This window comes from Loxodonta africana, chromosome 22 (genome assembly GCF_030014295.1).
Source record: "Loxodonta africana isolate mLoxAfr1 chromosome 22, mLoxAfr1.hap2, whole genome shotgun sequence".
In the NCBI taxonomy this organism is placed as follows: Eukaryota; Metazoa; Chordata; class Mammalia; order Proboscidea; family Elephantidae; genus Loxodonta; species Loxodonta africana.
Genome location: NC_087363.1, coordinates 1,203,177 through 1,275,265, shown reverse-complemented (window position 1 = coordinate 1,275,265; position 72,089 = coordinate 1,203,177). Strand labels below are relative to the sequence as shown.

At 36.7% G+C, this 72,089-nt stretch overlaps 3 protein-coding genes across 3 annotated transcripts; all 3 read left to right on the top strand.

Moving 5' to 3' along the window:
• Nucleotides 1–9,219: 9,219 nt before the first annotated feature.
• LOC100655231 (olfactory receptor 5D18-like) lies at nucleotides 9,220–9,807 on the top strand. The gene has a single exon (XM_003422728.2). It carries the CDS (start codon nucleotides 9,220–9,222, stop codon nucleotides 9,805–9,807), a length of 588 nt encoding a protein of 195 aa, XP_003422776.2.
• A 17,786-nt stretch (nucleotides 9,808–27,593) lies between these two features.
• LOC100655988 (olfactory receptor 5D18-like) lies at nucleotides 27,594–28,617 on the top strand. Its single transcript, XM_003423505.3, has one exon. It carries the CDS (start codon nucleotides 27,676–27,678, stop codon nucleotides 28,615–28,617), a length of 942 nt encoding a protein of 313 aa, XP_003423553.2. The 5' UTR covers nucleotides 27,594–27,675.
• A 21,056-nt stretch (nucleotides 28,618–49,673) lies between these two features.
• LOC100656565 (olfactory receptor 5D18-like) lies at nucleotides 49,674–51,186 on the top strand. The gene has a single exon (XM_003423506.3). It carries the CDS (start codon nucleotides 49,966–49,968, stop codon nucleotides 50,914–50,916), a length of 951 nt encoding a protein of 316 aa, XP_003423554.2. The 5' UTR covers nucleotides 49,674–49,965; the 3' UTR covers nucleotides 50,917–51,186.
• Nucleotides 51,187–72,089: the final 20,903 nt, after the last annotated feature.

Sequence of the window (72,089 nt, the reverse complement as noted above, 5' to 3'; positions counted from 1 at the left end):
GCCTTTTTTTTTTTTCCATATGGTATCTATCCCTTCTTTGTAGTGGGTCTGTTTAAATTTTCTCGCTCTCTTTGTCTTAGTTTGGGTATGTATGTTTTTCTAGGAATTTGTCTATTTCATCTATATTTTCAAATCTTATCGAGCACATTTTTTCATAATAGTCTGTTATAATCTTTATCTCTGTTGAATCGGTTGTAATGTGTTTCATTTCTTCATTTGGTTAGTTTACTGTTCTGTTTTATTTTATTTTGTCAGTCTATCCAGTGGTTTGTCTATTTTATTGTTCCTTTGTGTATGTCTTTAAAGAATAAACTTCTAATTTAGTCAATTCTTTCTTTTGTTTTTCTATTTTGTTTATTTCTACCCTGATCTTAATTATTTCCTTTGTTTCTGGTAGCTTTTGGCTTCTTCTGTGCTTCATTTTCTATTTGTTCCAGTTGTCAGTTTAAGTTAATAACTGTAGATCTTTCTTCTTTTTCAGTGCTGGCATTTATTGTTATAAATTTCCCTGTGAGTACTGCTTTTGTTCTGCCCCAAAGGCTTTCATATTTTGTGTTGACATTTTGATTTGATTTTAGGGATTTAAAAAAAAATTTATTTTGTTGTGTTATTGTTGAGAATATACCTGTCAAAACATACATCAGTTCAACAGTTTCTATACGTAGAGTTCAGACATTGTCACAGATTGAATTGTTTCCCCCAAAATTGTGTATCAACTTGGCTAGGCCATAATTTTCAATATTGTATGATTGTCCACCATTTTGTCATCTGATGTCCTTTTCACTGCCTTGTAAATCCCACCTCTGTGATGTTAATGAGGCTAGGTCATAGGAAATGATGTTAATTAGGCAAGACTCAAACTACAAGATTGGGATGTGTCTTGAGTCAATTTCTTTCGAGACATAAAAGAGAGAAGTGAGCAGAGAGACAGAAGGGTCTCAAACCACCAAGAAAGTAGTGCCAGGAACAGATCATGTCCTTTGGACTCAGGGTCACTGTGCTAAGAAGCTCAGAGACCAGTGGAAGACTGATGACAAGGACCTTCCCTTGGGACCAACAGAGATTGAAAGCCTTCCCCTGAACGTGACACTCTGAATTCAGACTTCTAGCCTCCTATATTGTGAGAGAATAAATTTCTTTTTGTTAAAGCCATCCACTTGTGGTATTTCTGTTATAGCAGCACTAGATAACTAAGACAAAATTGGTACCAAGAGTGGAGTGCTGCTGTAAACCACCTGCTCTAAGAGATACCTAAAATGTGGAAGCTGTTTTGAAACTGCATGGATAGAGGCTGGAAGAGTTCAAAGTCCCTAGTAGTAAAAGCCTAGATTTTCTTGAAGAGACTGTTGGCAGAATTATGGACATCAAAGTCAATTCTGGTGAAGACTCAGAAGGAAATGAGTGGAGCTGTTACACTGGAGAGGGCTCAGAAGGCAAAAAGCAGCAACAGAACCAGGAGACTGGCACAAGACAGGTCTGGAAGAGCCCCAAGTAGGGAAAGAGCTGAGTGCTCTTTGCACAGGAGGCTTTCTGGAGGAGTGAAGTGCCATTTGGCATTTATCGGTGGAACTAGATTTACCAATCCAGTTTCAGTGTGGAGGCTGCCTTTCATGAGTGTCAGAGGCATGGGGTTGGATTTGCAGCCCACAGCTGAAGGGATTAGACTGCCATGCCCAAGGGGTAGAAAAATGGTGGGGCCTGCTGAGGCCAAGGAGGCAGTTTCACCACTCAGATGGACTAAGAGAACATGGCTACCCACATCTGAGGGAGCAGCGTTGTCTTTTCAGTGAGCCTGGAAGGTGGAGCTGAAGTCCAGGGCCAAGGGGATTCTACCCAGAATCCCAGAGAGTGTGACCAAAACCAAGAGTCTGGAGGGCAGGGAGATGGCCTAAATGTTCTCAGAGAAGAGAGGATAATTTTTAAGCACTGAGAGCTAGTGTAATGTGGTATATTGACTTGCTTGGTGCCTGTTATTACTTTTTCCCTTCAAATTCTCTCATTAGCAATGGAAATGTCTAGCTTGTGCCTGTTCCACCACTGTAATTTGGAAGCAGATAACATGTATATTCAATTTTACAGATGAAGAGGAATTTTGGGCTTGGAGTTTATTTAAGACTTTTGCTCTGGTATGATGGAGTGTATGTGTTTTACATGTGTCAAGAACATGAATTTTGGGAGACCAAATTGTGAAATATCATGGATTAAATACTATGCCCCCAAAATGTGTGTCACCTTGGCTAGGCCATGATTACCAGTATTGTGTGATATTCCACCATTTTCTCATCTGATGTTATTTTCATGTGTTGTGAATCCTACCTCTATGATGTTAATGAGGCAAGATAAAGGCAGTTATGTTAATGAAGCAGAACACAGTCTGTAAGATTTGGTTGTGTCTTAAGTCAATCACTTTTGAGCTATAAAAGAGAGGAGTGTGCAGAGAGACAGAAGGACCTCAAACCACCAAGAAAGTAGTGCCCTGAGCAGACTGTATCCTTTGGAATCCCTGTGTTGAAAATCTCCTAGACCAGGGAAAGATTGATGACAAAGACCTTCCTCCAGATCTGACAGAGAGCAAAAGCCTTCCCCTGAAGCTGGCATCCTGAACTCAGACTTCTATGCTCCTAAACTGTGAGAGAATAAATTTCTTTTGTTAAAGCCATCCACATGTGGTATTTCTGCTATAGCAACACTAGATAACTAAGACAGACATAGATTATATTCTTTGAATTGTATACCTTTTTTGTGGTTCCTTCCACATTGGCATAAACACACTGCTCCCTAAGGTTCCTCTCTAATCTTTTGAGTTGTTGTTATCTGCATGTTTTGATTCCATGCAGATGGTTCTTAAAAAGAGATTAATGCTCAAGGAAGACATTTTTTTTACTAATTAAGCTGAACTGTCCTTTGGTTTTAAGAACACTTTGAGGGATAATTTGGGTTTAAGATTTATAAATTAACTCTGGGCTATAGTTTCAGGAGCGCATCCAGCCTGCATGGCTTCAGAAAGCTGGAGTCCCTGAGAATTTAAAATTCTGTCCTGAACTTTCCCTCTTTTTTATCAGAATTCTTCTATACAATCTTTGATCACCGTATTCAGTAATAGTAGTCAAGAACCAGAGTGTTTTTTGATCTCATAGCAAAGGAGGCAGTCGTTCAAGGAAGCAATCAGGCACAGATTCCATTTCTTCCTCCTTTTCCTTACTCTTTCTTACTCAATTATTCCAGACAAATAGAGACCAGTCATGACTTGGAAGACCACATGCAAGTTTTTTATAGCCCAGGCACTGTGCACTGAGCCAGAAAGCAGATAGGAAACATTAAATACCTTATTAGGACAATTAACTGAAATCTCCTTTGTAACCATGACCCTCAACCTCCAAACAACGGAATTAAATCCCATAAGGTTTTTGTTTGTACATAATATACCTCAGCAAATACCCTCTCTTGTTATTGTTTTGGTTTGTTTGTCATTGTAAATATTTCTATTAGGCAACTTATGCCAACTCAATTTTTACATGTGTTCAAATTATTGACACAATTACAGTAATTGCAGCACAATTCTACCCTTCAGCAAGCAATATTTCCGTCACCGTTCACCCATATTTCCTCCTCCCTACCTCCCCCAATAACCACTAATAAACTTTGTTTTCTGTACGTTTGTCTTTTCTTGTCTTTTTATATGATACAGGTAATATAATGGTTGTCCTTTTGTGACTGACTAATTTCACTCAGCATAATGTCTTCCAGCTCCATCCATATTGCAGCATGTATCAAGACTTCATTTCTCCTTCTGGCTAACTAGTATTCCATTGTTTGTATGTGTCACATTTAGTTTACCCACTCATCTGTTAATGAGCATTTAGGATGTTTCCAGCTTTTAGCTATTGCAAATAGTGATGCAGCAAACACTGGTGTACAAGCCTCTGCTTTCAAGTGTGTTGGGTATGTACATAGGAGTGGAATTGCTGAGTTATATGATAGTTCTATTTTCAGTCTTTGGAGGAACTGCCACACTGTTTCCCACAAAGGCTGTACAATTTGACATTCTCACCAGCAATGGATAAGGATTCCAATTTCCCCACATCCTTGCCAACATTTCTTATTTTCTTTTTCTGAATATTATCTATCTTAAAACTGAAAGCAAACCTGTGGCTGTCAAGTCCATTCTGACTCATAGCGACCCTATAGGATAGAGTAGAACTGCCCCATAGGGTTTCCAAACATAGGCTGGTGGATTCAAACTGCTGAACTCTAGTTGGCAGGGAAGCTGTTAACCACTTCACCAACAGGGCTCCGTTAGCCATCTTAGTGGGTATGAAACTATATCTCATTTTGGTTTTGATTGGGATCTCTCTGATGGCTAATGACATTGAGCATCTTTTCATGTGTTTGGTGGCCATTTGGTGAAATGTCTATTCAAGTCCTTTGCCAATTTTATGATTGGATTATTTGTCTCTTTGTTGTTCAATTATTGAAGTTTAAAATATATTTTGGTTACTTGATTCTTACCTAATGTATGATTTCCAAAGATATTCTCCCAGTTTTTTTAGCTCATCTTTTCACTTTTTTGGTAAAGCCTTTTGGTGAAGAAAAGTTTTGAATTATTATTACATTTCATTTTGTGGTGATTTAGGCAAAAATTTGCAACACAGATTAATTTCTCATTCAAAAATTTATACACTAATTATTTTTGTGACATTAGTTGCAAACCCACCATTTCACATTCTCTTTTCCCCTTTCTCTTTTCACCCCAGGTTCCCAGTGCCCATTCATCCAGTTTCATGTCCCTTCCTGCCTTCGTGTCTTTGTTTTTGACAGGTGTTACACTTACGGTCACTCTGAGTCAGAATCAAAGCGACAGCACCAGGTTTGGTATTTTTGTTTGGCCCATCAGTGAATCAGTGGTGATAAAGGTGAATCATCTTGTCTGACACATTTGTTCCTTTGGTTCTGTGGATCCTATGAATGAGCAACCTTGCAGTTTAAATGATCAGCTTATGTTGAGAAGGAGAGAGGAAAAGGACCATTATATACCAGTGCATAGATGATAATACAGAAGTTGAAGGAATTTGTAATTCACACAAATTTGTATAAACAAAAGTGACTGGTTTAGAACAGGAACTTACCTCTATTGTCTCCAATTCTACTTCACTTTCATTCTATTATCTCTAAGGCTGTCCGTATGAGAGGTCAGGAATATTAATTTGCCCTTCAGAAAGGACAATCATTGGGTCCCTTTTGGTATTTCTAGATTACGCCTGGATATAATTTACTCAAATGTTCCACGACCAGTAATATTAGGTCTAGAAATCTTTCTAAGGTCTGTTTATTTAAGCTCACATTTATTAAGACCAAGAAGAATGTACTACAAGATTCATCTGGTAATAACAAGGAATCATATTTTAAAATTTCTGCTTTAATGTTCGTATGAAAGAACAAAAAAATCAAAGATACCTAGGGGGAAAAAAAGAGTAAAAAAGATAATAAACCAAATTAGAGTAAGAAGGCTAATCCTGCAAAGTCTTAGAAAAAATTATAAAGGATCTATTATTAAAATAGGGTACTATTGGGGCAAACAGATGCTCAAGAGCCTTATAGGCATCTTTCCTTAGCCATACAAGCAAAGAATAAAATTGGATCTCTTTCTTACTCCATGCATGAAATTAGGTTCTGAAAACAAAGTTTAAAATTTGCTACAGAAAGTTTGTAGCAAAAATAAAAGAACATAAATTAAAATCACAAATGAAAAAATGTGGAAAAAATTACCACTTATGTTACATTGAGTAGGGAGAAAATGACAGTCTTGTAAAAAATGGATGTAAGATATGATTAAAGAGTCTTCATTAAGGAAATACAAATAGCTCCAAAAGATATGAAGGTTTGTTCAATCTGAGTGAAAATAGTAGAAGCACATTTGAAAAGTGCACTAGGATATCATTTCTCCCCTATCAGAAGGGTACTTAGCAATTAGTCAACTAATATTTGGTAATTATGTCTCCTATAGTTACATATAAGATCAGTATGAATTGGAATCAACTAAATGGAAACTTTTTTTCATAGTCACATATAGTTGGTAACTATTGGATATTATGGAAGTGTTCAGAAGGCTGGGGAAGATGACTTTAAAATATAAATTGCTTCTTATAAAATGTTCCTAATGATAATATAATTTTCCTCCAGGTTTTCCAATACAGCTAAGAAAGGTAGTTAATTGTTTATCTTTTATCCTCTAGAGAATCTGGCAACATACAGTCTCTAGGGTTTATGTCCCAAGGTTGTGAGTACAAATGTAATGTTCCATATACTTCACTCCCATTCAGTTTCCCAGAGGCAGGAGAGGCCTTCTCTTTGCCATTAGCAGGTGTATATAAAATCTCTAAAGACAGAATGACATTAACGTCAATGTATGATATCTAGGAAACAATATGAAGGGGAAAACATAACCTTTAGAAGTAGAATTCTTGAAGAATATTGAGTCAAAACAAAAGGTACGTATCTGAACATGCAAGGAACAGGATGTGCACTCTTTATGCCAAGCTTTGCATAGAGAACCTGGCTCATTAAAAAAAAAAAAAAAAAAAACTAACATATTGCTGTTCAGTTGAATCAAATTTACAAAGCTCCTCACTATAGGGTTGCTATGAGTCGGGATCGACTCCACGGCAGTGGGGCAGTGGGTTTTGAATAACAGTGCCCTGGATGACAGGTACCTGGAGTAGGGGAATAGAGGAGTCATGAGAGGCTTGAGATTGCTTTCTTCCTCTTGTAAATTTCTGGAACAGTTGTCAAAGTAGAATAGACAAGTATTTAAACAGAAATTGAATAGAATCATTTGGAAAAAAGCATCAATGTGTCATCTATCATCTATCTATCTATCTATCTATCTATCTATCTATCTATCTATCTATCTATCTATCTATCTATCTATCTATCTATCATCTATCTATCTATCTATCTATCTATCTATCATCTATCTATCTATCTATCTATCATCTATCATCTATCTATCTATCTAATCTATCATCATCTATCACCTATCTTTGTATCCAAGCTTCCAGCTTTAACAATTACACAGCGTAAAGCAGAGGAATCAAGTGTTCCCTGAGACCAAAAGAACAATAAAATGGGAGGAAATTAATGGGAAGGAGATTTTAGCTATCCTGTTTTCTGGACTAAATGAGAGAATAAATTTGTCATCAGTTTAATATCAACACTTGAGACAGAAAATCGTCATTACATTAAAGACATATATTTGATTACAGTTAAATTTTAAATGCCTTAAATAAATGAAATATGTTGTTAAAAAATTTGATAATTAGAATGACTAGTTGTGCAATGGGTTGCCTTTGACGTTGTCTTCAACATTCAGGTTTTTATAGGAAAAGGGTGGGGCCATTGAGGGACTCAGTATAGCACATGATCTGACATCTTTATTTCTGGACCGTCCGAAAATGATTTGTTGGGTTTCAAAATCAGAGACGAACTTACCACAAATCATAGACAGAGTTTCCCAGTATGTTGCGATCTGAAAGGTGCTGGTAACCAATTTAAGAAACACAATAATTGTGTGTGTGTTACTGTTTTCTCATAAAATGCCTTAATTTTGCCCTTCTACTCCATGTTTTGAATTCTTATACATATGTAATAAAGGGAGAGAATGAGTATGCTAGGTGTGTTGATGGAAGAGAAGTGAACTGGAGAGACTGTGGGAATGGGAATTTCTAAGTCAAAGAGTCTTTAGTCATTCCTGTGTGAAAAAAATCTCTAAATCCTATTCTCTTGTGTCTCATCTGGATGCTGCTCTCTTCTATATCTAAGTGACACATAACAGTGTCACTAGAATATTTCCCATAGTTTTAGAGTCTATAGTTTGCTCAAAATTTAAGGAGGTAATCATTTACAAAGGAAACACATAAGTAAAAGGACCATTGTATGGGGTGGAAAAATGGATACAAGGCTGTGGATCAGAGACTGGATTTAATTTGCATGTCACTGTAAGAATCAAGGCTTGTTCTGACTCCTGTTATGCCACCTTTATAGTAAGAGTATAGACTAGATTATGTCTATCATCTGCTCTAGTCTTTATATTCCTCAAACAGTGAGGGAGAATTGGAACTCAGAACTTCCAGATTTGAAGAACAACAACAAAAAAAAGGTTGTTGACAAGTCCGCTTGGAATCTCATGAGTTTTGAGTAGAACTATGCTCCATATATTTTTCAATGTCTGATTTTTCAGAATTAGACCACCAGTGCTTTTTCCAAAGGTGCCTGTGGGTGGACAGGAACCTTCAGTTTTCGGTTTCTAGCCAAGGACATTACACAGTGCTACCACACAGACTGTTAAAAAGTAATTGAGATTTGTTTTGATATCAGGTTTATAGTGTGTCAGAAAAAAAAATTATAGATTAAAGTACTACGCAGAATTAACAATAAAAACACAAATGGAAAGTGTTAAGGCTGTCCATTCTTTATGTCCATAGTGTGTACATGTTATGAACTGATTAAATGATATAATTTTGATTTTTTGTTATTGATGGTGAGGCTGACATAATCCAGCAACAGGCCAGGCTTGTCTTCTATGAACTGGTAACATTGAAGAAGAACTGAAACTGTTATGTTAAAATTTGATTTAAAATTACTATACAATCTTTAAATCCTTAAAGAAAATTTTAAAAAATGGTAATTGTGTTTTAAAATTTTAGAAATTTACCATATTTCAGTTAATAAAAACATAAATTCTGAAAGAGATATGCTTTTCAGTCTTGGCAAGCAGAAATTATTAAGCTTCCTATATCCCCACTATCCTTATTCATTTATTTATTTTTTAATTCCTAGGACTGACTTTCGCATTTTGACAAACTGAAGCCATGTCATTGTCAGAAAGAAATAAAAGTGGTGTCACGTTCACTCTTTGGGGCTTCTCAGATAGCCCAGAACTGCAGGTTCCCCTCTTCTTGGTATTTCTGGCCATCTACAGTGTCACTGTTGTAGGGAATATTGGGATGATTTTAATCATCAAAATAAACGCCAAGCTGCACACCCCCATGTACTTTTTCCTCAGCCACCTCTCATTTGTGGATTTCTGCTATTCCTCTGTCATTGCTCCCAAGATGCTGGTGAACCTAGTTGTAGAAGGCAGAACCGTTTCACTTTTAGGATGTGTAGTGCAATTCTTTCTCTTCTGTGCCTTTGTGGTGACTGACATTTCTATTGGCTGTAATGGCCTATGACTGCTTTGTGGCCATTTGTAACCCTCTGCTCTACACAGTTGCCATGTCCCAGAGACGCTGCGCTATGCTGGTGGTGGGATCATATGCACGGGGAGTAGTAGCTTCCTTGGTAATCACATGCTCTACTTTCCAATTATCTTTCCATGGTTTCAAAATAATCAATCACTTCTACTGTGAGCTTTCCTCGCTTCTCTCTCTTTCTTGCTCTGATACTTCTCTCAGCCAGTTATTACTTTTCATCTTTGCCGCTTTTAATGAGGTGAGTACATTACTCATCATTCTCACTTCTTATGTGCTTATCATTGTCACCATCTTGAAAATGTGTTCAGCCAGTGGTCATCAGAAGGTGTTTTCTACCTTTGCTTCTCACCTGACTGCCATCAGCATCTTCCATGGCACCATCCTCTTCCCCTACTGTGTGTCCAACTCAAAAAACTCCAGACGTACCATCAAAGTAGCCTCTGTGTTTTACACAGTGGTGATCCCCATGTTGAATCCCTTGACCTACAGCCTGAGGAATAAGGATGTCAAGAGTACAGTCAGCAAGATAAAGGCATCAAACTCTTTTTTTCGTTGAACATATTATTTCAGTAGTATTTGTCCCTAACTTTTAAATAAAGCGTGTCCAAAAAACATGTTTCTAAAGATATCTTTAAAAAAATTACAAGTAACATTGCACAATAGAAAGGATGTGGACCCTGGTTCAAAGGAACTAAACTTGGGTTTGTCTTGTAATTGCAAGAAAAGACCACACTCTCTTTCATTTTTAGTTTTAGATTTTTAAACTGTGATACCATGAGCTAGCTCATAATCTGATGGTGAAGGTCAAAAGATAATATGGATATCACGTGGGGCACCTTGCATTATCTGAATAAACATTAATTCTATACCTCTTTCATAGAAGACATGTGGAGTAGAGTCGGTTCTCAGTAAATACACCTTTTCTGCATATGTATATATGTATATACACACACACACACACACAAATGGAATTAAAGGTAAGACATTCTTTCAAGGAATGTGTATAATCTAATGGTGATACTGGAGCAATAAAGAAAGTGGCTATTGCATAAAGCCAACAATAACAATTACCATAGAAGGTTTGGGGTAAGGAATAATTGGAATCAATTTAGAGACATTAGAATTACGTCCTCATAAAAGAGCTATTATTGAAGTTGGCATGGAGAATGTGCAGGATTTTAGGAGACACATTTCAGTGAAGAAGGCATTTTATTCAGGACAGACTGGAATAAACAAACTCAAGGAAATGGGAATGTAATATTGAGTCCACCAATTTTTGTTGAGTGAATACTGTATGTGTTTGTCTGTGCGTGCCTCTGTGTGTGTGTATATGTGGTGTCTTATATACATTAAAGCAAAGTTGAGTAAATCTGGTCTATAACCTGAACATGTTTTCCAAAGAGCTCCAATGTGACTGAATGATAATTTTGATAGGCTGTACCAGAGGCTTAGAAATGGATCTGAGAAAACAAGAATATGCAAAAATTAGCAGCAATGAGTACCTGCCCTATCTGTGTTTCATGCTATTATTTTCCTCACTCAAACATCAAAATGGTGTATATACTTTATTAATTTATTTTTGTACATTTTTTCCAACATGGGTGTAATTACTGAGTCCTTCTCAATAGGACTCCCATCCACCATAAAAAAAATCCAAAAAAATCATTTGAACTTGCCAAATGTGTTCTACAGTAATATTCACCTAAACTTATTCAAATAAAATGAAATGCAGCCTATCATTTGCAAATAGGCGTATCAGTTTCATTAACTCAACTTTGCTTGAATAACTTGTAGATCCTTCTCTTTTCTCTACTCAATATGTCCAGATTAAATTCCAAATAAAACAAAAATGTATTGGGAGAAATGGTTTGTCAGGTGTTTTAGTTATGTAGAAAGAAATACTTTGCAGAATAATTTTATATGGCCTAAGAAATTACTTGGAGGTATCATGACTTTAAAATCATGATCAGTTTTTTAATTTTGCAGTTCTATAGTGTCACTGTCAAGTGGAATGCATTGAATGCTAATGGGTTTTTTCATGCATTAGTTCATTAAGAGTGAATTAAATATTGTATAAGCAAATATGGCACTAGTTTTTTTTTTTTTTTTATGGAAACATTGTCTTAGTAATAGAGTGTCTAATGAGATAATGGTTTTTCATTTATTTAGCTTCTGTTTCTCTGAGTATTTACAAATTTATCTTTCACTACATATCTGACACATGTAATTTATAATTATCTTTGATGTTAGGAAATAATTGGTGTTTATCTTAAATTGAATCAATTATGGGTAATCAATACAGTTTTACAGACAACTTTCACTTCTCTCCTGTTGTGGGAAATGATAATCTCATTCTGTGATTGAAGTGAAACAGACAATTTAGCTTTTACTCTGATGAAATTGAGACTCATACAGTTGAATTAATTTGGTTTCATTTAAGAATCCACCCGCACTGGCAGACACCTTTTCTAGTAAATACTTTCATACAATGTCCTGTTCTTTCATTCCCAAATTGTGACATTCTGGGTTCTTTAAGGCAGATCCTTTTGCCTGTAAGTTGAAATTAATATATAAGAATAGTGTTCCCAAACTCGATGTACATCTACCATTAAATTAGTTTTGGAAATGTGTATATACCCCAGGAATTCGATCTGCCATATAAAATATTTCATCATAAGCTTAAATATCAGAAAAAACTGTTATCTCCGTTACCCATTGTGATTCATTCAAACTATATGAACAAGATCATTTTGAACTATTAGGTTTACCTTTTTCCTTCTCCTAAAATCATATTTCAATTGAACTTTCCTCATAGATACTGGTATGTTTTGAATCACATTCTTATTTTTAATTTTTTATAATGCTTTTAGTATTATTGAAAGTTCTATTTCAAGTAAGTTTATTTTATAACAATACAATACTAATTACACTATGGAGTAGTAAGTGAACTTCAAATTTAGAAAAAAATACCAAAATTAAAAAAAAATTTTTTTTTGAAATATTTGCTTTTATCAGGAGAATAATTCTGGATTTTTAATTTAGATTTATTAGTGTATCCATGGAAGAATAAAACAATGCTAGAAGTCCATAAATTCAGTGTCAATTCTAATCCTATTTTTTAATAGTTGCAAATGCTGAGATTATTTGGTCATATTAAAAACTGGGATAGAATCTTTTGAAAACTGTGTTGTAACAGCTATTGCACTCAACTCTTTCAGGTCCATCCCAGTTATGTGCCAATTTCTCATGTCCATCTTTCATCCAAAATAATTTTTAAAAACACATGAAACATAAGTAGATTGCTTTCTAAAAGCTAATATTTAGAAACAACTTTTACTTCACAAAGATTTACTACTCATTATGGTGAAATGAAAACATAGGCCAAATTCCCCAAGCCTTCCATCACTCTTTGCGGCTGTACACATTAGTGGTTGAATCAATTTGACCAATCCTTGAATGTAGTCTACCCTTGAGAATTGTTTTGGCTAGCAGGGGTGACAAAAGTGACACTGAGGCCAGTTCCAGGACTTTGAGAGGCTTTGATGCTTTTGCACACTCTCTCGGAACACTGTGAAACTGCCGTATGAAAAAATAAATGAATAAAGAGACTAGAACATTGGCTAATGGGAGAAACAGCCCAGCTTCCCAGTTCTTCAATCATACCAGCTGATATCTAGTCCATGGCCAGACCTGAGAATGAGACCCTCTTCAATCAACTGACCTGATAGATTTTCCCATAAGGTGAGGCAAGATCAGCCAAGCATATATAAGGTCAACAAAACTGTCCAACTGACCCATGCAATAGTGAGGAATAACAAATGGTTGTTGTTTTAATAAATACAGTTTTGAGAGGGTTGTCCATGGTAAAGGGATCCCAAATACCTGATACAGCCATTACCAGGGCTATACAATTCACTGTGAGAAGCACAATTGAAGATTTGCCAAGAGTTGCCAGCCTGACCACCCAAACAAGAGATAAAGTTAGACATCTGGGCGCCATCCTGGAATTGTATCTTTCTTTTTTTTTATTTAGTTTTTGATAATAGTTTATACAGCAAGTTAGGTTTCCATTTGACAATTTCCATACATTTTTTTTACTGACATTAGTTACATTATCATAATGTGTAGACATTCCCTTTAATTGTGTTCTATTTTTTCCAGTACTCTAGTTTCCCTGTCTCCTTATCTTCTCATCTTTGCTTTTGAGTAATTGTTGGCCCTTAGTTATCATACTGGTAGTTTTTCGGTAGAGCACTGATCTTACGGGTAATAACCTTTATTTTGTGTGCCTCTTTGCTATTTCCTTATAATATCATGTCAAGGGGCAGCCTTGGTTATATGTTTAAAGAGTGTCTTGGGGTGACAGTCTTAGGGAGAACTTTGAACTCTCATGTTCCAATTTGCCTGAATTTTTAAATTAGAGTTTGTGTTCTGCTCCACATTTTTCTCCACCTCTACCCAGAATCATCTTTTTTGACCCTGTTCAATGTTTGTAGCTGGGCACCATCTAGTTCTTCTGGCCTCAGGGTAAATGAAGTTATAGTTCCTGTAGACTTGTTTCTCCCTTAGTTTTTGGATGGCTTCTTACTTTATTGCTCCTGCAAAGTAAAAACCTGTAGTTCTGCCTTAGATGGCTGTTCACAAGCTTTTAAGACCTCAGATACTACTCACTTCACTAGGACACAGATTATGATTTTTGTAAATTGTGTTATGCCAATTTATTGAATCATCTTATGAGACTGTTGTCCCGAGCTTTCAATCCAGAAAACCAATTTTGGAAAGAGTTTGGTTGTGTCCATGAGGTACCTGTATTTTAGTCTTCAATGAATGTGTGTGACAGCACCTGTATTTACACGTACCTATAGCTATTTCTTTCTGTTCTCATCTATGCACACATCTCTATCTACCCAAATGCCGATATGTTTATACCCACCCACATGTGCTCAATCACTCATTTTTACATTGGTTGTGCTGTGCTCACTACATCCACATTCGGTGCCACACTTCCTATCACCAAAAATAAATGTATCAAGTCTCTACAATCTAAAGTGTACATTCCTCTCACCCCACCTTCTCTTCTTGTAAAAGAGCAATCATACAACATTTCTCCTTATATGTTTGACTTATTTCAATTAGCATTATTCCCTCCATGTCCATCCATCCTGTAACATTTTTTGCAACTCATCACTGTTCTTTATGGTTACATAGTATTCCTGTGTAAGTATGTGCCACAGTTTGCTTATCTGTTCATTCCTTGATGGACACTTCAATTGTTTCCATTTATTTGATATTGTGAATAAAGCAGCAATGAATATAGTTGTGCGTATGTCTGTTCTTGTCTTTATTTTTAGGTCTCTAGGGTATGCATCTAGGAGTTGGATGGCTGGATCATAGGGTAGTTCTGTTTCTAGTTTTTTTGAGAAAGTACCATACCATTTTCCATAGTGATTGTAGCATTTTACAGTCCTACCAGCAACGGCCAAGGGTTCCAACCTCCCCACATCCTCTCCAACAAATATTATTCTCTTTTTTTATCAGTTCCATTTTGGCCAGGGAAAGATGGTATCTAATTATAGTTATGTTTGTCATGTCTCTAAGGCCTAATGATTGCAGATATCTTTTTATATGTTTGTTGTCTGCCTGGATCACCTCTTTGGTGAACATTCTGTCCGTGTCCTTTGCCCTTTTTGTAATTCAGTTGTTTTTGTATCTGTTGGTGAGTTTTTGTAGTTTTCCATATATTTTATACATTGGACCCTTATCAGATTCCTGGTTTCCAAAGATTTTTTTTTCCCTCCAGTAGGTTGTCTATCTACTCTTTGTAAAGCCTTTTGAAGAGCATACATTTTTTTTATTTTTATGAACTCCCAATCATCTATTTTGTTTTCTTGTATTAGTGCATTGGTTGTAATGTTTGTCATCCTATTATTACCAAAGGTTACGTCCCATAGTTTTCTTCCTTTGATGTCGTCCAGAAATTCTACGGTTTTAGGTTTAACATTTAGATCTTTAATGCATTTTCAGTTAATTTTATGTATGGTGTGAGGTATGGATCCTGTTTCATTTTTCTGCAGGTGAATATCCAGTTGTGACAGCCCAATTTATTAGACTGTTTCCACCCCACTGAATGGTCTTTGACCTCTTGTTGAAAATCAGTTATCCATAGATGGCTGAGTTTAAACCTGAGTTCTTAATTCTACTTTACTGGTCTATGTGTGTATTGTTGAACCAATACAAGGCTGTTTTGATTAGTGTCTGTACAGTATCTTTTGATATCAGGGAGTGTGAGGTCTCCTACTTTGTTCTTTTTCTTCACTACTGCTTTGACTATTGGCAGTTTATTTCCTTTCCATATGAAGTTGGCTATTAGTTATTTCATTTAAGTGAAAAATGTTGTTGGGATTTGTATCAGGATTGCATTGTATCCATTGATCATTTTAGGTAGAATTGACATTTTCATTTTATTAAGTCTGCGCATACATAAGCATGGAATTTCTTTCAATTTTTGTAGGTCTTTACATTCCACTGTAATAATGTTTTATGATATCATCGTATAAGTCTTTTATGTCTTTAGTTAGGTTGATTCCTAGGTATTTTTTGAGTTGTGGCTATTGTAAATGGTCTTGATTTATTTTTCATAGTAGTGGTTAAGTGCTACTGCTGCTAAGCAAAATGTCGGCAGTTTGAATCTGCCAGGCGCTCCTTGGAAACTCTATGGGGCAGTTCTACTCTGTCCTATAAGGTCGCTATGAGTCGAAATCGACTTGACAGCACTGGGTACTGGGTAGTAGTCTTTGTTAGTGTAAAGGAACCCAACTGATTTTTATGTGTTGATCTTGTACCCTGTGACATTGCTAAATTCTATTAGTTCCAGCACTTTTCTTGTGGAATCTTTAGGGTCTTGTATGTATAGTTCATGTCATCTGCAAATAGAGATCATTTTATTTTTTTCTTTCTGATTTGAATACATTTTATTTCTCTTTCTTTTCTTATTGCTCTGGCTAGGATTTCCAGTACAATGGTGAATCAGAGTGGTGATAATGGGATTTCTTGTCTCATTCTAAACAGAAGATTCTCAGCCTTTCTCCTTCAAGTATAAGGTTGACTTTGTTTTTGCATATATTGCATATGTCCTTAATTATGTTGAGAAATTTCCCTTCTATTCCTATTTTGGTGAAAGTTTTTACCAGGAAAGAATTGTTGAATTTTTATCAAATGGCTTTTCTGCATCAACTGATGTAACCATATGATTCTTTTCCTTTGTTTTATTTACGTGGTGGATTGCACTGATTGATTTTCTAATATTGAACCACCTTTGTAATCCTGTATGAAACCCATATTATGATGGAGTATGACTTTTTTGTTTATTTTTTAGTCTGTTGGTTAGCATTTCTTGAAAAAAAATTGTATCTGTACATGAAGAATATTCTTCTGTAATTTTTTTTTTTTTTTTCTTAATGTCTTTGACTGGCTTAGGTATCAGAATTATGCTGGCTTCCTAGAAAGTTTGGTAGTTTTCCTTCCTCTTCTACGTTCCTTAAAAGATTAAGTAGTGTTGGGTTCTTCTCTGAATGTTTGATAGTATTCCATCTGGTCATGGGCTTTTTTTTTTTTTTTTTTTAATCATATCTGTCCCGTCTTTGTAATGGGCCTGTTTAAATTTTCTCACTCTTTTTGTGTTAGTTTGGGTATGTATTTTTTTTAGGAATTTCTCTATTTTATCTATGTTTCCAAATCTTTTGGAGCACATTTTTTTCATAGTAATCAGTTATAATCTTCTTTATGTCTGTTGAATCGGTTGTAATATCATCAATTTTATTTCTTCATTTGGTTAGTTGACTCTTCTGTTTTATTTCATTTTGTCAGCCTATCTAGTGGTTTGTCTATTTTATCGATCCTTTGCATATGTCTTTAAAGAACAAGCTTCTAATTTAGTTAATTCCTTCTATCGTTTTTCTGTTTTGTTTATTTTTACCCTGATATTAATTATTTCCTTTTTTTTCTGGTAGCTTTTGACATCTTTTGTGTTTTCTTTTCTATTTGTTCAAGTTGTCAGTTTAAGTTAATTGTAGGTTTTTCTTCTTTTGCAATGTAGGTATTTATTGCTGTAAATTTCCTTAAGTACCATTTTTGCTATGCTCCAAAGGTTTCGTACTTTGTATTGTCATTTTCATTTGATTTTAGGATTTTTTTTTTTAAATCTATTTTGTTTTGTTCTTTTTGAGAATGTAAGTGGCAAAACATATATCAGTCCAACAGTTTCTATATGTATAGTTCAGACATTTTATGGATTGAATTGTTTCCCCCAAAATTGTCTATTTGTTTAGGACATGATTGCCAATATTGTGTGGTTGTCCACCATTTTGTCATCTGACATCCTTTTTCACTGCCTTATAAATTCTACCTCAGTGATGTTAATGAGGCAGGACTCAATCCACAACATTAGGATGTGTCTTGAGTCAGTTTCTTTTGAGATATAAACTAGAGAAGTAAGCAGAGAGACAGAAGGGTCTCAAACCACCAGTATCGTAGTGTCAGGAACAGATCCTTTCCTTTGGGCTCAGGGTCACTGTACTAAGAAGCTCTTAGACCAGTGGAAGACTGATGACAAAGACTTTCACCCAGAGCCAACAGAAAGTAAAAGCTTCTCTTGAAGCTGACACCCTGAATTGGGACTTTCAGCGTCCTAAACTGTGAGAGAATAAATTTCTCTTTGTTAAAGCCATCCACTTGTGGTATTCCTGTTATAGCAGCACTAGATAACTAAGATAGAATTTGGTATCAAGAGTGGGGTGCTGCTCTAACAAATACTTAAAATGTGGAAGCTATTTTGAAACTGAATGGCTAGAGGCTGGAAGAGTTTGAAGTGCCTAATAATAAAAGCATAGATTGTCTTGAAGAGACTGTTTGTGGGATTGTGCACATCAAAGACAATTCTGGTGAGGACTCAGAAAGAAATAAGGAGAGCTGTTAGGCTAGAGATGGCTCAGGAGGCAAAAAGCAGCAACAAACCAGAAGACTGGTGCAAGACAGGTCTGCAACAGACCCAAGTAGGGAAAGAGCTGTGTGGCTTTGCACAGGAGGCTTTCTGGAGGAGTGATGTTACATTTGGCATTTATTGGTGGAGCTAGGTTTACCAATCCAGTTCCATTGTGTGGGACTGCCTTTCATGAGTGCCAGAGGCATGGGGCCAGATTTGCTGACCAAAGCTGAGGTGATTGGTCTGCCATGCCCAAGGGGTAGAAAAATGGTGGAGTCTGCTGGGGCCAAGGCAGCAGGTTCACCACTCAGGTGGTCTAGGAGAATGTGACTACTCAAATCTGAGGGAGCAGTGTTGTCTTTTCAGTGGGCCCGGAAGGTGGAGCTAAAGTCTAGGGCCAAAGGGTTTCCACCCAGAATTCCAGAGAGTGTGACCAAGAGTTTGGAGGGCAGGGCGATTGCCTAAATGGTCTCAGAAACAGAGGATAATTTTTAAGCATTGAGGACTAATGTAATACGTTATGTTGACTTTCTTGGTAAGTGTTATCACTTTTCCTTCAAATTCTCTCATTTGTAATGGAAATGTCTAGCTTGTGCCTGTTCCACCACTGTACTTTGGAAGCAGATAACATGTATATTCAATTTTACAGGTGAAGAAGAATTTTGGGATTTTGGACTTGGAGTTGATTTAACACTTTTGCTATGATGTGATGGAGTGTATGTGTTTCACATGTGGCAAAAACAAGAATTTAGGGGGACCAAATGATGAAATGTCATGGATTAAATAGTATGCCCCAAAAATATGTGTCAACTTGGCTAGGCCATGATTGCCAGTATTACGTGATGTTCCACCATTTTGTCATCTGATGTTATTTTCATATGTGTTGTAAATCCTATGTCTATGATGTTAATGAGGCAAAATAAAGGCAGTTATGTTAATGAAGTGGGACTCAGTCTGCAAGATTTGACTGTGTCTTGAGTCAATCACTTTTGAGATATAAAAGAGAGAAGTGAGCAAAGAGACAAAAGGACTTCCAACTACCAAGAATATAGTGCTCTGAGCAGAGTGCGTCCTATGGACCTGGAACCCCTGTGCTGAAAAGATTGATTACAAGGACCTTCCTCCAGAGCTGACAGGGAGCAAAAGCCTCCCGTGAAGCTGGCACCCTGAATTTGGACTTCTAGCCTCCTTAACTGTGAGAGAATAAGTTTCTTTTGTTAAAGCCACCCTCATGTGGTATTTCTGCTATAGCAACACTAGTTAACTAAGACAGACATTGATTATATTCTTTGAATTGTGCAACCATTGTCACTTTCCCTTTCTTTTTTGTTCCTCCCCCATTAACATAAACACACTGCTCCCTGAGGTTCCTAGCTCATCTTTTGAGTTGCTGTTTTCACTTTGATTCCATATAGATGGTTCTTAAAAAGAGAATAATGCTCAAGGAAGACATGTTTTTACTAGTTGAGCTAAACTGTCCTTTGGTTTATAAGAAGACTTTGAGGGATAATTTGGGTTTAAGGTTTATAAACTATCTCAGGGCTATAGTTCCAGGGGTTCATTCAGCCTCCATGGCTTCAGAAAGTTTGGAGTCCATGAGATTTTAAAATTCTGTCCTGAACTTTCATCTTTTTTATCATCATTCTTCCATACAATCTTTGATCAGCATATTCAGTAACAGTAGCCAGGAACCATTGAGCTATTCCGATATCATAGAAAAGGAGGCAGTTGTTGAAGGAGGCAATTAGCCATGGATTACATTTCTTCCTTCTTTTCCTTACTCTTTCTTCCTCAATTGTTCCAGATAAATAGAGACCAATCATGAGTTGGAAGGCCACTTGAAAGTTTTTTATAGCCCAGGCACTGTGCACTGAGCCACTAGGTAGAAAGGAAGCACTAAATACCTTATTATTCCAATTAGATGAAATCTCCTTTGTAACCATGACCCTAAACCTCCAAACAATGGAATTAAATCCCATGAGGTTTTTGTTGGTACACAATCAACCTCAGCAACTACCCTCTTTTGGTTTTGTTTTTGTTTGTCTTTGTAAATATATCTATCAGGCAGCTTCTGCCAACTCAATTTTTTACAGGCTTTCAACTTATTGAGGCAATTAGAATAATTGCAATGCAACTCTACCCTTTATCAAGCAATATTTCCGTCACCATTAACACATTTTCTTCCTCCCTCCCTTCCCCAGTAAACACTAATAAACTTTGTTTTCTGTACATTTGGCTTTTCCTATCTTTTTTATATAATAGAGGTAATACAGTGGTTGTCCTTTTGTGATTGACTGAATTCACTCAGCATAATGTCTTCTTCCAGCTCCATCCATTTTGCAGCATGTATCAACACTACATTTCTCCTTCTGGCTGCGTAGTATTCCATTGTATGTATGTACCACATTTTGTTTATCCATTCCTCTTTTAATGAGCATTTAAGATCTTTCCACCTTTTGGCTATTGCGAATAGTGATACAGTAAACACTGGTGTACGAGACTCTGCTTTCAAGTGTGTTGGGTATTTACATAGGAGTGGAATTGCTAGGTCATACGATAGTTGTATTTTCAATTTTTTGAGGAAATGCCACCCTATTTCCCACAAAGGCTGTACAATTTTACATTCTCACCAGCAATGGATAAGGATTCCAATTTCTCCACATCCTTGCCAGCACTAGTTATTTTCTTTTTTTTGAATATTATCTATCTTAAAAATGAAACCAAACCTGTGGCTGCTGAGTCCACTCTGACTCATAGTGACCCTATAGGATAGAGTAGAACTGCCCCATAGGACTTCCAAACATAGGCTGGTGGATTCAAACTGCCGAACTCTAGTTGGCAGGGAAGCTGTTAACCACTTCAGAAACAGGGCTCCATTAGCCATCTTAGTGGGCATGAAATTATATCTTATTTTGGTTTTCATTTGTATCTCTCTGATGGCTAATGACATTGAGGATTTTTTCATGTGTTGTGGCTATTTGGGGAAATGTCTGCTCAGGTCCTTTGCCATTTTATGATTGGGTTATTTGTGTTTTTGTTGTTGACTTATTGAAGTTTAAAATATATTTTGGTTACTAGTTTCTTATCCAATATATAATTCCCAAAGATATTCTCCCATTTTTTTAGCTCAAGTTTTCATTATTTTGGTAAAGCCTTTTGGTGAATTAATTATTATTGCTTTATTTTACAGTGATTTTGGTAAAAATTTGCAGCACAGATTAATTTCTCATACAAAAATTCATAGACTAATTGTTTTTGTGACATTAGTCATAAACCCAGCATTGCATCAACTCTTTTCCACTTTCCCTTTTACCCCAGGTTCCTGGTGTCCATTCATCCAGTTTTCTGTGCCTTCCTGCCTTCGTGTCTTTGCTTTTGACAGATGTTGCCCATTTGGTTTCCATTCTTGATTGAACTAAGAAGTATGTTCCTCACATGTGTTATTGTTTGTTTTATAGGCCTGTCAAATCTTTGGCTGAAAGTTCGACTTCAGTAATAACTTCAGTTCTGAGATAGGATGGTGTCAGTGGGCCATAGTATCGGGGGTTCCTCCAGTCTCTGCCAGACCAGCAACTCTGGTTTTTTTGTGAATTTGAATTTTGTTCTACATTTTTCTCTTACAAAAAAAAAAAAAAAAATTTTTTTTTTTTTCTGTCAGGGACCTTCTATTGCGATCCCTGTCAGAGGGGTTGATGGCTGTAGTCAGGCACCATCTAGTTCTTCTGAGATCAGGCTGGTGGAGGCTGTGGTTCATGTGAACCATTAGTACTTTGAACTAATATTTTCCTAGTGTCTTTGGTTTTCCTCATTTTCCTTTTTTCCAGATGGGATGAAACCCATATGTGTACCTTAGGTGGCCACTTGCAAGTTTTTAAGATAGTAGACACTACTCATCAAAGTGGAATGTAGAACATTTTCTTTATGAAATATGTTATTTCAGTTGACCAAGATATCTTCAAGAACATAGTCTTCAGCCCCAAGCCCCAGTGACTTGATCCCTCAAGGTATTTGGATGTGTCTAGGAAGCGTCTACAACTTTACTTTCATGAAGATGTACTACCTTCACCTGTATTGTGTGTTGTCTTTCCTTTCACCAAAGTTAACAATTAAGTGATTTTCTCTCCCCACCCCCCAGTTCCCTCATAACCATCAAAGGTTGTTTTTTTTTCTATATGTAAACCTTTTCTTGCATTTTTATAATAGTGACCTCATGCAATATTTGTCCTTTTTGATTGACTTATTTCACTAGCATAATTCCCTCTGGATTCATTCATGTTGCAAGACGTTTAAAAGGTTTCAAAGTTTCATCATTGTTGTTTATCATTGCATAGTATTCCATTGTGCGTGTACATCATAATTTGTTTATCCATCCACTTGTTGATGGGAACTTAGGTTGTTTCCATCTTTTTGCTATTGTGAATAATGCTGCAATGAACACTGGTGTGTATATGTCTATTTGTGTGATGGTTCTTATCTCTCTAGGATATTTTCGTAGGAGTAGGATTCCTGGACCTTATGGTGTTTCTTTTTCTAGCTATTTAAGGAGGTGCCATATTTTTTTCCAGAGTAGTTGTACCAATTTAGATTCGCACCAGCATAAGAGTTCCAATCTCCCTGTAACTTCTTCTACATTTGTTTTTTTGTTTTGTTTTTGAATTTTGCCAGTGATGTCTAGGTGAGATGATACCTCATTGTAGTTTTGATTTTCATTTCTCTAATTTCCAATAGTTGCAAACATTTTCTAATGTGTTTGTTACCTGTTTGCATGTCTTCTTTGGTGAAGTGTCTATTCATATCTTTTGCTCGTTTTGTAATGGCAGTATTCTTTTTTTTGTTGTTGAGGTGTTTAGTATTCTACAGGTTTTAGAGATTAGACCTGTGTCAGAGATATCATGGCCAAATTTTTTTTGTTTCCCCCCAATCGTAGGTTTACTTTTTGCTCTTTTGATGAGCTTAAGTGTTTAGTTTTTAGGAGCTCCCAGTTATCTAGTTTATCTCCCGGTGTTTGTTAGTTATGGTTTGTATTGAATTTACGCCATATACAAGGGTCCCTAGCATTTCTCCTGTTTTCACATGCTGGGTAATATTACGATCATACCAACTGTGAGTAAGGATAGTTTTCTCCCTTCCTTTCTAAGTTGGATGCCCTTTATTTCTTTCTCTTACCTTATTGCTCTAGGTAGGATTTCCAGCACAATGTCAAATAGCAGTGGTGATAAAGGCAAATCATTCTTGTCTGATACCTTTGTTCCTTTGGTTCTGTTGATCCTATGAATGAGCAGATTTGAAGTTCAAATGATCAGCTTATGTTGAGAAGGAGAGAGAAAAAGGACCATTATGTACCAGTGCAAGATGATAATACAGAAGTTGAATAAACTTCTAATTCACTTAAATTCATATAAACAGAAGTGACTGGTTTAGGACAGGAACTTAGCTCTTTTGTCTCCAATTCTACAGCACTTTCATTCTATTATCTCTAAGGCTGTCAGTCTGAGAGGTCATGAATATTAATTAGCCCTTCAGAAAGGACAATCATTGGGGCCACTTCAATATTCCTAGATTATGACTGGATATTATTTACTCAAAGGTGCATGACCAATAGTATCAGGTCTAGAAATCTCAGATTTGTTTAGTTAAGTTCACATTTATTAAGACCAAGAAGAGTGTACTACAAGATTCATTTGGTAATATCAAGGAATCATATTTTAAAATTTCCATCCTAATGTTCACATGAAAGTATAAATAATCAAAGATACTCAGACAAAAAAGACTGAAAAAGATAATAAAGCAAATTAGAGTAGGAAGGCTAATCCTGCCAAATATTAAAAAAAAATTATAAAGTATCTATTAATAAAATAGTGTCATATTGTGGCAAACAGATTTTCAAGAGCCATATGGGCATCTTTCCTTAGCCATACAAGTAAAGAATAAAATTGTATCTCTTTCTTACTCCACGCATGAAATTAGGTTCTGAAAACAAAGTTTAAAATTTAGATCACATGACTATACAGACACTTTGTACCAAAAACAAAGGAATGTAAATTAGAATCACAAATGAAAAAATGTGGAAAACATTACCACTTATGTCACATAGTGTAGAGGAGAAAATGACAGTCAGTCCTGTAGTAAAATGGACAGAAGATATGATTAAAGAGTCTCCACTGAGGAAATACAAATAGCTCCAAAAGATATGAAGAGTTGTTCAATCTGAGTCAAAATGCTAGAAGCACGTGTGAAAACTGCTCTTATATATCATTTCTCACCTATCAGAAAGGTACTTAGTAGCTAATCAATTAATATTTAATAATTATACTCCTATAGTTACATATACTTTCAGTAAGAATTGGAATTGACTCAATGGCAATTTTTTTTTAATAGTCACATATACTTGATAATTATTGGATTTTTGGGGAGTGTTCAGAAGGCTGGGGAATATGACTTTAAAATATAAATTGCTTCTTATAAAATGTTCCTAACGACAATGTAATTTTTCTCCAGGTTTTCCAACACAGTTGAGAAAGGTAGTTAATTTTAATTGCTTATTTTTTGTCCTCTAGAGAATGGGGCAACATATAGTCTCTAGGGTTTATGTCCCAAGGCTGTGGGTAGAAAATGTAATGTTGCATATACTTCTCTCCCATTCAGGTTTTCCAGAGGCAGGAGAGGCCTTCTCTTTGCCATTAGCAGGTTTGTTAAAAATTCTAAAGACATAACGTTATTAATGTCAATGTAGGATATCTAGGAAACAATATGAAGGTGGAAACATAACCTTTAGAAGTAGAATACTTGAGGAATATCGAGCCAAAACAAAAGGTACATATCTGAACATGCAAGGAAGAGGATGTGCACTCTTTATGCCAAGCTTTGCGTACAGGACCTGGCTCATTAAACAAAACAAAACAAAACAAAAAACTAATCTATTGCTGTTGAGTTGAATCTAACTCACAAAGCTCCTCAATAACAGTGCTGTGGATTAGAGGTATCTGGGGTAGGAGAATAGAGGAGCCATGAGAGGTTTGGGAATGTGTATTCCCTCCCTCTTGTAAATTTCAGAGCAGTTGTCAAGGTAGAATAGACAAGTATTTAAACCGAATGAAATAAACAGAAATTTAATAGAATCTTTTGGGAAAAGAATCTATCATCTATCTATCTATCTATCTATCTATCTATCTATCTATCTATCTATCTATCTATCTATCTATCTATCTACCTATCTACCTATCTACCTATCTACCTATCTACCTATCTACCTATCTATCTATCTATCTATCTATCTATCTATCTATCATCTATCTATCTATCTATCTATCTATCTATCTATCTATCATCTATCTATCTATCTATCTATCTATCTATCTATCTATCTATCTATCTATCTATCTATCTATCTATCATCTATCATCATCATCATCTATCATCTATCTATCTAATCTATCATCTGTCATCTATCTATCTATCTATCATCTATCTATCCATCTAGCTATTATCTATCTAAACTTCCACCTTTAATGATCATAAAGCATAAAGGAGGGAAAGCATGTGTTCCCTGACATCAAAAGAACAATAAAATGGGAGGAAACTATAGGGAAGATTTTAGCTACCCTATGCCTGGACTAAAACCAAACCAAAAACCAAACCCAGTGCCAACAAGTCAATTCTGACTCATAGCAACCTTATAGGACAGAGTAGAACTGCCCCACAGAGTTTCCAAGGAACACCTGGGTTTATTCCTGGACTAAATGAGAGCATAAATTTATCATCAATTTAATATAAACATTTGGGAAAGAAAATAGTCTTTACATTAAAGACATGTATGGGATTAAAATAAAAATTTAAATGACAAATAAATGAAATATGTTGTTAAAAAATGTGAATTAGAATGACTAATTTTGTGATGGGTTACCTTTTGAGGTTGTCTTCAACACTCAGGATTATATAGGAACAGGATGGGACCATTGAGGAACTCAGTATAGCACATGACCTGATATCTTTATTTCTGGACCATCTGAAAATGATTTGTTGGGTTTCAGAATCAGAGATGAACTTACCACAAATCATAGATGGAGAAAGAGTTTCCCAGTATGTTGGGACCTGAGAGGTGCTCGTCACCAATTCAAGAAAAACAATGATTGTGTGTGTGTGTGTGCATGCTACTGTTTTCTCATAAAATGCCCTAATTGTGCCCTACCACTCCATGTTTTTAATTCTTATAATATGTAATACAGGGACAGAATGAGTATCCTAAGTATATTGAAGAAAGAGATGTGAATGAGAGAGCCTTGGGAGTGGGAATTTCTAACTCAAAGAGTCTTTAGTTATTCCTGTGTGAAAACATCTCTAAATCCCATTCTCCTGTGTTTCATCTGGATGCTGCCCTCTACTATATCTCTGTGGCACATAACAATGTTCTGGAATATTTCCCATAGTTTTAGAGTCTCTAGTTTGCTCAAAATTTAAGGGGGTGATCATTAACAAAGGAAATATATTAGTATAAAAGAGGGACCATTGTATGGAGTGGAGAAATGGACACATGGCTGTGGGTTATAGACTGGATTTTATCCACGTCATTGAAAAAGTCAAGGATTCTTCTGACTTCTGTTATGCCATCTTTAGAATATGAATGTATACCAGATTATATTAACCATCTGCTCTAGTCTTTTAATTTCTCAAGCCATGAGGGAGAATTAGAATTTAGAACTCCCAGATTTGAAAAATGAAAAAAATGTTGTCGACAAGTCAACTTGGAATCACTATGAACCCATGAGTGTAAGATTAGAACTGTGCTCCATAAATTTTTCAACATCTGATTTTTCAGAATTATACCACCAGTCCTTTTTCCCAAGGTGCCTCTGGAAAGGAGGCCTTCCAATTTTGGTTTGTTGCCAAGGGCATTAACCAATGGCACCACACAAGCTGTTAAAAAGTAATAAAAACTTATTTTGATATCAGATTTACTGTGTCAGAAAGAAAAACAAAGATCAACATACTATGCAGAAGTAACACAAATGGGAATTGTCAAGGCTGTCCATTCTTTATGTCCATACTGTTACATGTTATGAGCCAATTAACTGATACAATTCAGATTTTTCAGATTTTTGTTATTGACTGTGTGGCTGACATAATCTAGCATCAGGCCAGGCTTGTCTTCTATGAACTGATAACATTCAAGGAGAATTGAAAGTGTTATGTAAGAATTTGACATAAAATTACCAAACAGTCCCTAAATTCCTTGAGAAAATTTTAAAAATAAATGTTTATTATGTTTTAAAATTTGAGAAATTTACCATATTTTATTTAATAAAAATATAGAGAGATTCTGAAAGAAATATCTTTTCCAGTCTTGGCAAGGGGTACTTGACCAAGCATCCTATACCCTCACTCTGTTTAATATATATATTTTTTTGATTTCTAGGACTGACTTTCAGATTTCGACAAACAGAAGCCATGTTATTGTCAGACAGAAATAAAAGCGTGGCCACATTCACCCTTTTGGGCTTCTCAGATTGCCCAGAACTGATGGTTCCCCTCTTCTTGGTATTTCTGGCCATCTACAGTGTCACCGTTGTAGGGAATCTTGGGATGATTGTAATCATCAGAATTAACGCCATACTGCACACCCCCATGTACTTTTTCCTCAGCCATCTCTCATTTGTGGATTTCTGCTATTCCTCCAACTTTGCTCCCAAGATGCTGGTGAACCTAGTTGTAGAAGACAGAACCATTTCATTTTTAGGATGTGTAGTGCAATTCTTTCTCTTTTGTACCTTTGTGGTGACTGAATCCTTTCTATTATCTGTAATGGCCTATGACTGCTTTGTGGCCATTTGCAACCCTCTGCTCTACACAGTTGCCATGTCCCAGAGATGCTGCGCTATGCTGGTGGTGGGATCATATGCATGGGGAATAGCATGTTCCTTGGTTCTGACATGCTCTGCTTTGAAATTATCTTTTCATGGTTTCAACACAATCAATCACTTCTTCTGTGAGTTCTCCTCACTTCTGTCTCTCTCTTGCTCTGATACTTCTCTTAGTCAGTTGTTGCTTTTCATCTTTGCCACTTTTAATGAGGTGAGTACATTACTCATCATTCTCACATCTTATGTGTCCATCGTTGTCACCGTCTTGAAAATGCGTTCAGCCAGTGGTCGTCGTAAGGCGTTCTTTACCTGTGCCTCTCATCTGACTGCCATCACTATCTTCCATGGCACCATCCTGTTCCTATACTGTGTGCCCAACACCAAAAACTCCAGAAGTACCATCAAAGTAGCCTCTGTGTTTTACACAGTGGTGACCCCCATGTTGAATCCGTTGATCTACAGTTTGAGGAATAAGGATGTCAAGAATATAGTCATCAAGATAATGGACACCAAAGTCTTTTCTCATTGAGCATACTATTTTAATAGAATTTGTCCCTAACAAAAATTTTTTTTTAAGTAAACTGTGTGTAAAAGACTGTCTTTAAACATACTTTTAAATATTATTGATAATATTGCATGATAGTAAGGATGTGGTTTGGTTCAAAGAAACCAAACTTGGTTTTGTCTGTTAATTGAAAGAAAAGAGCAGCAATCTCTCTCATCTTTAGTTTTAAATCTCTAAAAATGTGATACCATGAGCTAGCTCATAATCTGATAATCAAGACCAAAAGATAATTTAGATATCTTTTGGGGAACTTTTCATAATCTGAGAAAACATTAACTCCACCCCTCTTTCTTATAAGATTCCTGGAGTACAGCAGGTTCTCAACAAACACGTGTTTATTGCTTACACGTATACACAAATGAAAGTAAAAATAAGACATAAGCCTTGCCTTCAAGGAATGTATAATCTAGTGGGGTGGTGGAGCATAAAGAAAGTGCTTTTGCATAAGCCCAACTATAATATTTATCCTAGAAGGCTTGGGGGAAGAAAAAATTCAAATCAATTTAGGGACATTAGACATATGTCTTCATAAAAGAGGTGTTATCTGAAATTGGCCTGGATAATGGGCAGTATTTTAGGGGACATATTTCAATGAAGAAGCCTTTTTATTCAGGAGAGACTAGAATGAGCAAACTCAAGGAAATGAGAATGTAATATTGAGTTCACCAATTTTGATTTTGTGAATATTGCATAATGTGTGTGTGAGTGTGTGTGTTTGTGGTATCTTACATACATGAATGCAAAGTAGAATAAATCTGGTCTATAACCAGAACTTGTTTTCAAAAGAGCTCCAACGTGACTGAACAATAATTTTGATGGGCTGCACCAGAGGCTTAGAAATGGATCTCAGAAAATAATTATATGCAAAAAATAGGGACAATGTATACCTGCCCTGTGTGTTGTGCTATTATTTTGCCCACTCAACCATCACAAATGTTATATGTACTTTATTAATTTATTTTTATTTATATATTTTTTTGAAACATGAGCATAATTACTGAATCCTTCTCAACAGTACTCCAATCCAACATAAAGAATTCAAATTAATTATCTGGATTTGCCAAACATGTTGCACAGTAATTGCCACACAATTTTACTCTAAATAAAATAAAAGACAGGCTGTCATTTGCATTTAGACATTTGTAATTCAGTCAATTCAAAATGTTAGATCTATCTCATTTTAACAACTCAATTTTGCTTTATTAACTTGTACGTCCTTCTCTTTACTCAATACATCTAGATTAAATTCCAAATAAAACACTAATATAGTGGGAGTCATTAGTTTGGCAGGTGTTATAATGAGGGAGAAAAAAATAATTTGCAGGACAATTTTATATAGCTCAAGAAATTATTTGGAAGAGTCAAGTGACTTTAAACTTATGATCATTATTCTAATTTTTAATTTTCAGTTTATAGTTCAGTTCTATAGTGCCACTGGATGGCAATAGATTTCTTATGCATTAGTTGAGAAGGTATTAATTAAACAGTCATTGTACATGCAAATATAAAGACTGTAGAAATATCATCTTATGTATTGAATATCTGCTGAGATAATGGTTTTTCATTTGTGTAACTTTTCCTTCTTTGAGTATTTACTAATTTATCTTTCATTACATATCTGACACTCATATAATTCCTAATTTACTTTTATGTTAGGGAATAATCAATATTAACCTTAAATTGAATCAATGATATGTAATCAGTCCCCTTTTACAGAGAACTTTCACTTCTTTCTGTGTTGGGAAATGATAACCACATTTTGTGGTTGAAGTGACACAGCCAACCTAGCTTTTACTCTGGTGAAACTGAGACTCATGTAGTTGAATTAACTTGGCTACAATTGTAAAAGCAACTGTTGACAGAATTACAGCAATTATTTAAGAATCCAGCTACACCAGTAAACACCTTTTCTAGTAAATACTTTCATACAATCTCATGTTCTTTCATTTTCAAATTGTGACATTCCAGGTTCATTATGGTCTATCCATTTGCCTGTAAGTTGGACATAATATGTGAGTTTTCAAATTTTTTTGTCCACATACTATTAAATTAGTTTTGTAAATGTATATATACATCCTGGGAATTCAATCTGACATATAAAATATTTCATCACATGCATAAATATCAGAAAAATGTAATCTCCATTACACATCATAATTCATTCAAACTGTATGAACAAGATCATTTTGAGCAATCAGATTTATGTTTTTCCTTCTTCTCCTAAACTCATATTTCAATTTAACTGTCCCCATAGATCCTAGTGATTAAGAGCTACAGAAGTTTGGCAGTTTAAATCCAGCAGGGGTTCCTTGGAAATCCTGTGGGGCAGTTCCACTCTGTCCTATACGATTGCTATGAGTCAGAATTGACTGGATGGCAACGGGTTTGTTTGGGTATTTTAAAATGCTTTTAGTGTTATTGAAAGTTCTTTTTAAATTATTTATTTTATAACAGTACAATAATAACTACACTATTAAAGCTGTATTTGCATTGCAAATTTAAATAAAAATATAATCAAGCTTAAAAAATATTATTGGAAATATTTTCGTCAGAAGGATAGTTTTGGATTTTTAATTTAGATGTATTAATATTTTAATGTAAGAACAAAACTTAATGTTAGAAGGCAGTACTTTCAGCATCAATTCTATTTCTATGTTTTAATAGCTGAAAACGTTGTGATGAATTGGTCATATTAAAAGCAAATGGAAATAAAAACTGTTGAAAATTATGTTGTAATAGCAATTGCACTCAGCTCTTTCAACTCCATCCAAGTTATGTGCCAATTTCTCACATTCATCTTTCATTAAAAATTATTTTTTGAAATGCTTGAAATGTAAGTAGATTGTCTTCCAAATTTTGTTGGAAGTTAATATTTTAGAAATGACTTTTCCTTTAAAATGATTTGTTACTCACTATAGTAGAATGAAAACATAGCCCAAATTTCCAAAGCCTTCCAGTACCCTTTGCAGCTGTACACATCAAGTGATTGAATCCGTTTGACCAATCCTTGAATGTAGTCACTCTTGAGAATTGTTTTGGGTAACAGAGGTGGCAAAAAGGCCAGTTCCAAGACTTTGCGAGGCTTTGATGTTTTTGTACACTCTCTTGTAATCTGGTGAAGGTGTCATATGAATAAAAACAAGACTAGAGTATTAGCTAATGGGAGAAGCAGAGCCCGGCTGCCCAGTTCTTCAGCCATACCAGCTGACATCTAGCCTGCCGCCAGACTTGAGAATGAGGTCCTCTGAAGTCAGCTGACCGGACAGTGTATCCCATAAACTGAGCCAAGGTCAGTCAAGCATAGATAAGATCAGCAGAACTATCCACCTGACCCGTGCAATTGTGACAAATAACAAATGTTTGTTGTTTTAATAAATACATTTTTGAGAGGTTCATCCATAGTAAAAGGACCTCGAATGCCTGACGCAGCCATTTTATTCTCCAAGGGCTAAGCAATTCACTGTGAGAAGCACAATTGAAGATTTGCCAGCCTGACCACCCAAGGAAGAGGTGCAGTTAGACATCGGGGCGCCATCCTGGAATTGTTTCTTCTTTTGTACCTTTTTTTTTGTAATTAAGTTTTTGGTAATAGTTTAGACAGCAAGTTAGGTTCCCATTTGACAATTTCCACACCAATTGTTTAGTGACATTAGTTATATTTATCACAACGTGTAGACGTTCCCTTTAATTGTGTTCTGTTTGTTCCAATTCCAGTACACTAGTTTCCATGCCCCCTTATCTTCTCATCTTTGATTCTGTGTAATTGTTGACCATTAGTTCTCATGTACTCTTAGTACTGATGGTTTTTCAGTAGAGAACTGATCTTATGGGTAATAGGCTTTATTTTGTGTGCCTCTCTGCTATTTGGTTATATGATGACGTCATGGGGGAGGCTTGGTTACATGTTTAAAGAGAGCCCTGAGGTGACTGTCTCAGGGAGTCCTTTGTTCTCTAATGTTCCAATTTGTCTGGATTTTTTAAATAAGAATTTGTGTTCTGCTCCACATTTTTCTCCAGTTCTCTACGGGACCATCTTTTGTGACCCTGGTCAATGTTGGTGGCTGGGCACCATCTTCTTCTCTGGTCTCAGGATAGATGATGTTGTGGTTCCTATAGATTTGTTTTTTTCTGGAGTTTTTGGATGGCTTCTTAGTGTTTTGCTCCTGGAAAGTAGAAACCTGTAGTTCTGTCTTAGATGGCTGCTCACAAGCTTTTAAGACCCCAGATGCTACTCACTTCACTAGGATGCAGATTATGACTTTTGTGAGCTATGTTGTGTCAATTTACTGAATTGTTCCATTAGACTATTGTTCTAAGCTTTAAATCCAGAAACCCAATCTTTGAAAGAGTTTGATTATGTCTGTGGAGTATCCGTATTTGTGTTGTCAATGAATATATGTGCCTGTGCCCATATATGTATATTTACATATACATATACTTATTTCTGTTTTCATTTATGCACACATCTCTATCTACATGTTTACCAATATGATTATACACATCCATATGTCCTTAAACATTCATTTTTACTTTGGTTTTGCTCTGCTCACTACATCCACATTTGGTGCCACACTTCCCATCACCAAAAAGAAATCAAGTCTCCAAGACCTAAAGTGTATATTCCCCTCATTCCACCTTTCCCTGGTAATCACAAATGAACATTGTGAACATTGGTCTCTCTACATATATAATAGTAAAAGAGGGATCATACAATATTTGTCCTTATATGCTTGACTTATGTCAATCCATGCTATGTTTTGCAACTCATCATTGTTCTTTATGGATACATAGCATTCCGTTGTAACTATATGCCACAATTGAATTATCCGTTCATCCCTGATGAACGCTTCCATTGTTTTCATTTATTTGCTTTTACGAATAAAGCAGCAGTGAATATAGTTGTGCATATGTCTGTTCTTGTCATTATTTTTAGGTCTCTAGGGTATTTTTTTTTAGGGTATATATCCACATGGATTGCTGGATCATAGGGTAGTTCTAGTTCTAGTTTTTTGAGAAAGCACCATACGATTTTCTATAGTGGTTGTAGCATTTTGTAGTTTTACCAGCAGTGGCCAAGTGGTCCAATCTCCACACATCCTTGCCAACATTTATTATTCTCTTTTTTTTTTTTCTTTTTTTTATCAGTACCATTTTGGCCAGGGTAAGATGGTATTTCTTTGTAGTTTTAATTCCTTTGTCTTTAAGGGCTAATGATTGTGAACATATTTTTATATGTTTGTTGGCTGCTCGGATGATTTCTTTGGTGAAGGTTCTGTTCATGTCCTTTGCCCATATTTTAGTTGGGTTGTTTGTCTTTTTCTGGTGAGTTTTTATACTTTTCCACAGATTTTAGATATTAGGCCCTTGTCTTAGACTAGGTTCTCTAGAGAAGCAAAAACAGTAAAGCATATAAATGTATATATAGAGAGAGATTTATATCAAGGAAATGGCTCATGTGGTTGTAGAGCCTGGAACGTCCCAAGTCCATGGGCCACAATAGAGGCTTCTCCTGATGCACGTAGCCACTGGGGCTGTGAAGATCAATGAATCCCAGAGATCAGCAGGCAAGACTGCATGTGAACTGCTAGCTCAAGTCCCAAGAACTGGAGATCAAACGAACAGGAGCCAGCTGCAGGATCCAGAATGAACAAAAGCCCACAAACACTGCCAGAATATCCACTTATATTCAAAGCAGGCCACACACCCAGGGAAGCTCCCTTTCAAATGATTGGCTACTTAAAGGAGGCTCCATCATGGAGGTGGTCACATAACATCAAATCTCATTGTGGAAGTGATCACACCATCACATGACTATCAAACCACTGAAAATCATGGCCTAGCCAAGTTGACACACAACTTTATGCATCACCACCCTCATCAGATAATTCATTTCTGAAGATTTTTTCCCGTCTATAGGGTCGCTATGAGTCAGAATCGACTCGACGGCACTGGGTTGGGTTTCTGGGTAGGTTTATTTATTCCTTTATAAAGTCTGTTGAAGAGCATAAGTTTTTAATTTTTTATGAGCTCCCTTTCATCTACTTTGTTTTCTTCTATTTGTGCATTTGTTGTAATGTTTGTTATCCTATCATTATAAAAGGTTATGTCCCATAGTTTTCTTCCCATACTTTCTTCCAGGAATTCTATGGCTTTTAGTTTAACATTTAGATCTTTGATGAATTTTCAGTTAGTTTTTTGTATGTTGTGAGGTATGCGTTCGGTTTCTTTTTTCTGCAGGTGGATATTCATTTTTGGCAGCACCATTTACTAAAAAGACTGTTTTTACCCCCACAGAGTGGACTTTGATCTCTTGGTAAAAATCAGTTATCCATAGATGGCTGGGTTTAAATTTGAGTTCTTAATTCTGTTCTCCCCCACGTGTCTCTCAGTTTGTCATACTGTGGGGGCTTGTGTGTTGCTGTATTGCTGGAAGCTATGCCACCGGTATTCAGATACCAGCAGGGTCACGCATGAAGGACAGGTTTCAGCTGAGCTTCCAGACTAAGACAGACTAGGAAGAAGGATGTGGCAGTCTACTTATGAAAACCATTAGCCAGTGAAAACCTTATGAATAGAAGCAGAACATTGTCTGATATAGTGCTGGAAGATGTGCCCCCCAGGTTGGAAGGCACTCAAAAGACAACCAGGGAAAACTGCCTCCTCAAAGTAGAGTCGACCTTAATGACATGGACGGAGTAAAGCTTTAGGGACTTTCATTTGCTGATGTGGCACGACTCAAAATGAGAAGAAATAGCTGCAAACATCGATTAATAATCGGAACCTGGAATGTATGAAGCATGAATCTAGGAAAATTGGAAATCATCAAAAATGAAATGGAACTCATAAACATTGATATCCTAGGCCTTAGTGAGCTGAAATGCACTGGTATTGGCCATTTTGAATCTGACAATCATATAGTCTACTATGCTGGGAATGACAACTCGAAGAGGAATGGTGTGGCATTCATCGCCAAAAAAGAACATTTCAAGATCCCTCCTGAAGTACTTTGCTGTCAGTAACAGGATAATATCCATACGACTATTATTCAAATTTACACTCCTACCACTAGGGCCAAAGATGAAGAAATAGGAGATGTTTATCAGCTGCTGCAATCTGAAATTGATCCAACATGCTATCAAGATTCGTTGAAAATTACCAGCGATTGGAATGCAAAAGTTGGAAACAAAGAAGAAGGATCAGTAATTGGAAAATATGGCCTTGGTGATAGAAACAATGCTGGAGACTGAATGATAGAATTTTGCAAGACCAACGACTTCTTCATTGCAAATACTTTCTTTCACCACCATAAACGGCGACTACATAGATCTCACCAGATGGAACACACAGAAATAAAGTTGCCTACATGTGGAAAAAGACGACGGAAAAGCTCAATATCATCAGTCAGAACAAGGCCAGGGGCCAACTGTGGAACAGACCATCAATTGCTCATATGCTAGTTCAAGCTGAAACTGAAGAAAATCAGAGCAAGTCCACAACAGCCAAAATATGACCTTGAGTATATCCCACCTGAATTTAGACACCATCTGAAGAATAGATTTGATGCATTGAACACTAGTGACTGAAGACCAGATGAGTTGTGGAATGACATCAAGGACATCATCCATGAAGAAAGCAAGAGGTCACTGAAAAGACAGGAAAGAAAGAAAAGGCCAAGATGGATGTCAGAGGAGACTCTGAAACTTGCTGTTGAGCGTCTAGCAGCTAAAGGAAAAGGAAGAACTGAAGAAGTAAGAGAACCAAACAGAAGATTTCAAAGGGCCTCTCGAGAAGACAAAGTATTCTAATGACATGTGCAAAGAGCTAGAAATGGAAAACCAAAAGGGAAGAACACGCCTGGCGTTTCTCAAACTGAAAGAACTGAAGAAAAAATTCAGGCCTCGAGTTGCAATAGTGAAGGTTTCCATGGGGAAAATATTAAATGATGCAGGAAGCATCAAAAGAAGATGGAAGGAATACACAGAGTCATTATACCAAAAATAATTAGTCGATATTCAACCATTTCAAGAGGTGGCATATGATCAGGAACTGATGGTACTGAAGGAAGACGTCCAAGATGCTCTGAAGGCATTGGCAAAAATCAAGGCTCCAGGAATTGATGGAATATTAATTGAGATGTTTCAACAAACAGATGCAGCACTGGAGGTGCTCACTCGTCTATGCCAAGAAATATGGAGGACAGCTTCCTGGCCAACTGACTGGAAGAGATCCATATTTATGCCTATTCCCAAGAAAGGTGATCCAGCCGAATGTGGAAATTATAGAACAATATATATATATATTTTTTATCATTAATATCACATGCAAGCAAAATTTTGATGCAGATCCTTCAGAAATGGCTGCAGCAGTATATCAACAGAGAACTGCCAGAAATTCAGGCTGGTTTCAGAAGAAGACATGGAACCAGAGATATCACTGCTGATGTCAGATCGATCCTGGCTGAGAGCAGAGAATACCAGAAGGATGTTTACCTGTAGTTTATTGACTATGCAAAGGCATTCGACAGTGTGGATCATAACAAATTATGGATAATAGTGCAAAGAATGGGAATTCCAGAACACTTAACTGTGCTCATGAGGAACCTTTACATAGATCAAGAGGCAGCTGTTCAAACAGAACAAGGGAATACTGATTGGTTTAAAGTAAGCAAAGGTGTTCATCAGGGTTGCACTTTTTCACCATACCTATTCAATCTGTATGCTGAGCAAATAGTAGGAGAAGCTGGAGTATATGAAGAAGAATGGGGCATCAGGATTGGAGGAAGACTCATTTAAAAACCTGCATTATGCAGATGACACAACCTTGCTTGGTGAAAGTGAAGAGGGCTTGAAGCACTTACTAATGCGCGTCAAAGACCACAGCCTTCAGCATGAATTACGCTTCAACATAAAGAAAACAAAAATCCTCACAACTGGACCAATGAGCAACATGATGATAAACGGAGAAAAGATTGAAGTTGTCAAGAATTTCATTTTACTTGGATACACAATCAACAGCCATGGAAGCAGCAGTCAAGAAATCAAAAGACGCATTGCATTGGGCAAATCTGCTGCAAAGGACCTCTTGAAAGTGTTGAAAAGCAAAGATGTCACCCTGAAGACTAAGGTGCGCCTGACCCAAGCCATGGTATTTTCAATCACATCATATGCATGTGAAAGCTGGACAATGACTAAGGAAGACCGAAGAAGAGTTGACGCCTTTGAATTGTGGTGTTGGTGAAGAATACTGAATATACCATGGACTGACAAAACAATGAACAAACCTGTCTTGGAAGAAGCACGGCCAGAATTCTTAGAGACAAGGATGGCGAGACTGCGTCTTACATACTTTGGACATGTTGTCAGAAGGGATCAGTCCCTGGAGAAGGACATCATGCTTGGCAGAGTACAGGGTCAGCGGAAAAGAGGAAGACACTCAACGGGGTGGATTGACACAGTGGCTGCAACAATGAGCTCAAGTATAACAACCATTGTAAGGATGGCGCAAGACTGGGCAGTGTTTCATTCTGTTTTGCGTAGGGTCGCTATGATTCAGAACCGACTCGAAGGCACCTAACAACAACAACAATTCTATTCTATGGGTCTGTGTGTCTATCATTCAACCAGTACCAGGCTGTTTTGATTATAGTGATTGTATACTATCTTTTGATATCAGAGAGTGTGTGGCTTCCTGCTTTGTTCTTTTTCTTTGCATTATTTTGGCTATTTGGGGTTTCTTTCCTTTCCACACGAAGTTGGTTACTAGTTATTCCATTTAAGTGAAGAATGTTGTTGGGATTTGTATTGGGATTGCATTGTGTCCATAGATCGCTGTAGGTAGAATTGACATTTTCAGTTTGAGCTTTCCAGTCCATGAGCATGGAATTTCTTTCCATTTTTGTAGGTCTTTACAATCTATTGTAATACTGTTTTATAATTATCATTGTGTTTTTTAAGTCTTTTATGTCTTTCTTTAGGTTAATTCCCAGGTATTTTATTGACTTGAAACTTTTGCAAATTGTTTTGTTTTCTTATTTTATTTTTCAGAGTTGTCTTTGTTAGTATAGAGGAACCCAAGTCGTTTTTACACGTTGATCTTGTACCCTGCAGTTTTGCTAAATCCTTCTATTAATTCCGGCAGGTTTTTTTTTTTTTTTAATGGAATCTTTAGGGTCTTGTATGTATAGGATCATGTCATCTGCAAATACAGATCATTTTACTTCTTCCTTTCTGATTTGGGTACAATTATTTCTCTTTCTTTTCCTGTTGCTCTGGCTAGGACTTCTTATTCAATGATGAATAAGAGTGGTGATAATGGGCATCCTTGTTTCATTCTCATTCTAAACAGAAGACTCTTAGTCTTTCTCCTTTTACTATAAGGTTGACTTCTGTTTTTGCATATATTGCATATGTCCTTAATCATGTTGAGAAATTTTTCTTCTATTCCTATTTTGCCAAAAGTTTTTATCAGGAAAACGTTGTTGAATTTTTATCAAATGCCTTTTCTGCATTAACTGGTATGATCATGTCATTCTTTTCCCTTGTTTTGCTTACACAGGAGATTGTACTGATTGATTTTCTAATGCTGAGCCACCCTTGTAATCCTGGTATAAAACCCACTTAATCATGGTAATTTTTAGTCTTTTGGCTAGAATTCACGGAAAAAATTGGTTACGTGTACATAAAGGATATTGTTGTGTATCGTGTGTGTGTGTGTGATGTCTTTGACTGGCTTAGGTATCAGAGTTATGCTGGCTTCACAGAAAGAAATTGGAGAAATTAGTAGTGTTCTTTCCTCTTCTATATTTTTGAAAAGATTAAGTAGGATTGATGTCAACTCTTCTTTGAATGTTTGGTAGTGTTCCATCTGGTCATGGGCTTTTTTTCCCCTTTTTTAGTAGTGTCTTCTATCTCTTCTTTGTAATGGGTCTGTTTAAAATTTCTACCTCTCTGTGTTAGTTTGGGTAGGTAGTGCTTTTCTAGGAATTTGTCTCTTTCATCTATATTTTCAAACCTCTTGGAGTACATTTTTTCATAGTAGTTAGTTATGATCTTCTTTATCTCTGTTGGGTCAGTTATAATGTCATCAGTTTCTTTTCTTCATTTGGTTATTTGACCATTTTATCTTATTTTTTCAATCCAGTGGTTTGTCTATTTTATTAATTCTTTGCATATGCCCTTAAGAAACCATCTTCTGGTTTAGTCAGTTCTTTTTGTTGTTCTTCTATTTCGTTTATATCTACCCTGATCTTAATTCTTTTCCTTTTTTCTGGTTGCCTTTGACTTCTTTTGAGCTTCCTTTTCTATTTGTTCAATTGTCAGTTTAAGTTAATGATTTTGGATCATTCTTTTTTAATGTATTTATTGCTATAAATGTCCTTATGAGTACTACTTTGACTGTGTACCAAAAAGGTTTGATATTTTGAGTGTTATTTTCATTTGACTTTAGGAATTAAAAATAAAATTTATTTTGATTTGTTGTGATTGAAAATATACAGAGGAGAACATACAACAGTTCAACAGTTTCTATATGTACAGTTCAGGTATTCTCATGGATTGAATTGCGTCCCCCAAAATTGTGTGTGAACTTGGCTAGGCAATGATTGCCACAATTGTGTGAGGGTCCAAAATTTTGTCATATGATGTGATTTTCCTATGTGTTGTAAGTCCTCCCTTTACGATGTTAATGAGCAAGTTTAAAGGCAGTTATGTTAATGAGGCAGGACTCAATCTCCAATATTAGATTGTGCCTTGAGTCAATCTTTTTTGAGATATAAAAGAGAGAAGCAAGCAGAGAGACAGAAGGACTTCAAATCACCAAGAAAGTATTGCCAGGAGTAGAATGCATCCTTTTGACTGAGGGTCACTGAGCCGAAAAGCAACTAGACCAGAAGAAGATTGATGACAACAGAGCCAACAGAGAGAGAATACCTTCCCTGGAGCTGGCACCATGAATTCTGACTCTAGCCTCCTAAACCATGAGAGAATAAATTTGTCTTAATTAAAGCCATCCACTTGTGGTATTTTTGTTATAGCAGCACTAGAAAATTAAGAATTTGGTACTGAGAGTAGGGTGCTTCTCTAACAGATACCTAAAATGTGGAAGCTATTTTGAAACTGTGAATGGGTAAAGGCTGGAAGATTTTTGAAGTCCCTAGTAGTAAAACTCTAGGTTGCCTTAAAGGGACTGTTGTTAGGATTATGGAAGTCAAGACAATTCTGGTGAGGACTCAGAAGAAAATGAGGAGAGCTGTTACACTGGAGATGGTGCAGATGTTGAGAAACAGTAGCAGACCCAGGAGACTGGTGAGAGACAGCATTGGAGCTGATCCAAGGGATGAAAGAGCTGAGCGCCTTTGCACTGTAGGCTCTCTGGTGCCATTGGCCACTTATTGGTGAAGCTAGGTTTACTAACCTATGGAGCAAGGGAGCTGAGAGCCTTCCCAAGTTTATTGGCAGAGTGAGGTGCCTAATGGCAATTATTGGTGGAGCTAAAGAGCTTTGGAACACCTGCCATAGCAGGGAAGATGCAGGTGGCAAGGCCTGAGAGGCTGAGAGGCCAAGGAACCATGGTAGTGGAAGCTGAAAAGACTAGGAAAATAGGAAGCAGAGCTGGCTCTGTTTCAAAGAGTAGGACCACCACTTCTGGAGTTTCTAAGCATAGGGCCACAGCTTTCTAGGTATCAAAGAGTCAGATCTTGATCAGCTTGGTGCCATTCATGAGTGTCAGTGGGATAGGGCCAGGTCTACTGGTCAAAGCTGAGGGGATGAGGCTGCCATGCACAAGGGGCAGAAGAATGGCAGGGCCTGCTGGGGCAGACTTGGCAGGGCTACCACTCAGAGGTGCTAGGAAAATGTGGCTACCCATATCCAAGGGAGTAGCTTTATCTTTTTGGTGGGCTTGGAAAGTGGAGCTGAATCCTAGAGCCAAGGGGCCTCCACACAGAATCTGAACAGTATGGCCAGCACCAAGAGTCTGAAGGGCATGGCGGTTGCCTAAATGGTCTCAGAGAATAGAGGAAAATTTTTAGGACTTGGGAGCTAATGTAAGGTGTTCTGCTGACTTGTGTGGTACCTGTTATTCCTTTTTCTGTCCAAATTCTTCCATTTGTAATGGAAATGTCTAGCTTGTGCCTGTTCCACCACTGTACTTTGGAAGTAGATAACTTGTGTATTTGATTTTACAGATGAACAGGAATTTTTGGATTTTGGACTTGGAATTGATTTAAGACTTCTCCTATGATCTGAGGGGGAGTACGTGTTTTACATGTGGCAAAGACATGAATTTGTGGGAACAAAATGGTGGAATGTCATGAACAAAATAGTGCGCCCCAAAAATGTGTGTCAGATTGGCTAGGCCATGATTGCCAGTTTTGTGTGATGGTCCACCATTATGTCATCTAATGTGATTTTTCTATGTGTTATAAATCCTACCTCTATGATATTAATGGGGCAAGATTAGAGACAGTTACGTTAATGAGGCATTACTCAGTCTACCAGATTAGGTTGTTTCTTGAGTCAATCGCTTTTGAGGTATAAAAGAGAGAAGCAGAGAGACAGAAAGACTTAAAACCATCAAGAAAGCAGTGCCATGAGCAGAGCACATCCTTTGGACCTGGAGATCCTGAGCTGAAGCTCGCCTAGAACAGAAGACTGATTATAAGGATCTTCCACCAGAGCCTACAAAATGAGAAAGACTTCCCCTGGAGCTAGCACCTTGAATTTGAACTTCTAACCTCCTAAACTGTGAGAGAATAAATTTCTTTTGTTAAAGCCATCCACTTGTGGTGTTTCTGCTATAACAGCACTAGGTAACTAAGACAGACATTGATTACATTCTTTGAAATATGCAATCATTCTCATTTTCTTTGTTTTTCCTCCCTTACTAACAAACTTACCACCCCCTAAGATTCCTATGTAATCTTTTGTGTTGCTGTTGTCACTTTGATTCCATAAAGATAGTTCTTAAAAAAAGCATAATCTCAAGGAAATGTTTTTTTTACTAGGTAAACTAAACTATTGTTTGGTTTTAAGAAGACTTTAGGGGATATTTTGGTCTTAAGGTTTATAAATTATCTCAGGGTTATAGTTCTGGTGTTCATTCAGCCTACAAGGCTTCAGAAAATCTGGAGTCCATGAGAATTTAAAATTCTGTCCTAAATTTTCTCCCTTTTGATCAGAATTTTTCTAAAGAATCTTTGATCAAAATGTTCAGCAGTAGTAGCCAGAAACCATCCAGTTTTTTCTAGCCTCATGGCAAAGGAGGCAGTTGTTCAAGGAAGCAATTAGCCACAGATTCCATTTCTTTCTCCTTTTTCTTATTTTCCTTCTTCTTCTGTTATTCTAGATAAAAAGAGACCAATCATGGCTTGGAAGGCCACTTGCCTGTTTTTTATATCGTAGGCACTGTGCACCAAGCCAGGAGTAGAATGGAAACATTAAACATGTCATTTGGCCAATTAACTGAAATTTCCCTGGTATCCATGATCCTAAACCTCCAAAAAAAGGAATCAAATCCTATGAATTTTCATTTGTACATAATCAGCCTCAGCAGCTACTCTTTTTTTTCTTTCTGTCATTGTTGTAAATGCATCTATTGCAGAACTTTTGCCAATTCAATTTTTTACAGGTGTACAACTTATCGAGAGCAATTACAATAATTGGCTGTACAAATTTACCATTCATCAAGAGATATTTCCATCACCATTAACCCTTTTCCCAACCCTCCCTCACCTGGTAATCACTAATAAACTTTGCTTTCTATGCATTTGTCTTTTCTTGTCTTTTTACGTAATAGAGGTAATACAATATTTGCCCTTTTGTGATTGACTGATTTCATACAGCTTGGGTTAATGTCTTCCAGCTCCACCCATATTGTAGCATGTATCAAGACATTATTTCTCCTTCTGACTTATATTCTATTGTAAGTATGTACCATTTTTTTTTTGTCTCTTTGTCTGTTAATGGACATTTAGTTTGCTTCCACCTCTTGCTTATTATGAATAGTGCTGCAATGAATACTGCTGTATAAATCTCTACTTTCAAGTCTTTTGGGTATACACCTAGGAGTGGAATTGCTAGATCATATGATAGTTCTAGTTTCAGTTGTTTGAGGAACCACCACACCATTATCTACAAAGGCTGTAGGGTTTCACATTTCCACCAGTAATGGATAAAGTTTCCAATTTTCCCATAACCTTGCCAATATTTGCTTTTTTTTATATTAGCCATCTTAAACTAAAAACCAAACCTGTTGCTGTCTAGTCAATTCTGACTCAATTTGACCCTATAAGACAGGTACAAATGCACCATCATTTCCAAGGATAGACTGGTGGATTCAAACTGCTGAGCTCATGGTGAGCAGACAAGCTGCTAACCACTTCACCAACAGGACTCCGTTAGCAATCTTAGTGGGAATGAAATTATATCTCATTTTGTTTTTGATTTGTATCTCTCTGATGACTAATGACATCAAGCATCTTTTCAAGTGTTTGGTGGCCATTTGGCGAAATGTCTATTCACATCCTTTGGTGGTGGTGTGCTTAATTAATGAATTTATTTTTATTCAACTTAATAATATATTTGACAAAGCAATGAGTTGGTAGTGTTTTGTTGCTAACCAAAGTTATTTTGGTAATAGTTATTTTGGAATGAACTAATTCCAAAACCTTGGCATCAGGCTTGTAATAAACCTGTATCATGAAGGCTAGTGCATTCTAGGAGACACAATGCCTTGTCTCTTTATTGCCTGTCTGAACAAATACACTGAATTCTATTTCATCTAAGGATGCTTGTAAATGGATCTGCTTAAACTATCACCCACAAGATCAATAAATTTTATGACTGAGTGTGTTGTCTTCTCTCTCAATTAAATGTGAGCAATAAAGATATTGAGAGGATGATGCCAACACACTATAGAAAAAGGTTTTTCTTATTTCTTAATTCATATGGCATTGAGTGACTTGCATTTAAAGTTATTTCTGTTTTGTGTCACTGGTAGTTTTCAAATATGTGGAGGAGAGAGAGAGTCTCTGTTGAGAGACACAGAAGCTGTGCTGTGTGGGAAAAGGGGAATAATTCTTTTTGACACCTTTATTCCTTGGGTTCTGTGAATTCTATGAATGAGAAGCCTTGCAATTGAAACAATCAGATCATGTTGAAACGGAGAGGTGAAAAGAATCATATCATTGCATAGATGATGATACAGAGGCCCAAGGAATTCCTGATTTACAGAAATTTCTCATAATCAGAAATGACTCGTTTAGGACAGAAACTTAGCTCTTTTGACTCTAATTCTACTGTACTTTAGCCCTATTATCTCTGAGGCTGTCTGTCTGAGAGGTCATGAATATTAAATTGCCTTTCAGAAAGGGAAATCTCTGAGGCCATTTCAATATTCCTAGATTACACTTAAATATTACTTACTCAAAAGTATAATTACTGGTAGTATCAGGTCTGGAAATATTTTTAAGATTTGCTCTGTTTAGTTCACATTTATTAGGACCAGGATGAGTGTAATACAAAATTCATCTGGGATTCTCAAGGAGTCATACTATAATACTTCTGCTTTAATGTTCATACAAAATGAATAAACAATCACAGATATTCAGGAAAAAAAAGACAAAAAAAATCAAATAGAATAGGTGGCTAATCCTATTGATGTTATTGGATGCTATAGAGTCAGTTGCCACTCACAGTGACACCATGCATAACAGAATGAAACACTGCTCAGACCTGTGCCATCCTCACAATTGTTGCTATGCTTGAGCCCATTGTCGCAGCCACTGTGTCAATCCATCTCCTTGAGGGTCTTCCTTTTTTTCACTGACCCTGTACTTTTACCAAGCATGATGTCCTTCTCCAGGGACTGATCCCTTCTGATAATATGTCCAAAGTATGTGAGACGTAATCTCACCATCTTTGCTTCTAAGGAGCATTCTGGTTGCACTTCTTCCAAGACAGATTTTTTCCTTCTTTTGGCAGCCCACGGTATATTCAATTTTCTTTGCCAACACCACAATTCAAAAGTATCAATTCTTCTTTTGTCTTCCTTATTCATTGTTCAGCTTTCACATGCATATTGAGGCGATTGAAAACACCATGGCTTGGGTCAGGCCACCTTAGTCTTCAAGTTGACATCTTTGCTTTCTAACACTTTAAAGAGGTCCTGTGCAGCAGATTCGTCCAATGCAATGTGTCTTTTGATTTCTTGACTGCTGCTTCCATGGGTGTTGATTGTGTATCCAAGTAAAATGAAATCCTTGACAACTCCAATCTTTTCTCTATTTATCATGCTGTTACTTATTGGTCTATTTGTGAGGATTTTTTTCTTTATGTTGAGGTACAATCCATACTGAAGTCTGTGATCTTTGATCTTCATCAGTAAGTGCTTCAAGTCCTCTTCATTTTGAGCAAGCACAACAAACTGACAGATGTATGGGGTAAACAGGCTAATCCTACATAGTTTAAAATAAATTTTAAAATGTCTTTAGAGTCACTGTGAATCAGAATTGACTCAACAACAATGGGTTTGTATTTCTTTGGTTTTATTATTAAGATCGTGTATTATTGGGACACACGGATGTTAAAAGCCAAATGGGCATCTTTCCTTAGCCATATGAGTAAGAGTTAACATTGGATCTCTTTCTTGCCCCACACATCAAAACAGATTCTGAAAACAAAGTTGTTTATTTTTTTAATTTAAATTACATAAATATAAAAAACTTCACAGCAAAAACAAAAGAACATAACTTAAAATGACAAATAAACTGAGTAAAAAAATTACCACTTATATCACATAGAATGGAGGAGAAACAATTAGTCCTGTGGAAAAATGGACATAAGTTATGGTTAAAAAGTTCTCATTAAATGAATATAAACATCTCTAAAAGGTACGAAGAGTTGTTCAATCAGACTTGTAATAATAGAAACACAAATGAAAACTACCATGAGATGTCATATCTCACCTATCAGAATGGCACATAGTAATAAGTCAATTAATATTTGATAATTGTGTCTCCAATAGATACATATTCTTGATAAGTATGGGAAAGTATTGGAGTGTTCAGGAGACTGGGGAAGATGACTTTAAAATATAAATTGTTTCATATAAAATGTTCCTAATGATACTATAATTTTTCTCTAGATTTTCTAGTACAGCTGAAACAGGTAGTTAATTTTAATTGTTTGACTTTCATCCTTTAGAGAACGGGGCAACAGAGAGTCTCTAGGGTTCATGTCCCAAGGTTGTGACTACAAATATAAGGTGCATATACTTGATTCCCAACCAAGTTTTCCAGAGGCAGGAGAGGGCTTCTCTTTGCCATTAGCAGGTTTGTTTTCAAGATTTTAAAGACAAAGGCTTTAACGTCAATGTAGGGTACCTAGAAAAAAAAAAATTTTTTTTTTAAAGCAACCTGAAAATGGGAAAATTTAATCTTTAGATGTTCTTGAGGACCAATGAGCCATTGCAAAAGGTACTATTTTGTGAAAGGTACATATCTGAAAATGCAAAGAACAGGATGTACACCCTTTATGCCCAGCTTTGCATAGAGGATCTGGTTCATCAGAGCTCCTTAATTATAGTGACCTGGATGACAGGTACCTGAAGTGGGGGAATAGGAGAGCCTTGAGTTTTGGAATGTGTATTTTCTCACTTTTGTAAATTTTCGGTGCAGATGTGAAGGTAGAATAGACAAGTATTTATGCAGAGTGGAATAATCAAAGATTGCATAGAATCTTTAGTAAGAAAAATCTATCTCTATATTAATCTATCTACCAGTCTTTAGCTTTAATTAAGGTTACAAAACAAAAAGCAGGGAATACATGAGCCCCTAGAGATTAAAAGAACAATAAAAAAGGAGGAAATTATAGGGAAGAAGATTACAGCTATCGCATTTCTTGGACTAAATGAGAGAATAAATTTATCATCAATTTAATATCAACATTTGGGACAGAGAAGAGCCATTACATTAAACACATACTTGATTAAAGTCAATTTTTAAATGCCTTAGATATGTGAAACATGGTGTTAAAAAAAACTGTGATAATTAAAATGACTATTTGTGCTATAGGTTGCCTTTTGAGGTTGTCTTCAACACTCAGATTTATACAGGAACAGGGTAGGACCATTGGTGATCTCAGTCTAGCACATGACCTGACACCTTTATTTCTGGGTCATATGAAAATGATTTGCTGGGTATCAGAATCAAAAATAAAGTTACCAGAAATCACAGACAGAGAAAGAGTTTCCCAGTACATTGGGTTCTGAGAGGTACTGGGCACCTATTCTAGAAATACAATCATTCTTTTGAGTTAATGTTTCCTCATGAAATGACTTAATTGTGCACTACTACTCCATGAAGCCCTGGTGGTGCAGTGATTAAGAGCTCAACTGCTAACTGAAATGTTGGCAGATCAAGTCCACCAACTCCTCTTTGGAAACCCTATGGGGAAGTTTTACTCTGTCCTATAGGGTCGGTGTGAGTCGGAATCGAATCAGTGGCAACAGATTTTTTTTTTTTAGGCCATTTTTCAAATTCTTATACATGCATCATACATGGAGAGAATGAGTATCCTAGGCATGCTGAAAGAAGAGAAATGAGTAGGAAAGACATTGGAAAAGGGAATTTCTACGTCAAAGAGTCTTTCGTTATTCCTGGTGTATAACTTGTTGTCTTCGAGTTGATTCCAACTCATATAGGTCAGAGTAGAACTGCCCCATAGTGTTTCCAAGGAGCCCCTGGTGGATTCGATCTGCTGACCTTTTGATTAGCAGCCAAGTTGTTAATCACTGAACCACCAGAGCCCCTCCTGGTGTGTAACATCTCTAAGTCCCATTCTTCTGTTTCATCTGGATGCTGCCCTCAAGTATATCTCTGTGGCACATAACAGTGCCTTTGGAATATTTTCCATAGTTTCACAGTCTCTAGTTTGCTCTAAGTTAGAGGGGGTGAGCATTAACAAAGGAAATGTATTAGTAGATAGATATATAAGATGGACCAGTGTCTAGGGTAGAGAAATAGATATATAGCTGGGGATCATAGACTGGTCTTTATCTGCATGTCACTGTGAAAGCCAAGGCTTCTTTTGGCTTCTGTTATGTTGCCTCTAGAATAAGAATGTAGACTAGATAATCTTTATCATCTGTTCTAATTTTTTTTAAATTTATTTATTCCTCAAGAAATGAGGAAGAATTGAATACTAGGACTCCTTTGATTTAGAGAACATTTAAAAAAAAAAATTGTCAACAGGTCAACTTGGAATCATGGTGACCCCTTGTGTAAGAGTAGAGGTGTGCTCCAAAAAGTTTTCAATGGCTGATTTTTCAAAAGTAGATCACCAGTTGTTTTCTCAGTGGTTCCTCTAGGTGGACTAGAACCTCCAAACTTTTGGTTTCCTGCTGTATGCATTAACCATTGGCACCACACAGGCTATTAAAAAATAATCAAGATTTATTTCAATATCAGATTTACTGTGTCAGAACAAAAAGCAAAGTTTAGAGTACTATACAAAATTAACAATAAAAACACAAATGGGAAGTGTTAAGGCTGTATATTGTTAAGCATGGTGTATAAATGTGAAATAAAGAATAAAATAATTTAGACTTTCTTATTTTTTATTGACTGTAGAGCTGACATAACCTGTCACTGCCTCAGGCTAAGCTTGTCTTTTATGAACTTAAAGCATTGAAGGAAGACTGGAAGTGTTATGTGAAAATTTTATTTAAAATTATCATATAATCTTTAAATCTCATTTTTATATATTTGTAAGTACTAAAAATTAAAGTTGAGAACTTAAGCAAAATTCAGTTTAATGGTTTTGTTTTTCTTAAGAAAATTAAAAAAAAAAAGAATGGTTATCATGTTTTAAAATTTTAGAAGTTTATCAAACTTTGGAGCCCTGTTGGTGCAGTGGTTAAGAGCTACAGCATGCTACGGCTGGTAACCAGAAAAGTCAGCAGTTCCAATCCATCATCCACTCCTTGAAAACAATATGGGACAAAAAAAAAAAAAAAAGCCCATTGCTGTCTAGTCCATTCTGACCCAGAGTGGCCCTATAGGATAGAGAAGAACTTTCCCGGTAGATCTCCACTGCGCAGATGGTGGATTTGAACTGCCAATCTTTTGGTTAGCCGTCAAAAGCTTAACCACTGGCATACCTTGGTTAATAAACAAATACAGAGATTCTGAAAAAGATATCTTTTCCAGTTTTGGAAAGGGATAGTTGACTAAGCTTCCTATATCCTTACTCTCTTTAATATATATGTATATTTTCAATTCCAGGACTGACTTTCAGATTTTGACAAACAGAAGCCATGTTATTGTCGGAGAGAAATAAAAGTGGGGCCACTTTCACCCTTTTAGGTTTCTCAGATTACCCAGAACTGCAGGTTTCTCTTTTCTTGGTATTTCTGGCCATCTACAGTGTCACTGTTGTAGGGAATCTTGGAATGATTATAATCATTAAAATTAATCCCATACTGCATACCCCCATGTACTTTTTCCTCAGCCACCTCTCATTCATGGATTTCTGCTATTCTTCCATCGTTGCTCCCAAAATGCTGGTGAACCTAGTTGTAGAAGACAGAACCATTTCATTTTTAGGATGTGTAGTTCAATTCTTTTTCTTTTGTACCTTTGTGGTGACTGAAATATTTTCATTAGCTGTAATGGCCTATGACTGCTTTGTGGCCATTTGCAACCCTCTGCTCTACACAGTTGCCATGTCCCAGGGACTCTGTGCTATGCTGGCGGTGGGATCATATGCATGGGGAGTAGGGTGTTCCTTGATACCCACATGCTCTGCTTTGAAATTATCTTTTCGTGGTCCCAACAAAATCAATCACTTCTGTGAGTTCTCCTCACTTCTGTCTCTTTCTTGCTCTGATACTTCTCTAAGCCAGTTGCTGCTTTTCATCTTTGTTATTTTTAATAAGGTGAGTACATTACTCATCATCTTCACTTCTTATGTGTTTATCGTTGTCACCATCTTAAAAATGCATTCAGTCAGTGGTCATCATAAGGCGTTCTCTACCTGTGCCTCTCATCTGTCTGCTATCACAATCTTCCATGGCACCATCCTATTCCTCTATTGTGTGCCCAACTCCAAAAACTCCAGGCACACCGTCAAAGTAGCCTCTGTGTTTTACACAGTGGTGATCCCCATGTTGAATCCATTGATCTACAGCCTGAGGAATAAGGATGTCAAGAATACAGTCAGCAAGATAATGGACACTAAAATCTTTTCTCATTGCATGTTATTTTAGTAGGATATTTCCTTAACTTGTAAGTAAGGGGTGTCCATAAAGATGGTTTTTAAAGATATCAATAAAATTAATAGTTAATATTGTACAGTGGTGAGGAAGTGAATTTTTGGTTTAAAGATGTTAAACTTGGTTTTGTCTCTTAAGGACAAAGGCCAGCAATCTATCTCATCTTTAGTTTTAAATCTATGAAATTGTGATAACATGAGGTAACTCATAATCTGATAGTGAAGGCCAAAAGGTAATATAGATATCATCTGTGACACTTTGTTTAATTGAGTAAACATTAATTCCACCCTTCTTTCTTATAGGATACCTGGAGTATAGTAGTTTCTCAATAAACACATTTTGTTGTTGTTATTTATTTTTTTCTTGGAAGTCTACAAATTATAGTAAAGATAAGACCTAGGCCTTGCCCTCATAGAATACATAATCTCATGGTGATGATGGGCAATAAAGAAATTGCCTATGGCAGACTATGGTAAGTATCATGGAAGGTTTGGGGCAAGGAATAGTTTGAATCCATTTGAGAACATTAGAAATACCTCTTCATTAAAGAGGTATTATTTGAAGTTGGCCTGGAAAACAGGCAGGATTTTAGAAGACATATTTCAGTGAAGAATCAGTGAAGAAGGCATTTTATTCAGGAAAGACTAGAACAAACAAACTCAAGGAAATAAGAATGTAATATTAAGTCAATTATAAAGTGAATGCTGTATAATGTGTGTTTCTATCTGTGTGTGTGTGTATGTGATATGTTATGTACAGGTTACCTTGGCATGTATGCAAAGTTCAGTAAATATAATCTAAATCCTGAACTTGTTTTCAAAGGAGCTCCTGTGAGACAGAATAAGTGTGATAGTCTGCTCCGGAGGCATAGAAATGGATCTCAGAAAACCAGCATATGCAAAAGATAGGGACAATGAATGCCTTCCCAATCTGTTTTTCATGCTATTATTTTGGCCACCCAGCCATCACAAATATTATATATACTTCATTTATTCATTTTTATATGTATTTTTGGATCACAGACCTAATTACTGAATATTTCTCAACAGAAATCTCACCCATCATTAAAAAAAAATATCAAAAACAGTAGTTGAAGTTGGAGAACATGTTTCATAGTAATTGCCTACATAAACTTATTCAAAATAAAATGAAAGAGCAGCAGTCTTTTGCATCTAGACATATATAATTCAGCAAATTCAAATTATTAGGTATACCTTTTTTAATAATTTTTCTTGGCTAACTTGCACATTCTTCTTTCTCTATTCAAGTCTAGATAAAATTCCAAATAAAACAGCAATATAGTGGGAGAAACAGGTGTTTTAGTGAGGGAGAAAAAATTAATTTGTGGAATAATTTTATATGGCTCAAGAAATTGTTTGGAAGAGCCATATGATTTTGAACTTATGATCATTATTTAAGTTTTTAATGTTTAGTTCTTATGCATTTTTTGTGAGAAATTCATTAATAGTTATTTTTTGTTTTCTTGATTAGCGCCAGTATTGTTCGGGTGAGATGATATTTCATTGCAGTTTTGATTTGCATTTCTCTAATGGCTGATGATCTCGAGCATTTCCTCACTTGTCTGTTAGTCGCCTGAATGTCTTCTTTACTGAAGTGTCTGTTCATGTCCTTTGCACATTTTTTTAATTGGGTTATTCATCTTTTTGTTGTTGAGGTGTTAAAATATTGTATACATTTTAGAGATAAGACCCTTGTTGGATACGTCATAGCCAATTTTTTTTTTTTTTCTCACAATCTGTAGATTCTCTTTTTAGTCTTTTGATGAGCCTGTTTAATTTTTAGGTGTTCCCAGTTGTCTAGTTTATCTTCTCGTGTTTTTGCATTGTTAATTATGATTTGTATAGTATATATGCCATGTAATAGGGCTCCTAGCATTGTCCCTGTTTTTTCTTCCATGATATTTATCATTTTATATATATTTTTTTTAAATCCAGTTTGAATTAATTTTTGTGTACATGTAAGATATACCTTCTTTTTCTTTCTTTTTTTTACAAATAGACATCCAGTTTTGTCAGTATCATTTATTAAGAAGACTGTCTTTTCCCCATTTAATGGACTTCAGTCCTTTGTCAAAGATCAGCTGAAAATAGGTGGATGGATTTATGTCTGGGTTTTCAATTCTGTTCCATTGTCAGTCACTGTGCCATTACTAACCAGGCTGTTCCGGATACTGTGCCTGTATAGTAGGATCTGAGATGCGGCAGTGTGAGGCCTCCTACTTTATTCTTTTTCTTCAATAATGATTTGCTTATCTGGAGCCTCTTAAAATAAACTAAACAGGGTTTCCAAGTCTGTAAATCTTTATGAAAGGAAACTGCCACATCTTTCTCCCATGAAGCACCAGATTGATTTGAACTGCTGACATTTTGGTTAGGAGCCAAGCCTTTAATCACTTCTGTACCAGGGCTTCTTTCTATTTCCTAATAGATGAAAAACTGAGATAAAGTGATCATATTAAAAGTAAATGGGGGAGGCGGGGCCAAGATGGCTGACTAGGTAGAAGCTATCACAGATTCCACTTGCAACAAAGACTAGGAAAAACAAGTGAATCGATCACATACATGGCAATCTACGAACCCTGACCATCAAACACAGATCTAAAGAGTTGACCTGAGTGACAGAGATTGAGAATGATCAACCATGGGGAAGCCTGGAGCCAGCGTCCCAGTCAGGAAACCTTGGTGCCGGGCTTTGGACTGGGTGCAAGGGAGCTGAGCACAGCATCATGAGACGGCGCAAACATGGGACGCAGCCCTAGCCCCCAGAAGTGACCTCGGGGAAAGCCCAGCCAGTGCATGCAGGCAGCACAGCGATGGGGCTGACAGGAGGAGCAGTCACCGGGAGGCAGCGACTGGTTTTGGAGCCTGCAGTGCAGCGTCTCAGCCTGGGAACCTTGGTGCTCGGCTTTGGACTGGGAGTGAAGGAACTGACCATGGCTTCTGAGACAACACAAGCACAGGACAAGGGCCTGACCCTTGGGGGCAATCTCTACCCAGCCAGCGCACACAGTCAACACACCCCTTGTCCCTCGGGAATCTCAGACAAAAGAGTCATCCCAAGGAAGATAAGCAACTTTGTCTATATTCCGGGGTGCTACTCTCTCCTATTTATCTGGACCCTCCCCTCCCCTTCCCAGGCGGCTTCATTAACATTGGAATTTCCTGAGCCAGAGAGTGAAGTGGGCTGCAGATTTTTTTTTTTTTTTTTTTTTGGTCTTTTCCTATCCCATTCTCCTGGCCTGAGAGAAGCAGCTACAGAAAACGCAGGGACAAAAAACCTTCCCCAATTGGACTGAAAACACAGAACCAGCTCCAGCCAAACATATGTGATCCACAGTCTTGGGATTTCATCCCTACAGGGAACAAGGTGGCTACTATAATGCATAGGCATTTCTGATAGGGATCTGAATGTAACTGCTTTAGCTGATTACTGGAAAGACAAGTTTTCCAGGTCTGATATCTCTGTGTATTCACCAGAGCCCTCACTGACCCACAACAGGGAACTGAGGGCTGAAGCTCCCCCCAGACCAACTAGCCTCCTGCCTTAGGGGTCTAAGAGGGTGACACCTACCAATCTGTAGAGGTACTTGCATTGGGGGCCTAAGGTACAGCTGCAGAGCCCACCCACCAAAGTTCTTTAGGAATAGAGACACACCTACTGCACTGGCACTTGGGGGATGCCTGTCAGCATCCTGCCCCCTCCCCGGAGTGTGAAACTCTACTGCTACGAGAATCTGGTGCACACAACTACCACCACTACTTCTCTAGAAGGATAGGTGACAGTCTGCACCACACACTTGATGACCCAAAATCAGATGTGACTCAAGAATAGTGAATGGACTCTTAGGCTTATATATCTGGTAAAAGTTCAAACCAGCTGGTAATAGGACATAAGTGATTCAAGGGCTACAACAACAATCAAGACAGCACAATCTAGTAGCCCATCTACGTACATTAAACGAAAACAAAACAAGATAAGACTCAGTGAGCAAATATAGAATAAACCATTACAATATCTTATAGATGTCTCAGAGGCAGCAGTTGATATTAAACCACATAAAGAAGCAGACCATGATTGCTTCTACAACTCCCCAAACGAAACAATCAAAATCTTTCCCAAATGAAGATACAATCCTGGAATTTAATTTACAGAATGCTTCAAGACATCAGGGATGACCTCAAAAATGAAATAAGGCAATCTTCAGAAAAAGCCAAGGAACAACCTGATAAAGCAGTTGAAGAACTCAAAAAGATTATTCAAGAATATAGTGGAAAAATTAATAAGCTGCAAGAATCCATAGAGAGACAGCATTAAGAAATCCAAGAGATTAACAGTAAAATTACAGAATTACACAGCTCAACAGGAATTCAGAGGAGTATAATCAAGGAATTGGAATGCAGAGTGAGGGAGGTGGAGGATAAAGCAATTGACACCAATACAGTTGAAGAAAAATCAGATAAAAGAATTTAAAAAAATGAAGAAACCCTAAGAATCATGTGGGACTCTATCAAGAAGAATAACTTGCACATGATTGGAGTCCCAGAACAGGGAGGGATAACAGAAAACACAGAGAGAATAGTTGAAGATCTGTTGGCAGAAAACTTGCCTGACTTCATGAAAGACGAAAGGATATCTATCCAAGATGCTCATTGAATCTCATTTAAGATTGATCCAAAAAGAAAATCACCAAGACATATTATCATCAAACTTGCCAAAACCAAACATCAAGAGAAAATTTTAAAAGCAGCCAGGGAGAAAAGAAAGGTCTCCTACAAAGGAGAATCAATAAGAATAAGTTCAGACTACTCAGCAGAAACCATGCAGGCAAGAAGGCAATGGGATGACATGTATAGAGCACTGAAGGAGAAAAACTGCCAGCCAAGGATCATATATCCAGCAAAACTCTCTCTGAAATATGAAGGCGAAATTAAAACATTTACAGATAAACACAAGCTTAGAGAATTTGCAAAAACCAAACGAAAGCTACAAGAAATACTAAAGGAAATTGTTTGGTCAGAAAACCAATAATATCAGATACCAGCACAACGTAAAGGTTACAGAACAGAAAATCCTGTTATCAACTCAAATAGGGAAATCACACAAAAAAAATTAAGATTAATTTTAAAAAGAAAAAAACACACAAAACAGGGAATCATTGAAGTCAATATGTAAAAGATCACAATAATCAAAAAGAGGGACTAAATACAGGTGGCATAGAACTGCCACATGGAGAGGGAAACAAAGTGATATAGAACAATACAAGTTAGGTTTTTACTTAGAAAAATAGGGGTAAATATTAAGGTAACCACAAAGAGGTATAACAACTCCATAACTCAAAATAAAAACCAAGAAAAAAGTAACGACTCAGCAAACATAAAGTAAAATACTATGAAAATGAGGAACACACAATTTACAAAGAAAAACGTCTCAGCCCAAAAAAGTAAGTGGAAAAATGAAATTGTCAACAACACACATAAAAAGGCATTGAAATGACAGCACTAAACACATACTTATCTATAATTATGCTGAATGTAAATGGACTAAATGCAGCAATAAAGAGACAGAGAGTCTCAGACTGGATAAAGAAACACGATCCGTCTATATGCTGCCTACAAGAGACACACCTGAGACTTAGAGACATATAAACAAACTAAAACTCAAAGGACGGAAAAAAATATTTCGAGCAAACAACAATCAAAAAAAAGTGGGAGTGGCAGTATTAATTTCTGACAAAACAGACTTTAAAGTTAAATCCACCACAAAGGATAAAGAAGGACACTACATAATGATTAAAGGGACAATTGACCAGGAAGATATAACCATATTAAATATTGATGCACCTAATGACAGGGCTGCAAGATACATAAAACAAACTTTAACAGAACTGAAAAGTGAGATAGACACCTCCACAATTGTAGTGGGAGACTTCAACACACCACTTTTGCAGAAGGACAGGACTTCCACTAAGAAGCTCAACACAGACACGGAAGACCGAATTACAACAATCAACCAACTTGACCTCATAGACTTATACAGAACACTCCACCCAACAGCTGCAAAGTATACTTTTTTTGTAGCAAACATAGAACATTCTCTAGAATAGACCACATATTAGGTCAGAAAACAAACCTTTACAGAATCCAAAACATCGAAATATTACAAAGCATCTTCTCAGACCACAAGGCCATAAAAGTGGAAATCAATAACAGAAAAATTAGGGAAAAGAAATCAAATACTTGGAAACTGAACAATACCCTGCTGAAAAAAAGACTGGGTTATAGAAGACATCAAGGAGGGAATAAAGAAATTCATAGAATGCAACAAGAATGAAAACACTTCCTATCAAAGCTTCTGGGACACAGCAAAAGCAGTGCTCAGAGGTCAATTTATATCGATAAATGCACACATACAAAAAGAAGAAAGAGCCAAAATCAGAGAACCGTCTCTACAACTTGAACAAATAGAAAGTGAACAACGAAAAAATCCATCAGGCACCAGAAGAAAACAAATGATAAAAATTAAAGCTGAACTAAATGAATTAGAGAACAGAAAAACAATTGAAAGGATTAACAAAGCCAAAAGCTGGTTCTTTGAAAAAAATTAACAAAATTGATAAACCATTGGCCAGACTGAATAAAGAAATACAGGAAACAAATAACCTGAATAAGAAAGAAGATAGGCCACATCACAACAGACCCAAATGAAATTAAAAGAATCATATCGGATTATTATGAAAAATTGTACTCTAACAAATTTGCAAACCTAGAAGAAATGGAAGAATTCCTAGAAAAACACTACCTACCTAAACTAACACAATCAGAAGTAGAACGACTAAATAGACCCATAACAAAAAAAGAGATTGAAACGGTCACCAAAAAACTCCCCCAAAAAAAAGCCCTGGCCCGGACGGCTTTACTACAGAGTTCTACCAAACTTTAAGAGAAGAGTTAACACCACTACTACTAAAGGTATTTCAAAGCATAGAAAATAACAGAATACTACCTAACTCATTCTATGAAATCACCACATCCCTGATACCAAAACCAGGTAAAGACATCACAAAAAAAGAAAATTACAGACCTATATCCCTCATGAACATAGATGCAAAAATCCTCAAGAAAATTCTAGCCAATAGAATTCAACAACATATCAAAAAAATAGTCCACCACGACCAAGTGGGATTTATACCAGGAATGCAAGGCTGGTTTAATATTAGAAAAACCATTAATGTAATCTACCATATAAATAAAACAAAAGACAAAAACCACATGATCTTATCAATTGATGCAGAAAAGGCATTTGACAAAGTTCAACACCCATTTATGATAAAAGCTCTCACCAAAATACGAATTGAAGGAAAATTCATCGCCAACAACCAACATCGCTCTAAATGGAGAGAGCCTGAAAGCATTTCCCTTGAAAACGGGAACCAGGCAAGGATGCCCTTTATCACCGCTCTTATTCAACATTGTGCTAGAGGTCCTAGCCAGAACAACTAGGCTAGACAAAGAATTAAGGCGCATCTGGATTGGCAAGGAAGAAGTCAAAGTATCTCTGTTTGCAGATGACATGATCTTATACACAGAAAACCCTAAGAAATCCTCCAGAAAACTACTGAAACTAATAGAAGAGTTTCGCAGAGTCTCAGGTTATAAGATAAGCATACAAAAATCACTTGAAATCAACAAATCAATACCATTCATAGTAGCCCCCAAGAAGATAAAATACTTAGGAATAAATCTTACCAAAGATGTAAAAGACCTATACAAAGAAAACAACAAAGTACTAGTGCAAGAAACTAAAAAGGACCTACATAATTGGAAAAACATACCTTGCTCATGGATAGGAAGACTTAACAGTAAAAATGTCTATTCTGCCAAAAGCCATCTACACATACAATGTACTTCTGATCCAAATTCCATAAACATTTTTTAAAGTGATGGAGAAACAAATGACCAACTTCATATGGAAGGGAAAGAAGCCCCGGATAAATAAAGTATTACTGAAAAAGAAGAAGAAAGTGGGAGGCCTCACTCTACCTGATTTTAGAACATATTATACAGCCACAGTAGTCAAAACAGCCTGGTACTGGTACAACAACAGACACATAGACCAGTGGAACAGAATTGAGAACCCAGATACAAATCCATCCACGTATGAGCAGCTGATATTTGACAAAGGCCCAGTGTCAGTTAATTGGGGAAAAGATAGTCTTTTTAACAAATGGTGCTGGCAGAACTGGATATCCATTTGCAAAAAAATGAAACAGGACCCATACCTCACACCATGCACAAAAACTAACTCCAAGTGGATCAAAGACCTAAACATAAAGACTAAAACGATTAAGATCATGGAAGAAAAAATAGAGACAACGTTAGGAGCCCTAATACAAGGCATAAGCAGAATGCAAAACATTACCAAAAATGACAAAGAGAAACCAGATAACTGGGAGCTCCTAAAAAGTAAACACCTATGCTCATCTAAAGACTTCACCAAAAGAGTAAAAAGACCACCGACAGACTGGGAAAGAATTTTCAGCTATGACATCTCCGACCAGCACCTGATCTTGAAAATCTATATGATTCTGTTAAAACTCAACCACAAAAAGACAAACAACCCAATCAAAAAGTAGGCAAAGGATATGAACACGCACTTCACTAAAGAAAATATTTAGGCAGCTAACAGACACATGAGAAAATGCTCTCGATCATTAGCCATTAGAGAAATGGAAATTAAAACTACGATGAGATTCCAAGGCTGGCATTAATCCAAAAAACACAAAATAATAAATGTTGGAGAGGCTGTGGAGAGATTGAAACTCTTATACCCTGCTGGTGGGAATGTCAAATGGTACAACCACTTTGGAAATCTATCTGGCGTTTTCTTAAAAAGATACAAATAGAACTACCATACAACCCAGAAATCTCACTCCTCGGAATATACCCTAGAGAAATAAGAGCCTTCACACAAACAGATATATGCACACCCATGTTTATTGCAGCTCTGTTTACAATAGCAAAAAGCTGGAAGCAACCAAGGTGTCCATCAACTGATGAATGGTTAAATAAATTGTGGTATATTCACACAATGGAATACTACGCATCGATAAAGAACAGTGACGAATCTGTGAAACATTTCATAACATGGAGGAACCTGGAAGGCATTATGCTGAGTGAAATTAGTCAGAGGCAAAAGGACAAATATTGTATAAGACCACTATTATAAGATCTTGAGAAATAGTATAAACTGAGAAGAACGCATACTTTTGTGGTTACGAGGCGGGAAGGGAGGAAGGGTGGGAGAGGTTTATTTACTGATTAGTTAGTAGATAAGAACTACTTTAGGTGAAGGGAAGGACAATACTCAATACAGGGAAGGTCAGCTCAACTGGACTGAACCAAAAGCAAAGAAGTTTCCTGGATAAACTGAATGCTTCGCAGGTCAGCAGAGCAAAGGCGGGGGTTTGGGGACTATGGCTTAAGGGGACTTCTAAGTCAGTTGGCAAAATAATTCTATGATGAAAACACTCTGCATCCCACTTTGAAGTGTGGCGTCTGGGGTCTTAAATGCTAACAAGCGGCCATCTAAGATGCATCAGTTGGTCTCAACCCACCTGGAGCAAAGGAGAATGAAGAACGCCAAGGTCACACAATAACCATGAGTCCAAGAGACAGAAAGGGCCACATGAACCAGAGACTTACATCATCCTGAGACCAGAAGAACTAGATGGTGCCTGGCCACAACCGATGACTGCCCTGACAGGGAGCACAACAGAGAACCCCTGAGGGAGCAGGAGAACAGTGGGATGCAGACCCCAAATTCTCATAGAAAGGCCAGACTTAATGGTCTGACTGAGACAAGAGGAATCCCGGTGGTCATGGTCCCCAAACCTTCTGTTGACCCAGGACAGGAACCATTCCCGAAGACAACTCATCAGACATGGAAGGGACTGGACAATGGGTTGGAGAGAGATGCGGACGAAAAGTGAGCTACTTGTATCAGGTGGACACTTGTGACTCTGTTGGCATTTTCTGTCTGGAGGGGAGATAGGAGGGTAGAGAGGGTTAGAAACTGACAAAATTGTCATGAAAGGAGAGGCTGGAAGGAGGGAGCGGGTTGACTCATTAGGGGGAGAGTAAGTGGGATCGTGGGATAAGGTGTATATATGCTTACATGTGACAGACTGACTTGATTTGTAAACGTTCACTTAAAGCACAATAAAAATTATTAAAAAAAGAAGTAAATGGGAATAAAAACTGTCAAAAGTGTTGTAATAGCAATTGCTCTCAGTTCTTTCAACTACATCCAAGTTGTGTGGAAATTTTTCAAGTTCATCTTTCATCGAAAATTATTTTTAGAAATGCATGAAGCACAAAGTAGATTGCCTTCCATATTTTGTTGAAACATAATATTTTGGAAATGGCATTCCTTTAAGAAAGATTTCCTCCCCATTATGGTAGAATGCAAACACAGCCTGAATTCTCAGATCCTTCTGGTATCCATAGCAGCTCTTCACATCAAGTTGTTGAATCAGTTTGACAAATCCTTAAATGTAGCCTACTCTTGTGAACTATTTTGGGTAACAGATGGTGGCAGAAGTGATATTGAGACCACTTCCAAACTTTTGAGAGGCTTTCAGGATCTTGGAAACCCTCTTGGAACCCTGTGAAGCTGGCATGTGAACAAACACAGACTAGTATGTTGGCTAATGGGAGAAACATAGCCCAATTTCTCATTCCTCCAATCATATCAGCTGACATCTAGCCCACACCAGACTTGAGAATGAGACCCTTTTAGGTTAGCTGACTAACAACTGATCTCATAAACCTAAGTAAGCTGAGCCGAGATCAGCCAAACTTAGATCAACAGAACTGCTCACCTGATCCATGCAATATCCTTTGCCATCAAGTTGATTCAAAATTATGGCTTCCCTATAGAATAAGGTTGAACTGCCCCATAGGGGTTCCAAGGATTCAAACTACATGGATACAAACCACTGACATTTTGTTTAGCAACCAAGTTTTTACTATTTTTGTTAGGTACAGTCGAGTCAGTTCTGACTCACAGCAACCCTGTGTACAACAGTACGAAACACTGCCTGGCCCTGCGCCATCCTCACAATTCTTGTTTTACTTGAGCCCGTTGTTGCAAATACTGTATCAGTTCATCCTGTTGAGGGTCTTCCTTTTTTTCACTGACCCTCTACTTTACCAAGCATGATGTCCTTCTCCAGGGACTGATCCCTCCTGACAGCATGTCCAAAGTATGTGAGATGAAGTCTCGCCATCCTTGCTTCTAAGGAACATTCTGTCTGTACTTCTTCCAAAATAGATTTGCTTGTTCTTTTGGCAGTCCATGGTATATTCAATATTCTTCGCCAATAGCGCAACTAAAAGGTATCAGTTCTTCTTCAGTCTTACTTATTCATTGTCCACCTCTCAAATGCATTTGAGGTGATGGAAAACATCATGACTTGGTTCAGGTGCACCTAGGTTCTCAAAGTGATATCTTTCCTTTTTAACACCCTAAAGAGGTCTTTTGCAGCAGATTTTCCCAATGCAATGTGTCTTTTGATTTCCTGGCTGCGCTTACATGGATGTTGATTGTGGATCGAAGTAAAATGAAATCCTCAATGACTTCAATTTTTTCTCTGTTTATCATGATGTTTCTTATTGGTCCAGTTGTCAGGATTTTTCCTTTTTTTATGTTGAGTGTAGTCCATAATGAAGGCTTTGGTCTTTGATCTTCACCAGTAAGTGCTTCGAGTTCTCTTCATTTTCAGAAACCAAGGTCGTGTCATCTGCATAACACAGATTTTAATGAGTCTTCTTCCAAACCTGATTCCCCGTTCTTCACATAGTCCAGCTTCTTGGATTATCTGCTCAGCATACAGATTGAATAAATATGGTGAAAGCATATAACCCTGACACACACCTTTCCTGACTTTAAACCATGCAGAATCCTGTTGTTCTGTTCAAAAAACTGCTTCTTGGTCTATGTACAGGTTCGTCATGAACACAATGAAGTCTTCTGGAATTTCCATTCTCTGCAATTTTATCCATAATTTGTTATGATCCACACAGTCAAATGCCTTTGCATAGTCAATGAAACACAGGGAAACATCTTTCTGGTATTCTCTGCTTTCAGCCAGAATTCATCTGATATTAGTCCTGATATCCCTGGTTCCATGTCCTCTTCTGAATCTGTGCTGACTCTGGCAGTTCCCTGCTGATGTACTGCTGAAACTGCTTTTGAATGATCTTCAGCAAAAATTTACTTGTAGGTGATATTAACAATATTGTTCCATAATTTCTGAATTTGGATAGATTACCTTTCTTTGGAATACACATAAATATGGATATCTTCCAGTCATTTGGCCAGGTATCTGTCTTCCAAACTTCTTGGCTTAGACAAGTGAGCACTTCCATCACTGCACCCACTTGTAGAAATATCTCAGTTTCTATTCCAATGTCTTCAGTGTAGCTTGGACTTCTTTCTTCAGTACCATTGGTTCTTTGTCACATGCTACCTCCTGCAATGATTGGATGTCGACCAATACTTTTTGGTACAGTGACTTTGTGTATCCTTTCCATCTTCTTTTGATGCTTCCTTTGTCATTCAGTACTTTGCCTATAAAAAAAAAAGAATCCATCAATACTGCAACTTGATGTCTGTATTTTTTCTTCAGCTCTTTTCAGCTTGAGGAATGTCAAGCATGTTCTTCTCTTTTGGTATTCTATCTCCAGATCTTTGCACATGTCATTATAATACTTTCTCTTCTCCAGCAGCCATTTGAAATCTTCTGTTCAGCTCTTTTACTTCAGCATTTCTTCCTTTTGCTTTAGCTACTCAACTGACATCCTTTTTGGCATTTTCTTTCTTTTCTATCTTTTTAGTGACCTCTTGCTTTCTTCACGTATGATGTTCTTGAGATCATTCCACAACTTGTCTGGTCTTTGGTTATTAGTGTTCAACACATCAAATTTATCCTTGAGATGGTCTCTAAATTCAAGTGCAATATACTCAGGGCTGTACTTTGGCTTTTTTGGATTTCTAAATTTCTTCAGCTTCAACTTGAACTTCTATATGAACAATTGAGGGTCAGTTCCACAGCTGGCCCCAGCTTTGTTCTGACTGATGATTTTGAGTTTTTCCATCATCGCTTTCCACAGATACAGTTGATCTGATTCCTATATGTTCCATTTGGTGAAGTCCAAGTGTATAGTGGCAGTTTATGTTGTTGAAGAAAGGTATTTGCAATAAAGAAGTCATTTGTCTTGCAAAATTCTATCATGTGATCTCCAGCATCATTTCTATCACCAAGGCCATATTTTCCAACTACTGATCCCACTTATTTATTTCTAATTTTTGCATTCTAATCACCATTAATTATCAATGCAGCCTGACTGCATGTTCATTTTCTTCATCTTTGGTTTTAGTGGTTAGCAATAATAAAATATTTTTGTTTTAACTAACACATTTTTGAGTGGTTTGTATGTAGTCATTGGAGTCACTCACTTTTCAGTTTCTGGGAATATTACCAAAAGATTTTCCAAAGAATTATCATAAGACATTTTAGAATATCGATTATTCCTAGAGGCTCCTTGTTAAAACAATGCAATAAAAAGCTTAGAAATGTTAAAATACTGTGATTTTGTTGATATGGTTAATCTAATATCTTACTAAAATGGTATTATCTTGTGTGCTTTAAATTCATTGTCATCAAGAGCTTGGAGATTCACGTTGTGATTATTCAATTTATGAGTAGTGATTCTTACATGAATTTCACTCAATGTTTTAAATTTAAATAAACCTTTAAACACACCTCCCATCTCTTTAAATCAAAGATACATACATAAAGAATACAACTTTCTTGTGAGTGTTTCGCATAGATGTTATTAAGAATCACAGTTATTTTTTTCCACATCCTTTTTAAATTTTGCTATAAAGTGACTCTCTCCATCAGGAGTCATGCACTCAGTAACTATAGATTGATTGTTGCACTAGGAAAAAAATACTGGATAGTAAACAAATATATCATCAGTACTATATACTATATATCAGAGTTCAGCATGTCACCATGTGGGTTAAAAAACCTTACACCAATCTTTTACAGGTAAAGAAATACACATAAACAGGGACAAAGCCATTTCCTTCCTAGGATGCCCTGTGCAATTCTACTTGTTTTGTTCTTATACAGTCACTGAGGTCATCTGGCTGGCTGTGGGGACCAATGACTACTCTGAGGCTATCTCCAATCTACCACTGTACATGGTTCTCACGTCTCAGAAAGTCTCTGTGGAGGTGGTATCTAGTTGATATATGTGAGGAAGAGGGTGTTCTTTGACTAATATGTGTTTAGCTCTTGAGATTCCATCCTACCTCAAAAATGTGATTAAACACTACTGCCATAATCAACCCCTTTTCTTATCACTTGCTTGATCTGATGTCTCTATAAATGAACTGCTGTTGTACACTGTGGCTAGTATCAATGAAATTATCACCATGGTAGCTATCCTCACCTCCTTCCTGCTTGCTTATTCTCATAACCATCCTGAGATCTTACTCTGCAGAGGGACAGTGCTTAGCCTTTTCCAACTGTGCCTCCCACTTCACAGCCATTGTTATTATGAGGTGCCTATGAGTTGGTTCTGACTCATAGAGACCCTACGTACAATAGAAGGAAACACTGCCTTGTCCTGTGCCATCCTTACAATCTGTATTATGCTTGAGCCCACTGTTGCAGCCACTGTGTCAATTGATTTTGGTAAGGGTTTTCCTTTTTTCGCTGATACTCTGCTTCACCAAGTATGATGTTCTTCTCCAGGGACTGATTCCTGATTATAACACATCCAAAGTATTTGAGGCAAAGTCTTGCCATTCTCACATCTACTGAGCACTCTGGCTATACTTCTTCCAACACAGATTTGTTCGTTTTTCTGGCAGTCATGGTATATTCAGTATTCTTCACCAGCACCATAATTCAATGGCGTTAATTCTTCTTTGGTCTTCCTTACTCATTGTTCAGCTTTCTTATGCATATGAGGTGATTGAAAACACCATAGCTTGGGCCAGGTGCACCTTAGTCCTCAAAGTGACATCTTTGTTTTTTAACACTTTAAAGAGATCTTTTTTGCAGCAGATTTACCCAATCCAATGTGTCTTTTGATTTTTTGGCTACTACTTCCATGGATGATGATTGTGGATGCAAGTAAAATGATATCTTTGACAACTTCAATAATTTCTCCATTTATCACTATGTTGCTTTTTTTTTTTTTTTTTTGCTTATTGGTCCAGTTGTAAATATTTTTGCTTTCCTTAAAAACAAAAATGAGATAACATGAGCTGGCTTAAAATTTGATAGTGAAGAATGAAAAAGCATATATATACATATATATATATACACGATGTGGGGCACCTACTGTAAGCTAAATGAACATTCATACCATGTGCCTTTATTATAAGATACATGGAATATAGTAGGTTTGCATTAACACATGAGTTTCTCTTACAAATCTGCAAAGGCAGTTAAGAAAATACATTGTCTTTACCTTCAAAGGATGCATAATATAGTGGTGATGATGAGTTAATGAAGAAAGTGAATATTCTATGAGGCAGACTATAAGGAGTATCATAGAAAGATTGGGTCAAGGAATAGTTCAAATCCATTTAGGGATATTGTCAGTGTGTCTTCACAAAGAAAGTATTATTTGATCATGTCCTTGGAGTATGAGCAGAATTTTAGGAAACGTATTTTAGTGAAGAAGGGGTTATATTCAGAGAGACTAGAAAGAACAAATTAAAGTAAATGACAATGTAATAATTGAGTCAACTATCTCACCGATTTTTTATTGGGTGAGTACTGAATAATGTGCGTGTGTGCGTTTCTCTGTGTATGTGTGTGTATCCAGTGCCATTGAGTTGATTCCAACTTATAGCGACCCTATAGGACAGAGTAAAACTGTCCCATAGTATGTGTGTGTAAGTGGTACCTTATATACAGGCTACTTTGACATGAATGCAAAATTGGGTAAATATGGTTTAGATCTTGAACGTGTTTTCAGAGTAGTTCCAGTGTGTCAGAATAATAAGCTATACTTTGCTGCAGCAGAGGCTTAGAGACAAATCTCAAAAAACTAGTATATGCAAAAAATAGGAATAATGACTGTCTTTCCAATCTGTATTGCATACTATATTTCTGCTTACTCATCCATCATAATAATTACAAATACTTTATTTTCTTTCATTGTGTATTTATTGGAAGACCTAGTTTTTTAATTCTTCTCAGAAGAACTCTCATCCACCATTAAAAAAAAAGGAAAAATATTGAGTTACCATACAAGTTGAATACTAATTGTTTACATAAACTTACTACAAACAGAAAAAAAAAATTATCATCAGGCAGCCATTAATATCTCAACATATTTAACTTGGTAAAGTCAAAATATTATATATCTCATCTTAATAACTCACCTTTGCTTGACTAACTTGTACATCCTTCTCCTATTCTCTATGCAGTATGTCTAGATAAGATTCCAGAAAATTTGTCAAGTGTTTTGGTGAGGGAGAAAAATTTTTTTTTTTTTTTTTAACTGGGGAGCAATGTTATATGGGCTCAAAAATTATTTGGGATGGTCATATGATTTTTAACTTATGACTATTAATTAAGATTTCTGTCTTCGGTCTTACATATTTGTTGATAAGAAATCGATTAAATAATCACTGCATATTAAAAGATAAAAAATAGGAAAACATTGTTTTAGATATTGAATGTCTGATGAAAGGCTTTCTCACTTATTTGACCTCTATTTCTCTGGGTATTTACGTAAGTATCCTTCACTGCACATCTGGAACTTATACAATTTCTAATTTTCTTTGAAATTAGAAAATTATATTATTCTTAAATTGAATCAATGATGGCTAATTAACCCCCTTTTATTGAGAAAAAAATTTCACTTCTCTCATACTTTGTGAAACGATCATATTTTGTGGTGGAACTGGCACAACCCACTTACCTTTCACTCTGATAAAACTGTGACCCATCCAATTGAAGTAACTTGGCGAAGGTTGTAGAAGCCATTGTTGATAGAACCAGGCCAATCATTTAAAATTCCAACCACACTGGCAAACAACTCTTTTAGTAATTACTGTCATATAATCTCATATTCTTTCAAGTTGTGACATTTCAGATTCTTCATGGCAGATTCTTTACCAAATTTTAGCAATCAATTTTTTTGGTCACTGTGATTGTTAAGGTTGTCTGTCAACTTGGCTGGGCCATGATTTTCAGTGGACTGGCAGCTATGTAATGATGTGGTTTGGCTGTTATATAATGATGTAATTCAGCAGTTACGTAATGATGTAGTCCTTCATGATGTGATCAGCCAATCAGTTGTAAGGGGAGCTTCGATCCTCTGCATAGAATATGTATATATATACATGGATGTTCTGGCAATTCTCGCTTGCTTGCTCTGGATCTTACATCTGGCTTGTCATCATCTGACCTTCAGTTCTTGGGACTAGTGCCAGCAGCCAGATGTATTGCCTGCTGATCTTGGGATTCATTGGCTTCTGCAGCCTGTGAGCAAGTAACCTGACTTCTTACCTGCTGGTCTTGAATTGGTCAGCCTCCACAGCTATGCGAGTCAGGAGAAGCCTCCAGCCTGACACCTGACCCATGGACTTAGGATTTGCCAACCTCTACAACTGCTTTAGCCATTTCCTTGAGATAAATTTCTCTCTGTGTATATGCTTTATTAGTTTTGCTTCTCTAGGGAACCTAGCCTAAGATGGTCACATATCCCTAAATTATTCCTGAAAAAGTATATACTGTAGGAATTTAATCTGACATATATTTCCTTGTAAGTTTAAATAACAGCACAATGTATAATCTCCATTGCATATTATAATTAATTTAAATTACATGAACAAGATTATTTTAAGCAATCAGACATATATCTTTCCTTGTTCTCCTGAACTTATATTTCAATCTCCACTTTCCTCATAGACATTATAATTTTATGAATAACACTCATACTTTTAATTTCTTGTGATCATAATGCTTTTAATGTCATTGAATTTTTTTTCTTTTGAATTGAGTTAACCTTGTAACAATAAGTATAGTATTAACTAAGAAATTTAATTGTGTTGCAAATTTCAATAAAATATAATTAATCAGAAATAAAAAATGTTATTGGGAATATTTTTAGTAATGAAAAGAATAAGTTTGGACTTTTTATTTTTATCAATTATTGTATCCATAGAAAAACAACACAATGCTAGAACATAATAGGCTAACCATCTTTACATTTTAATAAATGAAAGTGCTGAGGAAGACTGGTCATACTGAAAGCAAATGGAGATAGAAGCTGTTGGAAATTGTGTTGTAGTAGCAATGTCACTAAATTCTTTCAACTCCATGTAAGGTATGTGCCAATTTCTTATGCTGACCTTTCATCAAAAAGTTACTTTTAGTGATGTATTAAACACAATTAGATTGTTTCTGAATTATTTTGAAGATAAACTTTCTTTCCAAAAGGTTTTGCTACATCACCTATATTCTCTAGGCCTTCCTGTATCCATGCCCTTTGCAGCTATTCACAAGTGGTAAAATCAATTTCTCCATTCCTTAAATGTGGCCTACTCTTGCAATTTTCTTTGGCTAACAGATTCTTTTTCAACAGATGGTGGCCAAAGTGACATTGTGCCACTTGTAGCCTTTGAGAGGCCTTGAGGCTTTTGCACAATCTCTTGGAATCCTGCAAAGCTGCCATGTGAACCAACACAGACTAGCCAACTGGATAATGGGAGACATAACCTAGTCACCCAACACCCTTCCAATCACACCAGCTGACATCTAGCCCACAGTCAGACTTGAGAATGAGACACTGTTAAATCAGCTGATCTCATACACCTAAGCAGGAGGAGCCAAGGTCAGCCAAGCCTGGACCAGATCAGCAGAGCTTCCCAACTGATCCATGCAATAGTGGGCAACAAAAAAACTGTTGTTACTTTTAACCAATATGTTTCTGAGTGATTTGTTTAAGTAGTCATTACGGCCACTCATTTTTTCAGTTTCTGGGAAGATTACAAAAAAGAGTTCCCCAAAACTTATACGACAAGAATATCTACTATTCTTTCACCGAAAACCAAAAAAACAAGTCAAACACATTGCCATCGAGATGAATCTGACTTATAGCAACCCTACAGGACAGAGTGCAACTACCCCATAGGATTTCCAAGGAGCAGCTGGTGGATTCAAACTGCTAATTTTTGGTTAGCAGCTGTAGCTCTTAACCATTGTCCCACCAGGGCTCCCCATAGACATCACACAACCAACAAAGGAGCAGCCCTTGGAGAAATACTTGAGGCAGTCTCACTTAATGGCCTCTGGCATTGAAAATTCTTCCTAGGGTGTATGCCATCCCAGGGCCACTCTGTACCTCTGCTCTTCCTCACTTAGTCATCTGGATGTACAAACCAAAAAACAACCTGTAGCCCTTTCCTACCAGTGATTATATGTGGGGCCCTGGGCAAGTTACACCTGCCTGTAACTCAGTCACCTCATATGTAAAGAAGCCAAGATAACAGTACCCTTACCATTTAGTTTTATAAAGCTGAAGTGAGTTAACACTTGTATTTAGAACACTACCTGGTATGTAGGAAGGGCTCAATAAGTCTGAACAATTATTATTATCCTAAGTAAAAGATAGTTATTATCCCCACCCATTTCTGGCATTTGATGGAACTCTAATATGAATTTAGACTCTATCCCCTCCAGGAAAGAGCTTTTGAGTGTAAGACAGGAACCGTTTTCAAAACCTGGTCATATATTTCACTACAGGCTCACAGAGGCGATGCCTGGACACAGCATACGTTCTCTGTAATTCACAATGCACTCTGGAGGAAACCTTGATGGATTGTAATCTTATTAATTCCAAACTGGGATTTATATTTCATCAAAACCAAACACCAGTTGCTATTGAGTAGATTTTGTCAAACCTTTCTTTAGAGGTACCGCTGGATGGATTTAAACTTCCAGCTATTCAGTCAGCAGCCAAACATTTAACCATTTGCACCAATACCCAGGGACTTATATCCCATGTTGTTGTTGTTAGGTGCTGTCAAGTCAGTTCCGACTCATAGCGACCCTATGCACAACAGAACGAAACACTGCCCAGTCCTGCACCATCCTTACAATCATTGTTATGCTTGAGCTCATTGTTGCAGGAACTGGGTCAATCCACCTCATTGAGGGTCTTCCTCTTTTCCTCTGACTCTGTACTTTGCCAAGCATGATGTCCTTCTCCAGGGACTGATCCCTCCTGACATGTCCAAAGTATATCCCATAAAAGGTCCATAATTGCTTGAACCCCAAGATAGGGTAGTTTCCTTGTTGATATCCCACAGAGATCAATGTTTGGTTCAATAAGCTTAAGAAAGATGGGCCCCATGAGAGCCCAAAGAAAAAACATAAAAGCTATAACATTTTCTATCATAGCATCTTCAGAAAAAGGGAAACTATGTCTGTCCCACAGGTTGGTTGGTTAGGCTACAGTCTGTTTGAATATGTACATGAGTGATATTATTTTGGGATCGGGAAGATTATTTTTATTTTTCTCATAGAGATAATTCACTATAGTGTATGCTTCTACTAAGAGCCAGGAAGGGAGAGAAGAAATGAAGTAGTTATTGTCCTCTGCCTTTGCTTTGTGTCCTACACCTTGAAGCCAGCTACTATACATAAAAAGTCACCCTTTTTCTCCCCTCACACCATAATATTTATGCTTTGCATTAATTCAGTTAAGTTTATACGTTTTGCTTTAAAAAAATGGGGATAAAAATTATGTTTCAAGGATGTGGTGAGGATTAAAAGTGTAATTCAACTTGTGTATAATACATACATAATATTCTACCTGTGCATTCTATTTTTCAAGTTGATATTTTGTCAGTCGTTTTTCACATCATTAAAAATTCTTCAAAATTATTCTTTTTTTAGCTGCATCATACATATGTGCCATAATTTCACCATTTCCTTCTTAACACTTAAGTGAATTCTAAGTTTTAATATCATAAATAATGTTACAATGGAGCAAGTAGGCATTTTTGTTCATAATTTCCAAACCATATCTTTGAACACTTTTTCC

What these genes read in the sequence shown, in the direction of transcription:
- LOC100655231 (XM_003422728.2), top strand. Translation starts at nt 9,220, where the DNA reads ATGGCCTATGACTGCTTTGTGGCCATTTGTAACCCTCTGCTCTACACA.
- LOC100655988 (XM_003423505.3), top strand. Translation starts at nt 27,676, where the DNA reads ATGTTATTGTCAGACAGAAATAAAAGCGTGGCCACATTCACCCTTTTG.
- LOC100656565 (XM_003423506.3), top strand. Translation starts at nt 49,966, where the DNA reads ATGTTATTGTCGGAGAGAAATAAAAGTGGGGCCACTTTCACCCTTTTA.